General features: G+C 38.9%; 2 protein-coding genes and 1 long non-coding RNA gene across 4 annotated transcripts in view; 1 reads left to right on the plus strand and 2 right to left on the minus strand.

Annotated features, from left to right (window-relative positions):
• LOC132863737 (uncharacterized) overlaps window positions 1-9,364 on the plus strand; it is a 48,659-nt gene extending 39,295 nt beyond the window's left edge. For both annotated transcript variants that reach the window (XR_009650138.1, XR_009650137.1), the window contains 2 exons: window positions 8,367-8,404; window positions 8,898-9,364. This is a non-coding gene — a long non-coding RNA (uncharacterized LOC132863737). The remainder of the gene's footprint in view (window positions 1-8,366; window positions 8,405-8,897) is intronic.
• An 18,961-nt stretch (window positions 9,365-28,325) lies between these two features.
• On the minus strand, window positions 28,326-37,210 carry wscd1b (WSC domain containing 1b). The gene is made up of 9 exons (XM_060896051.1): window positions 37,042-37,210; window positions 34,239-34,672; window positions 34,051-34,165; window positions 31,829-32,013; window positions 30,652-30,773; window positions 30,217-30,382; window positions 29,680-29,844; window positions 29,370-29,570; window positions 28,326-28,814 (listed from the first exon to the last, which is right to left on the minus strand). The coding sequence occupies exons 2-9, from the start codon at window positions 34,648-34,650 to the stop codon at window positions 28,462-28,464; spliced, it is 1,719 nt and encodes a 572-aa protein (XP_060752034.1). The 5' UTR covers window positions 34,651-34,672; window positions 37,042-37,210; the 3' UTR covers window positions 28,326-28,461.
• Window positions 37,211-64,773: 27,563 nt separating this feature from the next.
• Window positions 64,774-65,610, minus strand: bhlha9 (basic helix-loop-helix family, member a9). The gene has a single exon (XM_060895511.1). It carries the CDS (start codon window positions 65,608-65,610, stop codon window positions 64,774-64,776), a length of 837 nt encoding a protein of 278 aa, XP_060751494.1.
• Between the last annotated feature and the right edge of the window lie 6,479 nt (window positions 65,611-72,089).

Below are 72,089 nucleotides of genomic sequence, written 5' to 3' on the forward strand. Positions count from 1 at the left end.
GGGGGGAGTAGGGGGGAGCAGAGGAGAACTGCAGCCGCCGCCGATCAGCGTCTCGCACTTTTTTTTTTGCTGATACCGAATCGTTTGCGAGAGGCGCGAATCCCGAGTCCTTCCCCTTTTCTCCGTGTCTGAGCTGCACCTCTGCCTTTCCATACAAGCCGCTTGCAGCAGATCAGCAAGGTGAGAGATGCACACCAATGCTGTGGCTCTGAAGACAAAGGAGAGAGAGGAAGAGATAGAGACTGACCATCTGACTAGGGGTTTACCTCAGCCAACAAAGGCTAGTTAGCGCAGAGCAGTGTGCCACGGACTCACAGCTGCATTTTTGACGGAGAAATGAAAAAGTCTGGAAAGGCGTGTTCTTTTTTAAAACTCGTTCGCTCTTTATCAGTCGTGTCTGCTGCTTTCGTCGGGCCGGGTCAGCGTTCGGATTGTAGCGACTAGCGTGGAATGCTGGACAAGTTATCTGGTGAAAAATCGGGGTTGAGGGGGGAGTGTGTGTGTGTCTGTGTGTGTATCTGTGTGTGTTTTTATATCCTGATCTGTCTGCAGAGGGCCGGTGTTGTTGTACGGTACCAGACAGAGCGCTGGCCCGCCGAGACGAACAGAGCCGGGCGTTGAACAAAGAGCAGCCACACAGGAAAGTGTGTGTGTGAGTGTGTGTGTGTGTGTGTGTGTGTGTGTAAATGTGTGTGCATGACAGAGAGAGGCAGGATCCTGGTTCTTCCCCCCCACACACTCTAACCCCTGCACCTCTCCGGACCATGCTGTACTTCTCCTGTTCCCTGAGACCCTAACTTGTGAGCTGAGCGAATTCAAAATCACGGGTTAGGCTCTTGGGACCTGGGCGGAGGGCAAGAGCGACTCGGAACTCCGAACTTTCCTCCCGAGGTGACGCAGGATAGTAAGGCAGGATGCCGACTGATGTCCTAGGAACAGGGACTAAAACGAAGCAGGGACGGTGAATCAGTTAGACCTGGCGGAAAGCTGCTGTTACAGCAGATTGCTGTCTAGACAACGCCTTTCTTCGATTTTTTTCACGCAGCTTATTGCGCGCAGCATGTTCTGTAATTAATCTGTGTTCCGCTTGTCGAGATTGTTGCAAAAAACTTTTAAATAATTTTATTTTGTCAGACTTGTTTAGACTTGTCAAATGTTGATGTGTTTTTCCCTCACAGGCCACTAGGCAGCACAATGTGTCGTCAAACCTCTGTTAATCAACACAAATAAAAAATTTAATGTGCGTAAAGATGCGTAGATTTTTGTGTCATCTAGTTGCCATTTCAGGTCAATAACTGATTATTTCCTAACGATTCTCTTAAACGAATCTCAGATCTCACAAAAAAGGCGCAAAGTTACACTCTGTTCTTAGTCACAAGGAGGATGAGGAAGTTCACTACATTTATAATCAACATTTTTCAATAAAAGAACGTTCTATCATGTTCAAAAAACATCTCCGCTTTTCATCCACTTTCCCAGTTCATCCTTCATCCCTCAGTACCATTTTAGACATGAATCAATTACGCTTGTTATTCCTCTTGTCTCTTCATTATTCACCACCTTGTCCTTAAAAGGGTTTCACATATTGAGTAAACACATGCTCATTGCTCATCTTTTTTTTTTTTTCTAACAGAAAGTCTGACTCCTGGTACAGTTTCTGCCGCTTAATTAAATCCACACACCTCCTCATCTCATAATATCAGCGCAGACTTTCAGAACTGAACAGCAGATTAATTTCTCTAATGCCACCCTGGCATCTGCGCCCACTGGAAAGGTGGCCTGACATTTAACAACAGCTCTGCAGTCCGGGTTCACTCGGTACAGTAGGACTCTTCTTTTTTTTTTGCTCCGCAAACTGAACTCATTAAGTGTTACGACTAATTTTGTTACATCCTCCCTGGAGTGTTCAACTTTTAAAAATCTAATTTTGCTAAATTACCCACATTAGAAACGCTGTTTTTCAAAAACAATCGCTTTTCCCCTCAGACGCTCTCTCTCTTTTGCTCTCTCTGTCTGTCTCTCTGTCTCCTTTACTGTTTCTCTCTGGCTCTAATTGTATTTTCTCCCCCCGTTTGGTCTCGCACCGAACAATAGCCGATGCCAACTAATCAGTGTGACTCTTTACCACGGAGCCCCCAGCAACAGCTGAAGCGCTGCCATGCTCCACGCATACCAAGCAGTCAGCCGCGGCACGGCAAGCGCCAGCCCGGTGCCCACCGTGGGGCCAGACACTTTTATTAGAATCTGTCTGACACTTGCCGAAGCCTGGCAGCGCCAAGGCAATGATGAAATTCACTGCTCTCCCTACCCCCACCAACACACACACACACAGCACGCTTTTCAGAGCTCATCTGAACAGTCCTATAAATATTCGACCCCCCTCCAGAGTGGAGTACAGAGGATGTGGCACAACCGCAAATGAAAAAAAAATGTTTAATAAATGGATTGATGTGTTTTAAAGGGTCTGGTGAGCTCTGCGCACACACACACACACAAACATGCACCCTGCTTCACTGTGCTTTTAATATTTACAGATTTAGTCAGAGACACATTGGCATATTGGTTATTTGTGTTTATTGTTTGTTTTACACACAAGACGTTCGACATGAAGGCAGACACGCAGAGACCTTTTCATAAACATTTTGAAGTGCCAATGCCACAATAATTACTTCCATAATAAGCAGTAAAAAAAAAGGATCACTGATTTGTATGAATTGCTTTACTTGTGTCTGCTAATTAATTTGTATTGTTTGGGACTTTATTGTAAGGGAGTGTCTGTCACTATCACACATTTACTTTAATACGACCGAGTAGCGTACTGTGCTTCCTAATAAATCGCAAAGCACGATTTTTTAAAGGAAAATAAAAAGATGACATATTTTTCTTTTCTTTTTTTTTTTCATTATGTCCATAGAGGGAGGACATGAGCATTTTTCATCTTGTCATGATCACTTGTTTTTTATTGTATAGCTTTAACTCAGGCTCACATCACATGTGTCATGCTCGACATAATTCTGCAAATAATCATTTAACGTTCCTGCAATCTGCTGAAAAGTAAAACATGAGCTGGGATGTAATAAAACAGACTTCCAAATACTAAAACTCAGTAATTCCCTATAATGAACATTCATACCACACTGAAATTAAAGCAGCTCTATGGCTGTTTTATTGTTTTATAAAAATGTGGCACACAGGTGCTCGTTGTGCTCCATCGTATCACCTGTCTTGCAGAGCGCCATGAGAAAATTCTGTTAAATGTCAAGCAATAAAGGCTGACAACGGTAGATGTTATATTAAAACGGTCTGTCTAGGGGGGTAATGTAAGAGCTTGTGTCCTTTACAAACCAGACTTAATGTCTGTGCATGTGAAACATGCTGAAAGTAGATTAAGAGTTGCTCAGGAGTTTGAGATGGCATCAAGACTTGGAGGATTACAGCCTTGTTTTTCCCATCGATCGAAAGCTGCGTTAACGTCAGACATTTCCGAAGTCTTATCAATCCAAATCTGAGGAACCAGCAGTGTGTGTGTTGCAAGAGGGGAGCGGGTGGGGAGTCTGATGTCTGAGTTTCCAGACACTGCAGTGGGAGGCCAGACAGTCACCTGAACTCAATCACAGATTGTGTGTTCTAATCAGAATTGGACTCTGTCTCAATACAAAGTCAAACACTAACTCCACGTCCACAAATTTTTGTCATTGCAGTCTTTACTACTATTCAGCCTACCAGTCACCCACCCATTAAATCCATGCTGGGGTTACAGTGAAACACTAGGATCCTTTATGAAAACTCTGCAGTGGACGATGCCAATAACATTTAGTGTGTGATATGGTCAATACAATATAAAGTTTAAAGACATGCCTCTTTTACTGGGATTAACCGGCACAGAGGACACGCCTCCATCACTGTGCTTGTAGAGAGAGGACATGCCACCTTCACTGTACTTATAGAGAGAGGACTCGCCTCCGTCACTGTACTTATTGAGACAGAGGACACTCCTCCATCACTGTATTTATAGAGAGAGGTCACGCTCCATCACTGTATTTATAGAGAGAGGACACGCCTCCATCACAGTACTTATAGAGAGAGGACACTCCTCCATCACTGTATTTATAGAGAGAGGACATGCCTCCATCACTGTACTTATAGAGAGAGGACATGCCTCCATCACTGTACTTATAGAGAGAGGACACGCCACCATCACTGTACTTATAGAGAGAGGACACTCCTCCATCACTGTATTTACAGAGAGAGGACACGCCTCCATCACTGTACTTATAGAGAGAGGACATTCCTCCATCACTACTTATAGAGAGAGGACACGCCTCCATCACTGTACTATAGAGAGAGAGGACACGCCTCCATCACTGTACTTATAGAGAGAGGACACGCCTCCATCACAGTACTTATAGAGAGAGGACACTCCTCCATCACTGTATTTATAGAGAGAGGACATGCCTCCATCACTGTACTTATAGAGAGAGGACATGCCTCCATCACTGTACTTATAGAGAGAGGACACGCCTCCATCACTGTACTTATAGAGAGAGGACACTCCTCCATCACTGCATTTACAGAGAGAGGACACGCCTCCATCACTGTACTTATAGAGAGAGGACATTCCTCCATCACTACTTATAGAGAGAGGACACGCCTCCATCACTGTACTATAGAGAGAGAGGACACGCCTCCATCACTGTACTTATAGAGAGAGGACACGCCTCCATCACTGTACTTATAGAGAGAGGACACGCCTCCATCACTGTACTTATAGAGAAAGGACACGCCTCAATCACTGTACTTATATAGAGAGGACACGCCTCCATCACTGTACTTATAGAGAAAGGACACTCCTCCATCACTGTACTTATAGAGCGAGGACACGCCTCCATCACTGTACTTATAGAGAGAGGACACGCCTCCATCACTGTACTTATATAGAAAAGACACGCCTCAGTCACTGTACTTATATAGAGAGGATACGCCTCCATCACTGTACTTATAGAGAAAGGACACGCCTCCATCGCTGTACTTATAGAAAGAGCACATGCCTCCATCACTGTACTTATAGAGAGAGGACACACCTCCATAACTATAATTATAGAGGACATGCCTCCATCACTGTCCTTATAGAGAGAGGACACGCCTCCATAACTATACTTATAGAGAGGACACACCTCCATCACTGTACTTATAGAAAGAGCACATGCCTCCATCATTGTACTTGCAGAGAGAGGACATGCCTCCATCACTGTACCTATAGAGAGAGGACACGCCTCCATCACTGTACTTATAGAGAAAGGACACTCCTCCATCACTGTACTTATAGAGAGAGGACACGCCTCCCTCACTGTACTTATAGAGAGAGGACACTCCTCCATCACTGTATTTATAGAGAGAGGACATTCCTCCATCACTGTACTTATAGAGAGAGGACACGCCTCCATCACTGTACTTATAGAGAGAGGACACGCCTCCATCACTGTACTTATAGAGAGAGGACACTCCTCCATCACTGTACTTATAGAGAGAGGACACGCCTCCATCACTGTACTTATAGAGAGAGGACACGCCTCCATCACTGTACTTATAGAGAGAGGACACTCCTCCATCACTGTACTTATAGAGAGAGGACATTCCTCCATCACTGTACTTATAGAGTGAGAGGACACGCCTCCATCACTGTACTTATAGAGAGAGGACACTCCTCCATCACTGTACTTATAGAGAGAGGACATTCCTCCATCACTGTACTTATAGAGTGAGAGGACACGCCTCCATCACTGTACTTATAGAGAGAGGACACTCCTCCATCACTGTACTTATAGAGAGAGGACATTCCTCCATCACTGTACTTATAGAGAGAGGACACGCCTCCATCACTGTACTTATAGAGAGAGGACATGCCTCCATCACTGTACTTATAGAGAGAGGACACGCCTCCATCACTGTACTTATAGAGAGAGGACACGCCTCCATCACTGTACTTATAGAGAAAGGACACGCCTCAATCACTGTACTTATATAGAGAGGACACGCCTCCATCACTGTACTTATAGAGAAAGGACACTCCTCCATCACTGTACTTATAGAGCGAGGACACGCCTCCATCACTGTACTTATAGAGAGAGGACACGCCTCCATCACTGTACTTATATAGAAAAGACACGCCTCAGTCACTGTACTTATATAGAGAGGATACGCCTCCATCACTGTACTTATAGAGAAAGGACACGCCTCCATCGCTGTACTTATAGAAAGAGCACATGCCTCCATCACTGTACTTATAGAGAGAGGACACACCTCCATAACTATAATTATAGAGGACATGCCTCCATCACTGTCCTTATAGAGAGAGGACACGCCTCCATAACTATACTTATAGAGAGGACACACCTCCATCACTGTACTTATAGAAAGAGCACATGCCTCCATCATTGTACTTGCAGAGAGAGGACATGCCTCCATCACTGTACCTATAGAGAGAGGACACGCCTCCATCACTGTACTTATAGAGAAAGGACACTCCTCCATCACTGTACTTATAGAGAGAGGACACGCCTCCCTCACTGTACTTATAGAGAGAGGACACTCCTCCATCACTGTATTTATAGAGAGAGGACATTCCTCCATCACTGTACTTATAGAGAGAGGACACGCCTCCATCACTGTACTTATAGAGAGAGGACACGCCTCCATCACTGTACTTATAGAGAGAGGACACTCCTCCATCACTGTACTTATAGAGAGAGGACACGCCTCCATCACTGTACTTATAGAGAGAGGACACGCCTCCATCACTGTACTTATAGAGAGAGGACACTCCTCCATCACTGTACTTATAGAGAGAGGACATTCCTCCATCACTGTACTTATAGAGTGAGAGGACACGCCTCCATCACTGTACTTATAGAGAGAGGACACTCCTCCATCACTGTACTTATAGAGAGAGGACATTCCTCCATCACTGTACTTATAGAGAGAGGACACGCCTCCATCACTGTACTTATAGAGAGAGGACATGCCTCCATCACTGTACTTATAGAGAGAGGACACGCCTCCATCACTGTACTTATAGAGGAAGGACACGCCTCCATCGCTGTACTTATAGAGCGAGGACACGCCTCCATAACTATAATTATTGAGAGGACACGCCTCCATCACTGTACTTATAGAGAAAGGACACTCCTCCATCACTGTACTTATAGAGAGAGGACACGCCTCCATCACTGTACTTATAGAGAAAGGACACTCCTCCATCACTGTACTTATAGAGAGAGGACACGCCTCCATAACTATAATTATTGAGAGGACACGCCTCCATAACTATAATTATAGAGAGGACACGCCTCAAATTATAATAGTTTTAATCAGATCAGCTGTAAATGTTGCGTGTGATGATTTTATGACCAGAATCTCACGGTTCTACTGTTGGCTCTTAAAGCATGTGAGTTAATATTGAGACAATACATGTGTATTCATGACCTGTACACATAAACTCATCTACATGCAAAAAATACCTGGTAGAAAATTACATATAGCTGCATATGGTCTTAACTAGTCTCCTATTTGTGTGTGTTAACGGTATTTAATGTTTGGACTGAACCCGAGTGTCACCCAGTACTGCCTCCCACCCCAACATTGTCTAGGTCTCCTCCTTCCTACCTCCCTTCCTTCCTCGTGTTTGCCCTCCCCCTTTCTGTCTCTCTCTCTGGGATCTCTGCAGAGCTGCTTCGGAGGTGTTGCCAGGGAAACGTGCTATCTAGTCGGAGTTATTGAACCGCAACTGGCTTTTTTTCTCTCACTGTAGAGGATAATGAGGCTCTGTCTCACAGCTCGGCCTTTCCAGCGGCCATAGCGTCGATAAGACCCACAGCTGGCATCATTTTTAAACCAGCGGCCAGCGGCTACACGCTCCGCAGGTGTATCAGCCCTAACTTTCTTGTGTAGACACTCATGCTCACATACACATATACACATAAACACACTCAGGCACACACACACACACACTGACTATATTGCTGAAACCTTCCCTCAAGCGAACCTGTGTTTGTGGTTGTGTAAATCGAGTGTGACTGGTGTGTGATTGGCAGATGAACGTGGGAACTTGAGTGAAGTTGTTCTGTGAGAGGAAAGAGAGTGTGACACACACACACACACAAGTACCTACACTACTCAGCTTGCGGTCTTCCTTTGTATTAGAGCTCACAGAGAGCTTTGGCAGGGAAAAACTCGTACATCTGCTTTCCTGCATCCTCAAGTGAACTCTGAGGAAAACACACACACACACACACACACACACACAGAGCAATCTGCCTTTTCGTGTTATTGTCTCATTAACTCACATCCTGTTCATCTTTTTGTTTCAGGAGTAGAAATTTAAGAAGTCACCTTGTTCAGCATTCAGGTAAAAAAAAAAAAAGGCGTCCTGTGTTTCTTGTACTTTAAATGTATTTTTGTACGTGTGTTAATTTTTGCGTGAAAGATACAAGTGCAAAAAGTAGTTGAAGAATAAGGTGTGTGTGTACAAGTGGACATAATGTAATTCAATATATATACACACACAAGGGTAGGAATTGGGTTTGACCTTGTCAGGACATCAGGCTGGTCCCCATGCTGTTTAACAGAAATAAATAAGTAAATAAAAGCAGCCAAATGTTTCCTGTTTGGTTACAGGGATTAAGATTAAATTTAGAGTTTTGTGTAGCGCAAAAATAATTAGCATCAATAATATTTAGTGTAAGAGGAAGGTCCTTATAAGGACAGTAACACATCTGCATCAGTTATGTACAGGTAGATCTGTATTATTGTACAATTGTACAATGTCCTCGCATAATAATGATAGTGATTTGCTTAATTATTTATATATGTGCTTATTTGTTACTTTATTTATTTTGCAGGTTTGGTCCAGCTTTTAAGTACCGCACTGCTGAAAAATATGCAGTTTCTACCAATGCAAAGGGCCAGTTTCTTCCCACAAATCATTCAGAGCAACGTAAAGGATTTTCCACTGCAGCCATGCATAAGTCATGTAGCCCTACCCCTTTCACCTGCGGCAGTGTGTGTGTGTGTGTGTGTGAAAAGCACAGCTGGTAAGTACTGCATATCCAGAAGATTCGCAGACACATATATACAGTGTATTCATCATATTTAAACTGAAGGCAGGAGGTGGTTGAGTTCAGTGTCTCAGGCACACACACACACACACACACACACACACACACACAAGCCTTTCTTTAATAATATAAACTCATTAGGCAAGTACAACTTGTTGTGTGATCTAGTCCTTAAGCTAATAATTATGAAATAATAACTGATGCAGTGTCATGTATTCAACATGTCTTTAAACTTGAAAAACCATGAATAAAGTATAACGGAAATAATTGTTTTCAGTGTGTTGATGTATCGTCTGTTATTTCTTCTGTGTTGTGGTCACTAAACATGTCCATTCACACATATGAACCACACTGCAGTTAGCAAATCTGCACAAACTTCCCTTCTAAACATTGCAGAATAAAGTTCCTGGTGTTCATTGTGGTGTTTGAATTTATACATCTTCTGAAGATTGATCCTTGTTATGTTATTTGAGTGTTATTTGAACGTTTTACATATGTTGCTGGTGTGGTACACTTATTGTTATTTACCTTTAATCAGTATCTTTATCCTAAAAATGTAGATATACCTTATGTACTGTAGCTTTTAAGGTGTAAAACTAAAAGTTAGACTATATTCACCTATCTAACTGAAATATTAAAACTACAGAATGCATATTCTAGACAGTAAAAACCCCAAAGACGGGTAAAGGTACAGCTTAGTATCCTTTTTTTTTCTGAGAGTGCAGGCTCGCTGACATTTAATATTACCCCAAGCGAGGCGTGTGCTTCTGTGTATTTGTATATATACGTAAATGAAAATTGTGTATATGTGTGCATATGTGAATGTATTTACACAGACAGTATGTACATGTTTGTAATACAGAATGCAGTGATGTGTGTGTGTGTGAGAGAGAGAGATAGACAGACAGACTAAATAATGTTCTTTGTGTGTCTGTATGCAAAACTTGTTAAACGGTGTATAGGGGACTGCAGTGTGTGTGCTACTAATCAATGTGCTTTGTGTGTACTATATGTTCTTGTGTGAGTGTGTGTGTTTGTATCGACATACTACACACTCCATACTGCTCAGTGTGTGCTTAATTGTATGTACAGTATGTCCCACCTTATGTGTGTACCTGCATCAGATGTATACCTGCATACAGTCATGCTGTGTTGTTTGTGTGTGTGTGTGTGTCTATGCTGTCATGCGTGCACATGCATCTACATCAAAAAACATGACTGTCTGTTATGCTTTGTGTCCTTGCATCTGTGTATGTGTGTGCGTGTGTGTGCGTGTGCGCTTTCATGTGTGCATGACCGTGTGCATGTGTATGTGCTGTCATATATGTGCCTGTCTGGCACAACTTGTATGCGTATGTGTGTGTGTCTGTGTGTGTGTGTGTGTGTGTGTGTGTGTGTGTGTGAGAGAGAGAGAGAGAGTGCACTCAATGCACCCTCTCCCCCTCCTCCCAAGCAGAGCGGCCCATGCTGCAGATATCATCCATCTCCCTGTCACCGTGCGCCAGGGCTGCTGGGAAGGCAGCAGACAGCGTCTCAGTGCCGAGGACGGGAGCTGAATTCTAATTCAGCCACCCAGGACGGAAAATCGTTAACCTTGCAATGTGGGAACAAAGCAGAGGGGCTTAGGCAGTCGCGCTGTCCCTCACCAGCCCGCTTCTATTAACTCCACACACATCTCTCTGTCTGTGCATTACTCAAACCAAACTCCTGGGGAGAAATGAACACGTCTCAGAGCCTCGTTCTCGCTAGCTTATAGAGTTTTTAGAATCTTTAAAGGGACCACGCCATTAAGTGAGTTGGATTTGTAGCTAAGACAGATAAACGTGGGCGGCACCGTCTCTGCAGTCGCTCTGGCATATCTATAAACCAAACAATATGATCTCTTGCCAAAATATATCAAAGACAAAAGGTCTGTGCTATATGAGATGCTGGGGGCTTTTTGGGAATAATACCTTTAAATGCAGCGAGACAGTATGTACGTGTTCCTCTGAAGACTATTCCTATAAATGACTTTAAAATACAACAAACCAAGGAATGTCAAGATTCCAATTACCATCAATTATAATTAATTACCCAGTCCTGCTCTTTTAACGCTGCATAATTCTAACCTCATTGAATTGCAGACGCTGAGTTTGCACCATGAATCAGCAGTCGTCCTAACTTGTTTGCACTTTGGCAGTCTGTGAGTCAAGTCTGTCGTCTCCTTCTGCTAAAAACTAACCTTAATGTCACTATCACGTGTCTACGAATTAATACGAGCAGTCTGGATATGAAATACAAAATACAAAAAAAAAAGATTGAAGGAAGGAAGGAAAAGATTCTTGCCTCAAATCTTACTGTTTTTGTTGAATTAGTTTTAAAACCAAGGAATGTGAGAAGACATTATCTAAAGGTGTCTACAGCAATTTTATTTCGAATCTCTCAATGTTAGCTAACATAATATTAACTCTATACAAAGTTTACACAGCAGATAGATCACGTTGTTGGGTGTTGGGTCACATTTTCTCTGTCACGTCTGTTAAAGTTTAAATGCGTTAAGAATTAACTTTGGTGCTTTCTAATGTGTGAGTAGTAGAGAGATGAAAATACACAAAGCTCTCCTGGGACCTAGCAGGGTGTTATTGTGTTGTCTGATTATAAATCACCAAAAGTAAAGTTTCAACCATCAGGCATCGTTTCCAACTTTAAAACTTCTTAGGACTTGTTTTTTTTTTTTGCCTTAGACGTATGTCTTTGGGTCGTCACCTTGTTTCTTTCACAAGGCCTCGCTTCAGGTTTAGCAGGTCATTTTTAAGGAACCCAAATGTGCCCAGTGTCTCGGAGTTCTCTGAGTCGTCCTTCCACCCACTGATGTGTGTGTGTGTGTGTTGAATCACATTGACTGACTATACCACTAAATGAGTTGGATTCGTAGCCAAGACAGATGTGAAGCCGAAATAGCGGTATAAACGTGGGCGGAACGCCGTCTCTGAGGTCGCTCCCAAACAAAATGATCTCTCGTTCTCTGAGAAGATATCAAAGCCATGCATTGTTATACGAGACGCTAATGCTCAGAACTGGTGTGCAAGGAAGCTATTGTGAGCCTCGGTCTGGTTTTAAAAGACAAGAAACCAGGGAACGTCAAGGTCAGAGTGTCTTTTCGGAGTCAGAATCCTGCTCGTTTAACGTCGCATGACCTTAATAAATTACCGAAGCACTATGACTCAGCAAACAGCGGTTTTCCAGCTCTCGTTTTTCTCAACTGTGGTTTAAGTTTAGCATCTTATTTTCACTGGAGATAATCTCAAGGCCACCGTGTAATGTCACCGTGAGTTTGTACAAGCCCCCTTTTCCCCTCCAGCAGTCTGTTTGTTCAGGCTTCGTGTTCGTACTCAGCTGAAATCTCACTGCTCTTCTCTATAAGAGGGCTGTTTTTTACGGTGTTGTTGCAGGACCGAATTGTGGTTTTGAACCCGGTGGACCTTTGTGGACACACAGGCCTGGGAAACCAGATCAGCACAAAAGGCGACTTTTAATTCGGAAAGGGGGGGGTGTATGTGGGTGTTTGAGTATGGTGGGGGGTCTGCTTGAGTAAAACAAAAAACTCTTTGCTTGTACACGTTATCATGAATCTGCTGACTTTTCTTCTGAAGTGCAGCCCCGAGGGATCTCCTGTGGAAAGAAAAGAGGAACAATAAAGCAAACTATCATCTGTGCGAAGCCAAACAGCTCGGCTCCTCGGAGTTACAAACCCAACCCATGAGGAGCGGAGTCCAAAGTAAACAGCTGCAAGCGAAAGCAGAGGGAGCGGGATTCGCTTTGACAAAGAGGGCTCAGCGTGTGTTCTCTTCTTCCTGTAGCGTCTGCTTATTCATATCTACTGCCTTCATGCAATAAACCCTTTAACCCCAAATTTAGAATACCAAATAGCTCTGTCCATCACATTTTGGATTTTATTGCAAGGTTCAGTTTACCCAGGATGTGCTTTCATTGTGCATGTGTACACAAAACCTGAGAAAAAAAAAAGGCTTGATTAAACAACTATTGATTTCAATTCAGCTCTGCTATGTGTGCCTCAGACACCAAGGCCGCAGATGATGTATTGATTTATTCCACAGCCAGCTCTTTTTCAACCCCCCTCTGCAATAATTAAGGCTCCCTGAACAAAGATGGCCGCCACAGCTGGTTGTGCACCAGAGTGTCTGTCGTGCACAACATGTCGGACGCCGAAGAACAGGTAGTGCAGCGTCGCTGTTCCGATCATCGCTCCTCGTGCTCCTCACACAGCAGCACCTTTCACACTATTGCACAGAGCCTCTTTCACACAGGTCAGCCATGGTGCGCGATCTGACAGGCAGAACAGGGGAACGTTTATAACGCCCGGCCTGGAAGGCAGCAGGAGATTAGAGTACGTATATAATTGCCCCATACTTAAGCATATTGGTGTAAGACCTGCAACTGGGAATATAATGTTAAGTTTCTGCATATATTTGCATGTTCATAAAGATCTCTCGTACGCCAACATGCCATACCTTCTTAGTTTGTATTTGACCTTAACTTCTAAATTAGGCTTTCAATAAAATTACGTTTAGATGCACAATCCTTTAGAACAGTTAGCAATAGAATGATCCTTTTTTTTTAATTAAAATTTTATTTTCTATACCTTTTGCACAAAAACCTTTAAAGCGTGTTGGCCTTAAAAATTATGATTATTATCATTAGGTCTGTGTTGATATAGAAGCTTCGCTTACTGAACGGCCTTCAGTGGAGTATAATACATCATGTCTGGAGTGGTTGTGTCCCAAACTGCATTGCTATTAATTTCTCTGCTTCTACAAAAAAGTATTTTTGTCTTTAGTACAAGCCAAAAGCTTTCATTTAAACAACCAAGTGTATTTTTTTTTTACAAGGTACCTGGAGTTCTCTAGCATCACTATTAAGTCCCAAAATAGTGCAATATCAAATATGACTTTAGACATAAAACCCAGAAATCATTCGCTCTGTAATCCTAAGATCCTAAAGGTTCTTTGGCTTGAGTTCCCAAAACTAGATACAACTCTAAAAGTCATCAAAGATCCTGCAACAGTCCAAAGAACATGCTGCAGTAAGAATGTTCCAAAATCTGTGTCTATGTCCCCCGTAAACAGCCATTTGAAAACCAGACAAGAGAAATGCCTGAAACACACGTCAGGTAGTTATTTCACTGGAACAAATCTCACAGATGTGTTCAGCATCAGTAAAAATGTGAAAAACCAAGACAGGTGCTGTGGCAGCAGAAGCACTGAAATAAAGTAACTTGAGGTCTAATCTGAAGAATCTTTCATTAGATCGATGAATTATTCCAAGAACAAATAATAAATCCTTGTATTAAGAGCACATATCTACATATTTTGAATTTAAAGAGGCATAAAATGGCACATTTTTCTTGCTCATTGTTTAACATTCATTTCCTCGAGCAACGAGCAGAATATAGCTAACAATCTGACAAATGTTCTAGGTTTTTGTAAACAAATTGGAACTACAATGAACTGAAGCTCCTGAGCACGTCCGTAGTGAGGTCAGTAGAGATCTGTGATGTGTAATAAATGCTCACATTCAACTTTTAGGGTGAGACTGACTTCTGTACTAGTTGAGTAGATTATAAGTAACTTAGGCTCATAGCACCAGCTTAAAACTGAAGTGTGACATTTCAGTGCAGATATGAAGTCTATAAGCATTAAAAACCCAACAGCAACACAAAAAAAAAGAAAAGAAAAGAAAAGAAAAGAAAAGAAAGAAATTAAAGAGGAGCTCTAGCTCCTCCTGGTGTCCATTGTTTGTATTGACGGTCTTGGTCGTACATGAATGCTATGTGTACTATAATATACTGTATTTTACAGCAAGCTTGTTCATCTCATGAAATTGGACATAGATTATAGTGTATAATTTAACCTAAAATATAATTTACTTTCCATTGCTCTCCATTATGAACAACACACACCATCTTTTCCACAGCATATTCACCAGGCAGAGGATTGTGTTCAGTGGCAGACTGCTATCTATCTATCTATCTATCTATCTATCTATCTATCTATCTATCTATCTATCTATCTATCTATCTAACCATCTGTCTGTCTGTCTGTCTGTCTGACTGTCTGTTTATCTATCTATCTATCTATCTATCTATCTATCTATCTATCTATCTATCTATCTATCTATCTATCTATCTATCTATTTGTCTGTCTGTCTATCTATCTATCTATCTATCTATCTATCTATCTATCTATCTATCTATCTATCTAACCATCTGTCTGTCTGTCTGTCTGTCTGTTTATCTATCTATCTATCTATCTATCTATCTATCTATCTATCTATCTATCTATCTATCTATCTATCTATCTATTTGTCTGTCTGTCTATCTATCTATCTATCTGTCTGTCTGTCTGTCTGTCTGTCTGTCTGTCTGTTTATCTATCTATCTATCTATCTTTAAAAAACTTTAAATAGAATCAAAATATACTTAATAAATGATGATCTCTTGTTTAAAACATTCTTACAACATGATTAGATGCAATTGTGGATGATAAACAGATAGATAGATAGATAGATAGATAGATAGATAGATAGATAGATAGATAGATAGACAGACAGACAAATAGTTAGATAGATAGATCATTTTTTATTTCGAATCGTAATGAATATATTTTAAAGTGTGAGTGCTCCGTTTCACCACTAGAGGGAAGCACGTTCTCGTGAATTAGATTTAACAGGTTAAACGCGACTTACTGATCTTTATGGAAGGCCATTTTACACAAAACGAGACAAATAACACTGATACGTTTCTATAATTACAGGTATAGGCACATATTTTTATTTCAAAATGGCTTCTTTCAAAAGACCAATGACAAATATATTTCCTAATGATAGTTTTATTTTATAATGGCACTTTTTCCATACAATATCCAAAATTGTATTTCATTCAGTTTTTATTTAAAAACATATTATATATTATACACATCTATATAATAACATAATATACTATAGAATTACACACTATATCATACACATCTATATAATAACATACAGTAATATACTATATTATTACATACTATATCATACATAAATAACCAGATAAATGTCCTAATAAATTATGTGTGGCACTTTGCAAGCACAAGCCATTTAGATGATTTAATTAATTTTGCTGATGGAAAAGCAAAGCCAATTTGGTTATAATTCCTGTTTGAATGGGAGGAAAAATCCTCTCAGCATTTCATCAGACATCTTCACCAGATCTGATGCTATGTAGATGTGTCCCCTGAGACACAAGGCTCTGTGAGTGGAGCTTCTGAGCTGCTGCTGCTTCATGTCTCACTCGGTGAAATGCTGAACTATTAGGAATTGATTGGCATGTGATTGGCGCAGGAGCTGATTAATGTGCTGCTGTCAGTGGTGGTGATGAAGATGGATTCACTCCGCAGGACCGAATCGGCTCAGATAGCTCGGCTCAGTTAGCTGTCATTTAATGACTCTAATGCAAAGTTGGAGTCATATTGTCATTTCATTCACTGATTAAAGCAAAAGCAGATGGAGGAATGTGTGTGTGTGTGTGTGTGTGTGTGTGTGTGTGTGTGTGTGTGTGTGTGTGTGTGTGTGTGATGTGATGCCCACATCTTGCTGTGATTTTATTTTCACATGTGATTTTGTCTTCATTTGATTCATAGTTTTTATTCTCACATGTTTTTTTTTTTACTTTTTTCACAGTGATCATTTTTTTGTGGTCATTTTTCACACTTAGTTTACTACTTTCACGTGATAGTTTTTTTTTTCAAATGGTACATTTGCTTTCTTTTGTGCTTTTTTCACATGATTTATTTATTTTCAAATGTCATTGTGGATTCTTTAGCTAGTTATTTTCTGCCCTGGACAATTCTTATTCACTTGAGTTCATGCGCACAATTTCAAGTTATAATGGTGAAATGCATGTTTTATTCCTCAAATAATCACATGTTTAAAAGGAAATGTAGGTGATATTTCTGTAAAACGTTTTCTCTGTCAACGTTCGCTTGCTTTTTGGATGGCTTTTTGGCTGTTATTTTTAGATTGATTCTTACATTGTGCTCCGCATCTGAGAAACTATCAAAAGTAATGATCCAGGAGTAATGACTATGGTGTGGACTCCCTCATCATTATCATCATCATTGCTACTGCCTTCCCAATAAAGCTCCCGTTCCTTCATCGGCTCACATGTAAAAATTACATGAATGTCATGCTATTCATGTCTCCCATTCTCATCAATAACATAAAAAAAACAAAAAAAAGGTTAACGTAATACACTGTCTTTAATACTGTATAAAAATTTTAAATATTCTATAACAACCCAAATATTCTGCCAAGACTCTATAAATATTCATTAATCTGTAAATTGGACACACTTCCAATCTTCCTATGACCCTGAGCAGAGCTCTCCTCCTGACTATGATGTGTCCTTAGCGATGTTATTAGCTATTGCATACTGTGTTATTACTGACAGGATGACAAGCTGAGAATTTAAAGAGAGACATAGAAAAGACAGTCTGCTTATAGGTGCTATAACATAAGCGATAATTGGAACTGACTTGTTTCATGGATGATCCGCAACAACATCTGTTTTTGATCAATGTCTGTGTAATAACAGCAGCTCCATTTCATCACATCACCCTGTCGTTGATTATTTTCCTACTCTAAACTAACTAGATTAGCTAGTCAATTAGCTTAGCACACAGGTTCTGTAGCTAAATGTTGATTAATGAGCTTGAACCCTGTTTTTTGCATTTAGAAGTTCTTTTTGGCTTTTTAACTCATAGTCTTTCTTTTACAGGATTTTCTCTCTAGATGGTTGTCTTATTGGAAATATGCTACTAAAGTGTGATTGGTGATGCAGATATAAAGAGCAGATGCTCTTTATCATGTTTGTTGTCTTCACCGTATGGCTCGTGCTCCTCTGGGTCGTTTCCTTTTAACGGCTCGGCTGCTTGACAAGCCTGGGCTATTGGTTGTAACATCAGGAATGAGATCCGATCGGTCTGTCATAGACGTCGCACATCACCATTTTGTAAAGTGCGATGTTCATCAACAGTTAAAGTGCTTGTCTGAAAAGAAGTCTTATATTAGGATCGTCAGATGAAAGAAGAAATACACTTATTTGCAAAAATGCATCATGCTGAGAAACATGACACGTACATACAAACGCTCGTTTTCTCATATCTGTGTGATTGTTTTCTAGCTGACTGAAAGCGTGAACGTGCTTCTCCCCTGTGTGTTTCATCTCGCTAAGACAATGAGCCCAGCAGAGAGCAGGAGATATTTTCCTTCCTCGCATAATCAGATGTATTTCTACAAGTGAGGAAAAAGAGAGGCCCACAGCGAGAATTATAGAAGGTGATTATGACTTCGGTTGCATGGCAACACATTTTGGTACGAGACTAGCTGATTTAGCTTCATTTCTGACTCGAGGCTTGGAGAGTGTACTTTAGAAACACAACCACTAGCGAGTCAATAGCAAGAGCACACCGAATATTTGGGCTCGAGTAATCTTCACACGTTCATATCAGTGCCAGGTGTGGAACACAAACTGAACACATGGCCGCTAATGTCACGTTCACGTATGTGATTGTGTTGTAAGGGTTGTTTACAAAAAAAAGTAAATGCAGTCTGAAAATAAAAAGAAAAAAAAAAACATGATCATGAGTCACACTCCACTTAAATAAAGCCTGCTGTGTGGGCTGTAGACAGGTCATTTTGAAATACTCTGTGTGTGTTTGTGTGTGTCTGAGTGTGTGTGGTAGCAACAGTGTTTATTCAGGAGTGATGGAGCTAAGCTTCAAAAACAACACCTCTGTACAGACTTGTACTCAAGAGACTGTACAGAGGATTTGGCTTGTTTATGATGTATGAAAAGCTGACTACATTGATGGCAAAAAGGTATTTTCTTATCGATTTTTTTCCCTTCATAATCCCTGGTGAGAGTCGGAAGGACAAAAAAGCAAGGAATTACAGTAAAAATAATAAACAGCATTTTTTTTCTAATATATCTTCTCAAAATCTCACAACTCAGCAGTACGATATTCGTCCTTTCAGCATTTTTCAAAAATTACCCGAAGGATCTTGAATCGCATAACTATTGATATGGTGAAGTTTTGTCTGAGAACATGTTTGTTTAACGTTTATGGAAAGAGTCAGTGCCCTGCAATAGACAGACACATTTCCACCTCAGGTAAATCTTCAGGAAAGACTTTTAGTTTTCTCTGTAGCATGAAAACTCAAGAGAGATGGAAAAACAGAGTCTGGTGAAGGAAGGAATGGCTGTTTATAGCTGCTTTAACTTGTTTTTGCAGACTCTCAGAGACACTGATCGTAACTACAAACTGTGAGGATCCGGAGGCATCTAGAGACGTTCGAGACTCGGTTGGATTCTGTTTCATGAGGATTTGTGCGTTCAAGGAGAAAACGCCGACTCCATGTGGTCTCTGAGGACAACAACATCCTAATCAATACAGACCTAATGTAGAACAGACATTGTTCATAATAACACTCTCCGGTGTTTATAACAGTTTATAATCACACCCTCCAGTGTCACCCAAATAAGGATGAGGTTCATTTTTGGGTTTGGTTCCTCTCAAGGTTTCTTGGGAGTTTTTCCTCACTTCAGTCACCTCAGGCTTGATCATTGGAGATAAATAATAAACACATTTAAATAGACATAATATTAATCTTTGTATAATTAACTTTTTGTAGTATATTTCTTATATATTGGATCTAAATATTTCTCCTAACTTTCCTTTAGTGAGGAACTCTCTGTGAGATCCTGTGGTACAAGATCAATATCCAATAGGATGCGTCTATTTTGTTCACGTGATCTGGTCATTTGGCGGTTTAATTAAATTGGCAATTGGTAAAAAAGGGCGTTTTAAAAAAAATACAGACATTTAAAGTGTTGAAATGGAGGAAAAATAGAGGATGTTGAAGAGGAAAAGGAAATAAAAGCTTCATTTCTTCCTGAAATCTCGTCTCCATATTTGACATAGAAGTTTCTGGTAAACGGTCAAACTTTTTTCTTTTTTTTCCACAAGCCCGTTAGCATGTTGCTAACTAACGGTTTGGTTCCTTTCGATGCGCGTGCAAGTCTGTCAGCTGACAGATTCGGGTTTATGACGTTTTATTCTGTTTTGTTTCACCGTATTTTATTTTACGTTACCTGTGAAAAAGGAAACGGCGTCGAATGACCAACAAACGAGTGAGTAAAATATGTATTTTTTCCATTATTACCGCTGTAGAAATGACTATAACAGGGTTTACGGTAAACACCAAAGGTTTGGAGAGAAAGTTACTGTAAATAGGTTTTGTTCACATTATACACTACTTATTAACGCTAATATATCTGTTATTCTTTAACATTAAATTCTTAGATTTTTAGATCATGTATATTAAATGCTTGTATAAAAATCTGTGACGTTTTCTGTTTTGAGGCTGTTTAAAACTTTTTTTAAAATAAGGTGGTGTATTTCTGCAGTTTTTTTAAGGAATAAATGTGATATTTTGAAGACGTATGTTTTTTATATATGTATTTTTAATATTATAAAAAAAATTACATTTTTAAGAATTTTAATAGTTAAAATAGTTTGTCTGGTGTTTACCGTAAAATCACGTGTATATACTCACGTGCTTTTTCTTTTTAGGTTTTTAGATCATGTATATGAAATGCTTCTATAAAAATTTGTGACGTTTTCTGTTTTGAGGCTTTTTTTTAAAAATAAGGTGGTGTATTTCTGCATTTTTTTAAATGAACAAATGTGATGTTTTGAAGACGTATGTTTTTAATATATATGTTTTTTAATATCATAAAAAATGTAAATTGTTAAGAATTTTAATAGTTTAAATAGTTTGTCTGGTGTTTATCGTAAAAGCACGTGTATATACTCACGTGTTTTTTTTTTTTTAACTACAGCTGGTTTGTGGTGTTTGTTTTAACGTAGAGTGCTGAGATATTTTAAAGCTTTCATCTACATTAGAGCAGTTAGGTGAACTGTTCGAGAATGACTTATTGGTTAGTAACCATAGTATTCTGTAATTGTAATGGGTCATGTTAAAGGACCTTCACCGTAAATGTGAGTCTGGTTCAAATTTACACTTCCAGCATTTGGCAGATGCTCTAATTCAGAGTGACTTACATTATCTAATTTATTTATTTTTTAATATAATTGAGGGTTAAGGGCCTTGCTCAGGGGCCCAACAGTGGCAGCTTGGTGGATCTGGGATAGAACCCACAACCTTCCGATTGGTAGCTCAACACCTTAACCACTAGGCCACACCATGCCCTTCTAATGTGTTGCTTGGTTGGTTGGTTGGTTGACACAGGGATGCTGTTATTGCAATTAAAGTTTAAACGATCTCAAACAATCAGAGTTTCTTGTTTGCCATTTTCCATTGCTGATCATAGTCGAATTAAGGAGAAATCCAACATACTGTAGAAGTATTTCCTGAAGAATGTTCCAGATAGCTCTGAGCTAAGGCTGAAGCAAGCGCTATAAACTATATATACTATAAAATAAATCTTGGCTGCCATTATAATGATTAATATGAAAGTTATGAAAGAGAGTGTATCCTTTTTACTTTGCATGTGGGAGTATGGACAAATAATTGTCTGGAAAGGGAACATAAGTAAAACCCAGATGTGCTTGCAGAGACATACTGCACACTACATATTGCATTTAGTCAAGATCACACACGAGTCCAGTGCATATGTTATCTGCAGCCGTGCAGCATTTCTTGTACAAAGGTAAAAATCTGACTAACCATGTCAAATTGGATCTAAATAAAGATGTCCTTCCTCCTGCATCTCGTCCACTCTGGCATCACAGGAGATATCGGCTAATGAGAGAAGTGCTGTAGTCAAGGTTCCACTTCTTTTGATGGCTGTCTCCTGTGGGAACTTGTGTGTGTGTGTGTGTGTGTGTGCGCGCGCTGTTTGGACCAAGGGACACACCAGACAGTTTGACGTGTGCGTAGATGAGCTGTCAGGCTCTGCACTGAAAAAAGCTCTGCACTGAAAAAAGCTTGCTTATACCGTTGGCTGGATTTGATTGAAAAACCAAAGAAATTGAATCGTTGAAAAAAAACAATCCAAGGAACGCTAAATAAATACAACATGTTTGAAATCCATGTTTTTTCTGATGACGAACTTGGCCTAAAGGCATTATTAGCATTACTAACATCTTTATCATGGTTAACAATGCAGAGATCTATGAATATGCTTTGTTCTGAAAAATATATTCTCATCAACCTGTCAGCAAAAAAAAGGAATATACATTAATTCTGGATGGAGTATGGTAAGGAGAGAGAGAGAGAGAGAGAGAGAGAGAAGAAAAAATAGAAATGTCACTGTTCTGAGAATCAGTTAGAAGTTTAGAATGACGTTTTTCCTTTCTTCTCTAGCCATTTTCATCACCTCTTTGTCTCAGGCAAAAGTAGTTCTGGATAAGTGTCATACCGATATGCAGACAGTAACACTGTTTGCGCAATGTTCTGAGCAAACCCTGCTGGCATGTTCGTGCTGTGAGAGTGTTTCTTGTCTGGTGTTTTGTCCATTCTCTTTCAGACAAAAATTCAGAAAATTACATGGAATGAAACGGCATGCTGCACACGTAATGGCACGGAACCGATTTAGCTTTTGCTAGATGCTTTAGATGGATTGTCTTTCACATAGACGGTTGGATAGGCCATATTATTCTGGCAGACAATTATCGGCATATCATTTATTCATGTGCCTAAAGGACAATGCTGGCAAATCGTGCAGTCTTCCATTTTGAAACATGAAGGGAAAAAGTTGATGCTTTTATAAACGGCATCTTTAAATCTAAGCCCTGCAAGGCGTTTGCTGTATGACAGATATTTCTGTCCTGCTGAAAGTATCAAGTCTTGCTATAAATATAACAGACTTTTCATTTAACTCAATGTGTTTTAAAGAATGCTGAGATGTACTCTGGCTGAATAACTTGGAGTTATGACCCATGAAAAGATTTTTGAGCGGTTTGAGTGTTAGGGGGAATAAATAAAGCTAAAATAAAGTAGCGATACACTGATGCAGGCCTAATGTAGGTTTTTGCGCTAAATGACATTGATCAAGTATTTCATAAGAAATGATGACAAATCAGTAATGAATGCAAACTGAGCCCTTTGAAAAATCATTAAAATATCTTATAAAATATAAATGGTATATTCAACTGAATAGGGAGGAAGGCTGTTCTGAGGTTAGCATACAAAGTGGTGTCGGTGACCACGGTCTTTAAAACGAGCACAAGGTACCGTGAATAGCATGGAGAAGTGAAGAAAAAGGAGAGCAATTCACTTCAGCAAGCACCATCTCACGCATGCTTCATTTCGCAAGGCTCTACACTTCAACAGATACTGCACGATAATTAAGTTAAAAAAAGTTGACATTACCAACATTTCATGCAAAGTCATAAATAATGCATTACCCTGCTCTTTCTCTCTCTCTCACTCCCTCGCTCTCTCTCTCAGTTTTTAATCATAGTGTTAGCTAAAAGCCAAGTAGCCCATTAAAACTCTGATTACGCTGAGCCAGCTAGCATTCAGTTACACATCTGATTCCTACAAGAATAGCCTGACAGACTGCTGTGTCCTTGCAAATGACTTTGTCTTTGTTTAATGGATTTTTTTAAAGTTTCATTATCTTCGTGACCCCTAGGCTAATTAAATCGGCTTTATTCAGACAGATGGATGAAGTGTTTAGGGACAGTTTGTAACTTCAGAGGTTTGATGTGGTGATTTGTCTTTACGTGGTGATTTGCACCTGTAAGATGTGTACACTGCTATCTCAGCCATACTCGATTCCACAGAAAACATCTTTTAAATTCCTCGAAAAGTGCAAAATCAACGCAATAAAATAAAATCCACAAATTTTAAAACATACCAAAATTTACTTGTCAGTCGCAGAGCTTTTGAGGTTTTACTTTTGTTCTATAAAATGGAGCCTTTGCTATTTGTATTCAGCAGTTCTACATGAAACCTGTCCATTTTTCATTCACTTGTAGTAAGGGCTGATGTACTCACACTAATGCCAGAGCCCATTATTAGATGAATGAATGAAGCGAAGTGTAATTCAAACATATGGCAGAAATAACAAGTCTTATAGATTTTCAGACATGCTTTGTAGAAATGGCATCAAGTGTTTCGCCCCTTCAACATAAGTGCTTTTTAAGCTTTCATTAAATTGTAATAACTATAGGAAATTAAGGAAATTGACTCTTTTTTTCCCCTTCCACATCATGTGTTACTGTCAGCTCATTATGGCTGGACTCATTCTGGTAACATGAATGATTGCATTTGGACAGCAAGGATAAATGTACAATTTTGGACCTGTCTTTTTTTTTTTTTTTTTTTAATACTGAGCGGTTAAAAGGTGATATGGGACAATAGTGACATTAACAGAGACTTTTGTTGTTAATGGAGGTTCTGATTGATTTATTAGAGCTAGTATAGTAGTATGTCATAAACTCAGGCTGCTGTAAGATTCATAGATATAATATAGAATATAGAAATAAACCCTCTATAGGAGAATGGGACACTATTTATTTATTTATTTGCTTCTCATTTAGAGTTTTTGCGTAATTTCGCCAACAGACGTGTCCGACTTCCGTTAAACCAGACATGGACCTGAGGAGAAGCTGTTTTATCTGGCCTTAGTTTGACTCCTATTTGTGCATCGTATATGCGATTGCAGAATGACAAGGAATGTTAATTGAGGGCTTTTTCATTTTATTTCAATTAGTTTTGCAAGGTGACTTAGTCTGCCTGTTATCCTTCGATGGAATGGTCATTAGTTCACAATTTTTAAATGATTTATCATAGTTATCCTCTCTTCTGTCTGCCTTCTTTTTATTATTATTATTATTAGTATTATTATTATTATTATTATTATTATTTTGGTGGGGTTTGTATTCAGAAAGATCCTGCATTATGGTAGCATGAAAAAAGTATAGCTATATTTTTATATAGCTATACATTATAGTATATATTACGAGTAACCAATAAACCATTAAGGATTTTACCAAAGCGTTTCAACCTCACACACATTCCTCTTTCAGAAACTGATATTTATTACTAACGCTGCCAACATGATGGACATTTTATCACGGCTGCTTTTTACTGCCACTTCATCAGTGAGATGATTCTGTGTGAAACAAGAAGGCCAAGCTTGACACTTTTATTAGACCTGTATTTGAGGTGGATCTTTTGTGGTTGAGATTTATACTCTTTAGGAAAGAAGAGACACTGAAGGACGGGATGTTTACAGCAACAACAGAGGATGGGAATTAATCGACAAAGGGCTTGAGCTGTTCTTTGTGGCACCCAGTTAAGTTATTGGGATTGATTTAATGATTCAGTCTGTGAAATTATTTAGCATACTGGTATCCTGCTGACTTACTGATCTTGACGTGATGAGATTCTAACGTCTGATGTAAACCCTTTTTCTGATTTGCTTAACTGAAATTCTTTATATTTAATCAGACCATGTCTGATTAAACAAAACGACTTCTTTACATGCTTGAACGCCAAATGCTTGGTTATGTACCGGCGGTCATGCATGAGTGCTCCAGTACTGAAGGTTATGCTTTTAAATCACTTGTAAGAAGATTGTAGACTGCAGCGGGGCAACAGTATAAACTACGGGAAATAGTTTAAAGTACACTTATATGGCCAAATTTATGTGGATTTCTGATCATCACACCAATATGTGGTTCTTCCCCAAACTGTTGCCTCAATTTCTTTTCACTGGAATGGACAGGATCAAACCTGATCACAAAGAGAGTCCCATGAATGGGTTCCCAAGGTTGTGGAAGAACTTGAGCAACCTGCATAAAGTTTCAATGTTTATGACAAGATGAAAAAAGCTGCAGTTATGACATTTTGTTTGTGGAAGTCAGTTGAACATTATCTCTGCCTGAAGTATATTGATGCCTTAAGGCCCTTCAGTATTATTAACAGCATTATGCTTGGTGTCGGCATTAACCTTTTTATCTAAATAACTTCCTGTGTTCATAGGATAGCAGTAAATCCTATATATGATTGATTTAGGAAGGGGATGATTGATTTGGGAAGGGGAGTGGGATTAAGCAAATGGATAGCACATTATCAGGTCCTGACTCCTGTGATTGGGGATGGAGGGATAAACCTGTTTGGCAGAGCTCAGGTAGTAAAGAATATGCCACTGCTTTTAAAGACCTCATTTCAGAGACGGAGGCTTAATGAGTGGTGAAATGCATATGGTGTACCAATGTTATTGAGCTTTTATTTCAACAAGGTTGTTTACTGATTCTCCATGAAGAGAACAGATAAAGCTTGAGCAGGTTTATATGCAGGTGGTATCTTGGTTCCTCAAGTCCTAGTCCCCAGTTCTTTGTATTTGTCATACTGGTTTGTTTATCTGTCTGGTAGAAATGTGAAACTCATTCCAAAATGATAATCTACTTAATAGTGCAGTAGTGATCTAATGAAGAAAAGATAGGTTTACTCTCGCGAGTACCTGGACACAGTTATCGATCGCTTAAAAAGAATATCAAAGATATAAAATGTGTATTGAACAGAACTAACTTCAAACTTTCATATTAGGATGGCAGTGTCCCTAAATGCACAGATAATGAAAGACTGCAAACAACTGTAATAATGTAGTAGTAATGTCTTAATCCAGAATTGTAAAGACACTCCAACACCACTTGTTGTAACTGGCTTTAAGGTGTTTCCTGCTTCCTGGATTTATACACCAGTCTGATTTATGACCACAATGTTTGGATAAACCATAATAAAGAACTCGTGTGATAACTTTCACTTGCTTCTGGCTTTCCTGAATTACCCTAGCAGGTGACACGTGATGAGAATCCAGTGTGCTTCTTAATAAGAACGCTCTCTTATCAGGACTTCAAATCCTGACACCTGATTTAAAGGCGATAATACATTGCAGTAAAATCACTTAATATGGTAATCGCACTATTTTGGCAGCACATCAAAAACAGCAGTCAACATATTTCATTATCGGTGTCCCTGGAGAATAAAACTTCAATCTAAATGTGTTGGAGAAAGAAAACACTATCATCAGGACCCATAAAGCAAAACAAACAACTGCAGTTTGACCTCCTGGGTATTTTTAGAGCAACCAATCAACCTCTAATCTGGAGCTGGAAAACAGATGGCAACTCGTTCACACAACATGCTCCTTCTTAGGTGCAGGCTTAGCATATAATTTTAGCTCTTTGTGCAAAAGCACAGGCAGTATGAGCCTAGTCATAGATGTAGACCACACCAGGTCCTTGTTTATCAACATTGTGGTATGTATGAGCAATAACAGTGGGATTCATTAAAATGTGTGTGCATATGCTTTGCCCAGATGTAAGCAATGAAGCTTAGTACATACCAAATGTTCACAGCCATCGTGCATATGCAGTTCTATTACTCATTTAAATAGACCACCACAGTAAACCATATATGATATATAGGCATTGCTTCAAAGGGATATTTTGTTATTGCCTTGGAGAAAAATGCAGCGATCAATGAAGCGAAGCGCTACTAAGATGTGCTTTTCGGTGTTTTTACCTTTCTTTATATAACTGTGAAACAATATTTTTTTTTTTAAACCATCACCTACCCATAAAAAAATTTCTCCTTACCCCCAAAAAGTGTCGATCCACCAAGACATGATGTCTGCTGCTTAATCTGTGAGATTATAGTGAGATTATCGTTGTGCCAACGCTTGCATCAACCGTGTTGATTTGTTAATTGCAATAGATTAAAGCAGCAAATTTCAAACACCAATTATCCTTGGTGGAAAAACTACAAAGTATATACAAAGTGGTTTATACAAAGTTCATACTTAGTATTATCTAAGCGTATATATTCTAAGGTGTGTATATATAAAGTCTGCCAGTACTGAGCAATGTTTAATCATCGTTTTATAATCTCACTATACACTAAATCTCGTTCCTCTGGATCCTTGTCAATTCTGGCTGATTCGTTACGGATCTAATTCTACACCTGGATTCCTGTAAAGCTCATTTGTGAAAGTATGTGTTGCAAAAAACACTACTGAGATAAAATTGAATAGAATTGAATCAAAGATATCACGGTTAGAAGGTAGTGGGATTATTGCGTATAAACCACAAGCCAATTTGCCGTTTATTCAATTAGCATTATCATAAAGAAAAATAGCATAAACCACCAGAAGGCCACAGTATATGTTGGTCAGATTTGAGTTCCCAGGCACTTTTGTTTTTCTATGTATTCCACTGTTCCTGTCCTGCAGAGAGAAATCCACCGTTCTTGTGCACGTATTAGCGTTTCATCATCTAGGCATGTATTCCTGTGGGAGGCCACTCAGATTTCTGTCTCTGAGAGCACGGTCCACCTCCAACATATAGCCATTTATACGAGTCCTCATGTCCTTAGTGAAGGGGTCGAAGGTCAGACATCGAGATCCTGTGCGCTTGAAGTGGCCATCTCGGTTTCTCTCAGCACACAAGAGCCGTTCGTCCGGAACGGTGACGTTTAGGAAGGCCGTCATTAGCCGAAGTTGGTGGACGAGATCCATAAGGAGATGCTCGTAGTGCACCACCAGCAAACGCCTGGAGAACTGTAGCCAGGCCAGAGCGTGAGAGATCCACCATGCGGAGTACGTCTCCACAAACTCGGGCCACTCTAAGGATGCCAGTAGGTTATGTTAAGAAGAATCTCACTGGAAAATATGACTTGCTATTGACATTAGTATGTTATGGCTCAATCAGCAACGTCTCCTGGTTATACCAGTTTGTTATGAACCTGTGTGTTTTGGGCAAATGTCCCATTTCCATTTTAATTTTGTTCGGAGGTGGCACAAATTTACATTAATATTTTCACAGGTTAGGAGTTTACTATTTTAGCATTATCATGCATGACTGGCTTTAATTATTACATGAATCACTGTCGTGTCTAATCGATTCATTTGATGAATTCTGTCCTATTGTCAGCTTCTAAAATAGCATTTGATCCAGCCAAATTTACTTTAACAACATACCAGTACAGACATTAATGAAACAGAGCTACTAAACTGAAATAATGTAATTTGTGTGTGGGATGTTGGATAATTTACCATGCATAAAATTTTAAGTTGCCAAAGAAATAAAATATCAACCATAACAGCAATTAGCCTTATAGAATGTGCTGATTGGGTCAGAATAAATGGTCAAAGTCAAGATCAAGATAAGTCATGATTACCGTTACTTTTCCAGTGTGTGTCTGCTGCGTAGCCCAGGTGCCCAGCATTTTTGCGATTAAACTCTGCCACCAGGCAGTGGTACGGGTTCCGAATTAACAGGATGGCCGCGTCAAACTTCTTGATCTCTTTCTGCCCGCTCTCGTGCGTCTTTACGCAGATAGTTCTCCCACTTCGCCAATAATCCTTCTCTCCTTTAAAGCCTAAGAAAGTAGAAGAAGCAAGATATTTTCAGAAGAGGCTTTCAGAAACTTTTAATGGTCTTTAATTTAAACTGTGTCATTCCAATGACAATAAGTGATAAGGTCTCACCTTTGTTGTATAATGAGCCATCAAAGTAGTAGCTGCCCGTGTAGTAACCTGTAGCAAGCTCGATGAGGTGTCGCAGCCAAGTGTTACCTGCTCCAGGAAAACTGGATAATGCAGTGAGGGAGGATGAGCTCTCAGGCCGAAACATCCTCTCCCTACACCGAGACGCTGACAACACAATGAATAAAGTTATAGATAGATCACTTAGATAGTTAGATTAGTTTAGGTATTATTATTTTTTATTTTTTAAATTTCCCTATGAAAAATAAATACATATTCATTAAAAATGGCGGAGTCATTGTGAAAATTCACATCAATTTAGATTAAGAGACTCATGCTGTGAATAACACCAATATGAACACCGAGAGCATGTGTATATTAGTACATCAGTGATGAAGTATTCATCATTTATTCATTAGGTTTTAATAATAGAGTTTAAAAGATTTATACCACAGTATCTTAAAATTATAAATATAATTCTAGCAGCATAACATCTGCAGAGATCTTATTAAACACAGGTACTATGTGTGTGAATGTTACCTAGCACAGGTGTGCTGTACACCTGTAGGTAGTCCGTAGCTGAGGTGTGGCTTGTAGCTTTGCTCTGTCCACACGGCTGGCCGTCTACATTCTGCTGCATTAGGAGAAATGTGGAGGTGTGTCCACATAGACAGTCCTGCCCCCTCAGTACAGCCAAGGGCAGCTCCTGTGTGGGTCAGAAAGAAAAATACAAACTAATAACTCTCTATTAATCTGTTCCTCATTAAAGCTCCATTATGCCTTCTCTGGTAAAAAAAAAAAAAGAGTCATTGTGCAAGTGGCTTGAGCACATAGAGCTTCGTTTCTGTGTAAGACTGAAAAAGAGGCTCTTGAATCACAAAGGGCTATTGATTGATGATGGCCTCTTTTGAAGTAAGTACAAAGGAGGCAAACTAAAAGGCTGTAGTGCGTGAGTTCTGGGACGTGGGATCCAACCTGATCAGTGCATGTCTCCACACACAGCTGTGAGGTCATGTCCTGCTGGCCGGCATAGAGCAGCAAACCATCACTGATGTTCTTTGGTGTGTGAAAGCAGCCGTGATAATAGACATTTCTGTCTGAGAAAGAAAGTGAGCGAGAGAGAGAGAGAAAGAGGTTGAAGCACAATTATTAGCACAATTTCGGCTGTCGTTCATGTATTCTTGCATTTTACTTATATAAGGCTAGCTAGCTACTATACATTAGCTGTGAGCTTATTTGTCCAATCAATCTTGTAGAGATGCTGTTAAGACTTCAACATGCTCTATTTGATTTTTGCGTTACAAACAATGCGACATAATACACAATGTATATTTTAAACAAATAAAATATTTTTGTCTATTAACATATACATAAATAAATAATTATTTTGATTAATACTGAAATGTCGCTGAGAATCTAGCAGCTTGAACGTGTTAAATGTGAACAGAGGTGTAATGCAACAGAAGTGTGAAAATATGGAAGACACAGCTACAGAGAGAAAAAAACAGCGGACATGTGAAATAAATCTGCATTATTCCCCATATACACACACATTAAGTCTCCCAGCAAAACACGAAAGCGCCGGGAGACATGTTTGAGATTCTAGAAGCATCTTGCTGCTACATAAGATCAGAAAACCCCCAGGTCTGTGTGTATGTGTGTGAAAGAGAGAATCATTTAGTCTGCTATGCTTGGCAGGTGTGTGTGTGTGAGAGAGAGAGAGAGAAAGAGAGAGAGAGAGAGTCTGTGAGTGAAAGTCTGCATATATTTATATATTAACATTATGTATGGGGTTTGTTTGTGTCAAGTCCAGAATGATTGTCACCCCTGCACAGAGTTGGGCTAGAATCATTAAAATAAATCATTTAAAATATTTGCATAACCAGTTGAAGAAATGTCTACAAAAGTAATTTACCAAATAATATTAGTATAAAAATCTTCTCTCAATAATATATGGCAAATTGTACACCCCAGAAAAATGTGCAATATATGAGCTGCAATATATGTGTGTTTAATTGAATAAAAATGTGCATTGCTGTTTATGATGCTTTTATGTCTTGTTTCCCCGGGGAATAATTATGAGGTTTCCCAAATGTAAAATCCCTTTTATTCAATATACTATATAATTGAATATTCAGCCTGGCTAACTCACATCTCTTTTGGCCAGGAAGCCCCTGATCTATTTTGTAGATTGACAGTCTGGCCACGCCTCCACACAGTGCGTTCCTTTCAGTCCTGCAGTTCAGGTTGCAGTCCTCACTCCGTGCCTGAGGGGCGCTGATCCGGTTACCACAGTGACACTCTGTGCCATATTCCAGCCCAGCAAAACGGTAGCCACTGTGACAGGGGAAAATGCATTACTGATGAGGCTCGGTTACGCAACATAACCTTAGTTCTTAGGTACATCGGTGACCTTGTATTTTGTTTTAAAACTGGAACAGTAAAATCATTGTTGCCATGTATTTCATATTATATATATATATACACTCACCGGCCACTTTATTAGGAATACTGGTACACCTGTTTAGTCAGCCAATTGTGTGACATTAGAACAATGCATAAAATCATGCAGTAAACTTAAGCTACAGTGCATACTACACCATTCTCCTGGGTACTCTGTAACATTTCATTTGTACTCTGGGTACAAAATTACACATTTATTATGAAGTAATATCTCCAGTAAACCGAGTTTGAAATATATTCCCGTTAGAGCTTTCTTTATCCTCACTAATGCTGTTGATTGGGCTGCGTTCTAACAAATCAACTTTAACATTTTGGACCTACTTGTATTTTTTGTCCTGAGCTTTGCATTCAATCAGACTTAGATTCGAAACACTGTTTGTTACATTAACAGCACTTCCTCTCTTCATTAAAACTGTAGTTAAAATGGTTTATTATATAACGCATTTTATTTCAATTGGCCAGTCACTTAGACTTACAAGTAATGAATACTTATAACTACCATGATGCTATTTAACGTCGAACTCCATCAGTCATTCAAAGCAGTCAGGGTCACATTGGGAATCAGACCCAGGTTGATCCTCAGACCCCACCTTGAGATCCTTATCACTGACCTAATGGATCCTCAAAGAATATATATTCTGTTGTTAAAATAAGTGAATAAATGAAACAACATACATCTCCCATCTGATGAAAGATTTTCCCCTGCTCTGTAAGACAATGAGCTTTTATGTTTCAATGGTATTAATTATGTATCACTTGTAGAGCAGGCAGTGTGGTTCTGGATGAAGGTTTTTCACTTTTTGCTGCTCTGAGTAGGAGTACTGATGCTGACAGTGTAATTAGGTGGTGTAAGTATGCCTAAGACTAAAACGTTCCATTTCTGTGATGAGTATTAACCTTTTGTGACAATTTGTTGATGAGCGGTCAGGATGTTTTTGGTGCGCTTCGGGCTGTCAAAGCCTTTGAGTGTGCTGAATGTTTTATCCTGCAAATTAAAGATCCACACAAATGCTTGTACAGCTCCAACACAGAGTGTCTGTATTCTGCCACCTGGGCCTGCTGACCAACACTGCCTGCTTTCTTCCAAATTTTTAAAACATTGAATGTTTTAAATCTGTGAATGTTGGTAATGATTCCTTGTGATAATGTCTCATAAAGCTATATAAGTAATTGCACAATAAATAATGCCTTAATATAATGCATATTTTAGAGCAAATCACCCAATCATTCTAAGAGAAGACTTCTAAACGGTCTGCGCTGTAACTTGTGTTTGTCAAGTCAAATTGCACGATGAATAGCCTGTAATGACAGACCTACAATTTAAAGCAAATTATTACGTTCTGTGTATGCCATTCAACGGCTTGTGCTTGGCTTATGCAAAACCATTCATCAAGGTCATTTACTATCCATTTTTTATTTTTTGACCTGTACTGTATTTGTGGTTGTCCTGTAAAATTTGGGTCACACTATACTGTCCTCATATCGGTGGATTTCAATTACCATGTCGAAGCAGCACGTACACACTGAGATTTTAGTAAAAGCTTCATGACATGGAAAGACCTTTGTTGTATTGGTCTTAATGAGCACATCACAGCATGCAATCTTAGACTAACCGAAGAAATGATCTTTTATGATCTACAGGCCAAAAAATATGTTCACAAAGCCACCATTAACAGTGTCTTACTTATAACAAGGAATAATTTAACATGTCGTTCACTTTACTTGAAGCACCCACTGATGACTTTTGTAATGATTTATAATTATGCACAGATCATTATTCGTCACAAAGTACTCCACAGGCTTATCATTCATTGTAAATTACTAGTATTATGATGTATGAACATTAGCCTCATAGAGAGTGTTGCCAAAGACAGATTTGTCTCGTATTCAATATTTCACTCATGTGCTTACCTCTCAGAGCAGGTGTCTTGGCACAAAGAGCTGGTCATTTTTCTGAAGTCATAAAGCACAGTTCCTCCAAGCGCATGTTGTTTGTCGTCATTCATAAAGCACCCAATGTAGGTTCCTTAAGAGAATAATGTGAAATCAGTACTGACAGCATGTTCAGATTGTACATTTTAACATAATTCAGGTCGTACCTTTATGTCTGGTGTTCCTGTTTAATGGATTGTGTTCTGCCAAATTCTCTTGGTCTGTTCTCTGGCGCTGAATCCAGTGTCGTCTCAGGTGCCTGATCTTTAGGTTCCGAGACACAAAGCTTTCTTGATCTGCTCTACTCCCTGACAAATCTGGATTATTCTCCACATCCTGAATTAACGTGGATCCGGGTCTCCTGTGGTGCCAGCTAACACTTGGTGCCTCCAGAGATCTAGGGGGCAATGGTACGGAGGGTATTGATGAGGGCGGATAAGTTCCTTTTTGAAACAAGGCCACGTTGGAACGCTGGAGCAGCAGCAAACTTCCGGCCATGATGTAAGCCACACCCAGAAAAAGAAGCAGCAATTGGGCCTGTCTTAGAAAGCGCTGTAGTGTGTAGCAGGTTTTAGCCATGATTACAACTCAACGATCACCACTGTTTGAAAAAAAATCCACAAGAGGATTTTAGTTCTCAAGATGTTCTCCTCTTCATCATCAAACACTTTATAGTCTTTATGCTTGGAAAAAGCCTCCACCAAAAACAATCAATAACCCTGGAGCAGAGGAATATTTTTTTTAACTAATTATCTTGATTAAATCCAAAAGAGGCTTTTAAAGCTCTTTTTTAATATATACACACACACACACACACACACACACACACACTAGTTAATATATGTCATGGTGTATGATTGGATACATTTCCATATGTTACCGCTTGATTTTACCCGAACAGTTCATCGCTTTTGTATCCAGCACTCCAAAAATTCCACAAGGGGTCCCCTCTGAAGTCATGCAGTACCACCATTCTACATGCTCAAAGTACTAGACATTCAAAAGAAACGATGGAACTATAAGTGGAAATGGATGTTCGCCAAACACACATGGGTCTAATGGTCAAGTGTCCACATGGTGTCGGCCATTTAGTGTACAAAAGGTGCATGCTTTAGGGTACCATTACCATCCCTTCAACAAGGAATGGTACATTTATTTAAAGCCTTAGTTTATCACTTATTTTTTCTCAGAGTATGTTTTCACATACTGTATTGACTGAATAGCTCTTAAATGCAATAATGTTATTTTCCATATTTTTCCTGACCCTCTTCACTATACAATCCTTCATTGTAATACAACTTGATTAACACTCAACCATCCCAAACAGGCTAACCTTGAATCATCGTTTCAAGCTTTCAGGCTGTTTTGTTCAGTTGATTTAATGTTCATTTCATTCCAGAAATGAGTGGGAGTACACTAACCCCCCCACCCCCCACCCCCACACACACTGCTGCATCTGAGCCACCATCAACATAGTCCTGCTAATGCATGACTATACCAGCCACAAATGGTTCCTTGTTACCATAGTGAAACAGGCAACAAAATAAGTATACACACAACAGCTACAAGAATAGTGACTCAAGAGTTGGCTAGAGAGAATATTTCAATAATTGAATTAGTTATTACACAAAAACAGATTCAACTCTTCATGAAGCCATCCTTGTAGTTTTTAGACTATACTACTATTTAGAGTTGCTTTTTAATCTCTCTGTGTTCTGCCTCACTTCAGGTGAAACCAAAGCTGATGTGTTTGTGTAGGTTCAGCCAAAAAAATCTACCACATGCCTAGTAAACAAAAACCGTATGGGCCATGATTTTCCATAATTGAGATTCGTCTGCATGTTAGCATTCCCCCTTCCCAGTTTTTTAAAATGTCCGATCATTGTTACAACATAAAATTCTGCAGAGGAAAAAATGCAAAACAAATGGTTCTTCTATCACTGTAAAGAACTATTTCAGTCAGCTTTAGTTTTAAGAGTAGTTATTGTTTAATAAAGAATGTGATGTTAAAAACTTCTGTGGTTTGTATCTTTGGTGGAACCTTAAATGAGTCAATGAAAAAATTCACGGTAAAATATTTTCACATTTAGAAATGCATCCTAATAAGGATGCATTGAAAATTAAACTATTCAAAGATCTATTAAAGATCTCTTTTTCGAAGAGCTGTCAAAAACATCCAGATAAATTAAAGCGTCTGCACAGGATGACCTGCAATAAGTCCGATGTTCCATCCAAGAAGTATTCCCATTCTCTGGATAGACACCGTATCTGCTGTCACCCTGATCACGATAAAATGCTTACTGAAGATAGATCACTGAGCATCACTAGTATGAATATAATATATTAAACATAATTAAAATGCATTAAACTACATTTAAATTAACGATTCATATCCATAAATTTGTGTAAATCGCAGTCTTTTGGAAACTGCATAGCAAACGTTAAAATACAGTACTGAGATAATAATGCTAATTAAATTAATAGATGTTAGCAGGTGGTAATCAAACGCTTTTTGGAAATAAAAAAAAAAAAAAAAAAAACTAAAAACCTTCCTGTACGAACAAAAAAAAAGAAGCTTGAACGTCTGTGGTTTGCTTGAGTTGAAGAAGTTGTCACGAGTTCAGCACCATCTGTTCTGAACAGCGACCTCACACACACACACGCGCGCACACCACACACACACACACACACACACACACACACACACTAGTGTTAATACACATTAATACACATGCTCCATTTCATGCTCAACAAACATTTGGAACACAATTTGAGAGGAAGCTTTTTGTCTTTAGTCCTACAGCCACACACACACACACACACACACACACACACACACACACACACACACACACACACGAGCACAAACCCCAGCTAAACCCCAACACACACAAAGCAATGACATTTTTTCTCTACACACCGCAGTTCGATGCTATCGATTAGTGAGAAGAGATAAAGCTCCTCGTTTACCTGCCGACGTGCTGCAAACTGTCACAATCAGCGCGTCACGGAGCGCGCGCGTGTCTCATAGCGGCGGAGCGCGTGTCACCTGTGGATCCCCGGTGAACGCCGCCTAAACACGGGCGCGTTTAAACACGGCCACTACGGTATTAACTTTGACGCGCGCTCCTTTCACTCTCTTTCTCAACATCCCCATCTCTTTCCGAACGAGGGAGTCCTCGCGCCTCCAGGCGTTTCAGCTGCGTCACTTGTCGTTCGTTTGTAGCCAATCAGCGTTTAACATGCAAATTTTTACCATGACCACAAGCTCCACCCCCCTGCACAATTGTCAATTGTTCAAAGCTGTGTCTCAATTGCATTAAAACATTACATGGGTTACAGTTTTAGAGACGACGCCGAGACACAAATAAACACGATACGTTTAACAGAAAAATTGCATTTTTCCTACTGATATGGTTTGCCATAATAATAAAACAACTCGGTGGGTAATTTGATTGAGATTGATATAAAGTTTGCACGACGCTGTGTATAATGTCCTGAAGGTGCTTATCGATTCTTCTACGACGGAAGATCTGTCAATAACGCGGCCGTAAACCACAGGTTTATATCAACGCTCTCGCTCTAACGCCTTATCGTTTCTATAGTAACAGCATTTTCACGGTGCTCGGATGCTCCGAAGAAACAGAGTTACTCAAAAAAAGAAAAAAAAGAAAGAAAAAGCACCAAAAAAAGAGAGAATAATGTTTTCGTCAAAGTATTCCATAAGGATGAGATCTCTGTGTATGTGCTTCGTAACAGCCAGAGATAAATCCGCAGGTTGCGCTTCGCAATTTGAAAAATAACAAGCTGATTTTTTTTTTGTGGTTAAAAGAAATAGAGACTGGGGAAGAACTGGGTTGTTTACAGCAGATATAACAGTTATATTCGCTGTGCTATAAGTGGAATAATTATTGTACTTCATGGTGGTACCAGTAGCTTTGTCCTTATGTCTTTTGAACATTTACTTTAACAGCATATTCCTGCATGGGATATTATTGAGTAAGACTCGTAACATGAATTCCTGAGCTTTATATTTGATAATGAACACAAATATTCAAAGCAATTATTACCCATAACTAGAGCTTTTTCAGTCGTAATAACATCTCTGCCTGTTTTTTTTTTATTTTTTCTTATTATTGCACTCAGTGTTTTTCTGTCATCAATTTCCAGTGCTCAGCTTGCTTCTGTTTTATTTATTTGTCTGCTCTTTTAATTTTTATTAAATTCAAATATTACTTTCTCCCAATCCTGTTTTATAAGCTTAAGGACACCAAACATGACATGAAAAGCTATTGTGTTTAGTTGACCTGCTCTGAGGATAATTAAAACTGACAGTGTGAAGGAGTGGCACCTTTATGGGTATAACCTGTTCATTTATCACTACTACTACAATACACAGAGAGAGCGGGAGAGGAAGAGAGAGAGATACAGATAGATGGACAGACAGACTAGCACTTTTGGCAGACACTGTTTTTTCTATGGTATACAGGTTGTAGAGCTTTGTTCCACTAATAATGGCAGAAGATTCCATTCATCTGGCAGAAGCATACCAGAACTCAACATCTCATTGGCGATTAAAACCAGAAATAACTCATACACGCTGAGTGTGTGTTTGTGCTTGCTATGTTCCTACAGAGGGTCATAATGTTTATGGCTAGTCTTAATTTCACACAATGCTTAGATTAACTATGTATGATACGACCTGACTGTGGAACAAAGTGGAGTGAAAGGAGTTATTACTTAACGGACAGTTAACAGCTTACTGACCTTTTTGATTTGCTGCCTGACCAAATGATTAACAAATACCCGATTCTAGGTCAGTCGAGAAGGTAAATTTAACTTCTTGCTGGTTTATTGACTGACTTACTAGATAACTTTATTCTCTGACAAATTTGCTTAATACCATACTGACATTTTTGACTGACTGACTGACTTTCTGAATGTTGTACTCAATGACCTGCTTACTCACTGACTGGGTTGTTGACTGAATAACCAGCTGACTATGTACTTAATGACCTGACATTTACATACCTGCTTAGTCACTGACTGGTTGAATAAATGGCTGACATGCCGACTAACCTACTGAGTTATTGACTTACTGACTGTCAGATTTGCACAGAAGTACATACTGACAGTGATATTAAGCACATTTATGAAGGGCTTTACACTGTTACTAAATAAAATGGCATTGAAATAATGGCTATGAATTATTTCACACTTTTACTTTCATCAGTTATATTGTGGATAATATGTGCAAGTCCTTATAGTCATCACTGTGCCACCGTCTCCATCTAATCATGTTACACTGGAGTTCAAGGTCAGGGAACAATCAAAGGATAGATTAGATTCAGCATTAGTGTCTCAGTGGGATAAACTGGATTAAGCCCCTTGATAGCTACAGGATTTTAACCGTAAAATTGTGCACAGAGCAGACAATATCGACTGGCCCTTGTGCACCCACGTTTGTTTGATCTCTCTCTCTCTGTCTGTCTTTCTGTCTCTTTTCCTATAATCATCAATGTTCCCTACTGTGATGCTTTCTTTTGGTGAACACTACACATAATGCCTGTTTAATATAAATAAGGTCTGTTTGAGTGTGCTATCCTGTCAGACACGTAATGCACTAAGAACTGTTTATCCCAGAACCTGCAGAGAGTTTGACACCCGAGTTAGAATTATTCAGCTCAATTTTGAAATATTAAAGCAGCATGAAAGACTCCGCGTCCAGTTTGTCAAGTACTCAGCCAGCACTAGCGCCAGTTGTGTGCTTGTCGAGAGTGAGCGAAGGATGTAGTCGAGCAATAGAGCTATTGTTCATGTACTAGAAATATTAGTTTCATATCAAAGTAAGGCAGTATATAAAATATGTTTTTAGTTATTATGTACATACATTGGGAATTTTTATAAATATTATTATTATGTCAAAACTTTTGAAGCGACATTAAAACTGCTATATACTATTCAACTTTGGTATCATTTGGGCTGGTTTAGTTTTTCTTTAAAGGTAGGTAGTGCAATTAATTATTGATGTTTTTTACCAACCATAAGTATACTGTTCAAAATCAGTTGTTTTCAAAGATCAAGGCAGAACAATAAAATATAGAGAAACGTAGTAGATGTCAGCATTCTTAACACCTTATACAGGTTCGAAAAGTTCACAAGCGTGTAAATCCGGTCTAAACCGGCTCTCGTTATGCTAAACACACTTTCTGACAAGATTCCCTGGGTCTCTCTGCTCATTAAGGTGAAGAAAATGTTGAACGGAAGCGCAATGAATTTCAATGAGCTCGCTCGGTTTAATTCCACTCAGTGACCCCTGAGAGCAGACTGACCGGGCATGGACGCAGGCTTTATGTGGAAGATTCGATCAATGCCATTTTACTGGCTTCTGTTTCAAGCCTGCATGGCAGTTTAATTCAAGTTTAGAGGGGAGAAAAAAAAAACATATTCTGGCAGTAAGCATTTTTTTTTTTTCGTCTGAAGAATTGTTTTTCTATTGTGAGGAGAGTTGCTGAGAGTAAAGACTGTACTGAAAGTGTAAATGAATTCAGCTGATATGTCACTGTGACCTTTTTTATTTTTACAAAAAGCTATTTTTACCTGGAAATGTGACTTGGCTAATAGAGAGGGCTGGAATCAAACAATAAGGGACAGTTAATGCTGCTTTCTACTTAAAATAATGTATATACCTTCATTTCTGTAACCTGGTTCTGAAAAGAACACACCATGGGTTAATTTCTGGGTCTCTTTAAATACTCCAAATCCAAGGTCATTATGACCAAGCTGCGGGTCATTTTTACACTTCTCCGGGGTTCATTACTATGTATGACCCACATCGATGATTTTAACGCATCCTGATCATAAAATGAGAACGGATCGTCGGAATCTCTCGGCTCTCAACGAAAAGTAAATTTAATTTCACTGTCAAAACCTAATTTTCACTTCATTATGGTGTGAAAATTCAGATGCCAACCCAAATTCCTGTGATACAAACATCTTTCTATATACAGCTTATAAATAATAATAATAATCCAATGAGTTCTCAGTAATCCACACTGTTCATTATCTATATTTTCCAGAGGAGCTCTAGTGAAGGCTGTAGCACTATATAAACTTCTATTTATGCTTGTTGTCATGGTTACATCGAATTTCAGATAAGGTCGAATGTTTGACAAGATCCACATTTGAGACAGCTCGATATTAGTAAATAACAAATATTTACCATATAATAGCTAATCATAACTGAATATTTTATATTCAGTGTTAAAAGGTTTTTCTTAAGGCACCTTATGGGATGCTTAATGCACTAGTTCTTTAACATATTATTGCTGTGTTTTTTTGCCCATTTTTGGAAAATGTTTCTCTATATGCTGAGGGACACCAGAGACCAGGTAGCTAAGAGCTGAAGTGGTTAAGATCATCATGTAATTGGTGTCACAGTGGTGGTAAAATAAAGATGCCTTGCATAGAGCAGCTCTGACAGTTCTTGGGGTAATTATTAGAGGTTTCTCTTTAAACTGCTTTGAAATAAATGATCTTTTTTTCTACAGTGAGTCTTCCATTATTCCCGTGAGCTTTAGGATACCAGGTTAATATGAGGACAATGAACTTAAAATGAACTCGTGGCAGTGTAAAAATGATCGTTGCTGATCCTTGTCCTGTTATCATTAGTCATGTCCTCCATTCCCTCCATCTCCATAGGGATTATAGTGGTCTTTGATGATAATCTTTAGTGTATACGTCTGATGTGATGGGCTACATTCCAAAACTTCATTAGGATCCTCTGAGACTTCCTGACTGAGAGGAACTTTGAAATTCTCTCAAATAGTACTCTGTCTCGAAGGCGACAGCTTGATTGGATCATGCATGCCTGATTGCTACAGTTCCACAGCTTCAAGGTAGACTCCAGGTAAATGGACCTTGGATGACTTCCTGGGACAGAATCTCTAACTCCTGTTTCAGTCCTGAAGAAATCAAGTGCTCTTTGTTTGTGCTCCTGAAAGCTTCGTAAATAACAATGAGTACTGACCCAAGAGAGAAATCGGGGACGAGAATCTGTCTGTCATTTCTGGTTCTCCAGCTCAGGTTTCTCTTCTCTGGGATGATGCCTTCAGTGTTTACTTCTCAGTTAGTATGATTTATGCATGAGCGCAATGGCTTTCCTTCATCTCCAAGCCTATTCCTTGTCTGCTTTTCATTTCTCTTGCTCAAAGGAAAAACAGAAGGTCCCAAGCTCCCAGAAAACACCAGCATTACATTAAAGAGACAAGTCTTCAGAGTCTCAGCAGTTCCTGTCTAATACCAGCTCACGCTGTGTTTGTTTTATTTATTTATATGTTTATTTCTGATTCATCCAAGAGCATCGTAGGTGACACCTCAGACTAGAAGAAAAATTGAATCTAGATCAAGTTTGGGTTTCCCAACTAAGTACATCGAAGTGTGCTTTATTTTATACTTATATATTATTAATCTGTTTAGAATGGTGGTGATTTTGAAGCTTATACCGGCTTTGCTGGGTGTGAACTTGGGGAGTAAACCCTAGATAGGATGCTACTACAATGCAGTATTTTTTAATAACATTTTATAAAATCTGTACCTTTTCCAAATAGGGCTATGAATTTAGCAGGCGGATATCACTGCCACATACTGTAGGTCCAAGTTTGTGTAGAATTTTGCATGTTTTACTGCATCTTTGTGGGTTTCTTCTGGGTTCTTCACAAAAATATACCTGTAGCTAGATCGGTGATTCTCAAGTATAAATGAGCGTGGGAATGCTTGTGTGCATCAAGAGTTTATTCCAGCCTCATACCCAGTGTTCCCAGGATAGTCTCCAAAACCATCATGACCCTGACCAAGATAAAACTCTTATTTAAGATGAATGCATAATTAAGAATTTCAAATACTTAAAAATTAATTTGCTAGCATCTAATTTCTATGTATTTGACTCTACTGTGTAAATTTACTGTTGGTACATTTTCATGGAACTAACATAGACGTAAACATAGACGTAAACATCCACATAGACGTAAAACCATGAACGCGAAAGCTGCTCCTAACTATACGCATTTAAACCACATATCATTTGATCCTCATCTGATATGTCAGTGGATTTGAATAATAGAGTTGTCCTAGTACATTTTTTTGTATGCAGTACACAAATTGTCCAACGCAGATCTTTTGTCATTTGTTTTTCACATAGAATTATTAAAAATAGAATTTAATAATTTAATGGACCATTTTAGACACCCGAATGCTTGATCAGCTTTTCTTTTCTTAATAATCGTTTGACCTCATTTTATTCAGGGTGCCTTTCTAAATGCGAGTTATTTTTAAAAAAAAAAAGAAATGTAAAATAGATTATGAGCATAACAGTACTGAAAGAGGCTGATCTGAAGTAGACCGTCACATTTTTACTGAATCTACAGCAATAATCCATGGCCAGCACCTGCATTTCTTTCCCCACTGAGGTGAAAATATATTTTGTAACCTAAGTAGATAAGAATCAGCAAACACATTACGTATGAATGTAGGTGAAATTATTTACTGCATGGACACACAAACATTGCAACTTCATACTGCCTAAGATTTAAGCTTTTGCCAAGTCTTATTTAGAACCATGCTTGTGAGAAAATGAGACAAAATCTGCTTTTCGAATGAGGTAGAGGAAATTGCTTTTCAGAAGGGGTGAAAATCTCAAACAGAAAGTCTCTGAAATGGTAAAACCGACCCAGTCGTTATGCGATGGTGCGAAAGTCAGCTTGAGACTAATCTATTAAGCTCAGCTCACATTAGTTACCAAGATCAGATATTTTTAATATTGATTATACCACAGTGCTGTTGAACTCTTGAATCCGATTGGTCAGAAGGTGTTGACTGGATTTTTATAACGGCAGCTTGGATAGTATTAAATATTAATAGTAGATCGTGTTAATTATGTTAGTGTACCAGAGGTGGGAGTAAGTCACACATGTGCAAGTCACAAGTAAGTCTCAAGTCATGAAATTCAAGTCGAGTCTTTTTTTAATATTTGTCAAGCAAGTCTCAAGTCTCAAATTTGCGACTTAAGTCTGACTTGAGTCAAGTCATATGACTTGAGTCTCCCATCTCTTGCTTGCTCCGGATGAATGGATTTTAAAACTGAGCATAATTGTTCGGTAGTTGTAGTCGATATATTTAAGGCCTGATGTTTATTTGGTGTTTATTTAAAACATTTTTTTTTAAAAATTATCACTTAACTTTGATGTGATGTCATCTTTTTTCGAATTTGGAAAAAATTACTAACAGCTCTGTTAGTAAATATGTTATAATAAATATTAACGAAGGTTAATGTCAGCTCTAATGAACAGCTTATCCTAACTATTTTCACAGAGATCCATTGGTTCATTTAAGAAACTTTGGTATACAACCCAATGAAGAAAATCACGTATGCGTTTCATAGTCAGCCAATAAGCATGAGAACATTGCTCTTCAGCGCAGCAGGTTTAATGACAGAGCTCGTGGCTGCTTTACGATCACGCTGGGTAAATTGTAATCTTTTCCAGTCGGCCCTCAGCCTCTTTAATGTGCTTAGTGCAATAATTAATGGGTGTAGGAGCTGCTCGACGCTTGAACGCGTTTCATTTCATAATTAAAGCATCGATTGGGGGTGTGAGACCTGTATGCAAATGGCAGTTTTGTGGTGCTCATGACACCTTACGGTACATCAGCAAGATTGAAAATGAGTGAGCAGGCTGTGCTCTTGTCACTCGTGTGAGTCAAGGTAATGAACTATGAATGAGCAACAGAGTTGATTCATGCTTATTTGCACTTTGGTTAATACCTGTATCTGCTGGGACCAGACTCCATTTCCTTTACTCATAAAATTAAATATGCTCTAGTCTCGCTTCCTGTTTGCTATCGGCTGTCTGTCACACAGGCCTCGGAGATGTGTTCGTATTCATTTTGACAGATTTTCTCGAGCACGCTTCATCTGCACGACTTGCACACCATCTGGGATGTGACAAACAGAGCCGCATTGATCTCCCCAGAGGATCTTGTTTTGTTTTCCCATTTTGAGCCTAGGCGTCACGGGTTCTGCTTGACAAGCCGAGAGAAACTTTACTCTGTCTGGATGATGAAAGTTGTGATGTCTCTAAAATGCCCTCTGTTCAAGCAACACATTAATATGCTGTTAAAAAGCCCTTAAACCGTCCAGTGAGTGTTTTAGATCCAGAGTTTAACCTTCATGAAATAAATGTTTTTTTATTTCTCATCTTCTCAGATGAGAGATGAATCTACTCATCTACTCACACATCTGAATTGATCTCCATGAGTTTAATTTTGTCTCTGCGTTATTGTTTCCCATGTTGGAGACTAATGAGTTTCATGATGATTCATATATTCATATTATATATCAGATGTAAAACCTACTAATAATTAGTTGTTATATTTACATGCATAACTCTTCATTAAGCACAAGTATATGACTTCATGATGTCACCTAACACATTATATGTACTGCTCTAAAATTCATCATAATCACTACTGTTGACATTCACTTAAACACAGGCCCTGTGCTATATGTTATAATGTTTTTAAAGTTATAAAGCATTGTAAAATGTATATGAATCATAATAGTGCGTTATTCCAAGTTATTATATCCAGTTTAATCTAGAACCTCTTTAACAATATCCCTTAAATTGCTGCATGGTTGTGGAGGCATTTTTTTTTTTTTTTTTAAGTCTTTAGATTGTGCTTTGACCTCGTCGTATATTCTCTTAAATCTCAGCTTCAAAGCCGAGGGCTCTTAAACAAGGGCTCTTTTTCCTCAACAGCTCGACTCTCGTGTTTTCTTAACTGTAGGTTTTTTTTTTGAGAAAAGAATAACTCTGTGTCTGTTGGGTCAACATAACAAGATTTATGGACTTTTTATGCATTGAGAAATTCAAGTCGAAGTTAAGTTTCAAGAAAGGCAACGTTTCAAGCAAAATTTCTACCTTGTGCTCCATGTATACAGCAAGGTGGCCTTCACATTTCTTGGACTTTCACCTTTCCTGGTCAGTCTTCAGCTATAAACTATCTGGAACCTGGTAAATTTTCCCTGACTCAGGAGCAACTAACACCACTTCTATTTCTTTGGGTGACACTTATTGCCTTTGCTTTTGTTCCTAGTGTTTTCTCTTCTTTAACTTGCCCATCGATCTAACGGTTCCATTTTAGCCAGGAGAGAAGAGAAGACCTTGGGCAGTAGTTATGATTAGATCACAGATCATAAATTTACTATTATGACAGGAAGCCAGGATTAAATCACCTGATGAGATGTCTGTGATCCGTGGCTGATGGAGGGAACCTTCCAGGGGCGAAACACATAGCCTCTCCTGATCTTCCATAAATGGGGGCAGCCGATTCTATAATAACATCCCTGATACTTTAGAGTATTTCGAAAAAATTTAATATGTGGTGCAATCAATAACAGAACCAAATTCAGTGAGACAGCAGGAGAAAGTGAAGGACAAGAAACTGTGTCCACAGTGCCAGTATATTACATTTTATATAATGATCGTGGCCTCAGGCCATGCAATGGCAATTTTTGACACATGCCATTTTAAAAACCGAAATTTGCAAAGGAAATCAGTGAAATCAGTTCATGTGTTCTGCAATAGGAAAAATACTCCCCAGGGTAAACACAAAACATATTTGTCTGTAATGTGCTGCATATATGTCTATAAGGAGGACAGAATTTTGTGCATCTAGAAAATCTATTTCCATGAATAACATTGAAGTTAGTTTATTGCAGTCAATTGACAAATGGTCAGCTATGGTGTAACTTTGTGTGTGTAATAGTACATTATACATTAAATCTCTCTAGCTTAAAACATGCCAGAGTTGGAAAACTTAATAATTCACATCTGTTACATGCTGGAGACATAAACGCTAATGTTTCCTTACTAAAACATTCAACACATCGTTGACGCAACATACTTATCATACTTCAGTCAATTTATTTGTTTATGGATCTTCCCTGAGATGAGAAGATACTATATAAACAATCAGGGTTTAGACAGATAGCATTGCTGTTCAATTCATGCTGGTATAGAAAATGAACCCCTTTCAGACCGATCTGAATCAAGCATTTAATAGTGCTGTGGCATAATGTGAAATGTTATCTAACTACTTACAAAGGTTGTACTATTTTTAATATGCTGAATGAACCCAACGTCACAGAAAGCACAACACGTGATACCAACCATAGGAATATATAATATAGATACTAAATATATGTGTCTATATGTAATATAGTGTCTATATATAATATAGACACTAAACATACTTTCATGATTAAACAAAAAAGCAATAGTTCACACTTAATTATTCATAGTATTTAAACAACAAAGGTCTACCAAGCTACAGAGCCACGGTAGACTGTCACAACCGTGAGGCTCGGCAGATGTGCGATTTTATTCCCCCTCCACATCAGCCATAAAAACTCCCAGCTTCGTCTTTCTTTTATTAAAGGAAATTTGATTACATTGAAGGGGAGTATATTAAAGCTGTATTTCTTCTCTCTGTGTCATATTGGGTGTGTGGCACATTTCCTGTTGCTGTGGCAGGTGCTATTATTCTCGCTTCTTCCTTCCATAAACCCTCCTCCTCTCCGAGTCCACCCACAATGGTTCTGGTATCCAAGCCAATTTTTCTGAGAGAAGATTGCAGCAACTTAATGCTTGTTAATATAAAAATGAAAGAATGTTAAAAAATTTGCTAACGGAGAATGAATAGCCACATATTTGCATCTTGTCCCCGTTACTGATTAGCAGTTACTTGTTATTTCTGTAAAAGACAGAGAACAAAACAAATAGTCTCTGATTATTTGGTCAATTAGAAATGCTAAAGAAAATCTCTGGAATTATTTAAACAGTGAATAACGTCCCCTGCATATTCTTTTGAATGTTGACAAAGCGTACTGAGCTGCTTGTCAGATAATAGTGTAATTGATTGCCTCAATAGGAAATTTCAACATTATGTGAAAGCAATTAAAGCAACAAAGCATATTTTTTGGGATTTGGATTCGTTCAGTCTATTTTCTGTTGTCCAAGTAAGCATTAATTGCTTTGTTTTTATTTTTTGGGGCATTTTAGAAGAGCTTTCTAAAAGGAAAAGTTAATCTCTTTCATTTACAGTATTTTCTACCAAAACAAACTGGTGGTAGAAAACCTGGAGCTCTAACCTGAGCTCCCGAACTTATCCTTCTCGATCACTTTGTCATTTGTTCATCTTAACTAATTACGATCATATAATCACCTTTTCAGTACTTCGATATCATTTTCTGTTTTACATTAAAGCTTTTTTTACAAGTAAACATTTCAAATCAAGTGAAGATCAGATCTGTAGCTCATTACAATTTCTACAGATTTGCTTTGAGATCAGTTGAGCAGATTTAAATGCAAACACATCTGAAAGATGCATCCTTTTAATCTTCAACCTCTGACTAACCGGAGAACCTGTCACTTCACTTCCTCATTAGGCAACAAGACGTCCATGAAATATCTCACAAGCAGAGCTGAAGAAGAAAAGTACACGGACTCAAACGTGTCTTTCTGTCTACACTACACGTGCAATCGTCCTACTTTACATACACACGTGGACAAAATTGTTGGTACCCTTCTGTCAATGAAAGAAAAACTCACAATGGTCACAGAAAAAACTTTTAATCTGACAAAAGTAATAATAAATAAAAATTCTATGAATGTTAACCAATGAAAGTCAGACATTGCTTTTCAACCATGCTTCAACGGAATTATTTAAAAAAATAAACTCATGGAACGGGCCTGGACAAAAATGATGGTACCCCTAACTTAATATTTTGTTGCACAACTTTTTGAGGCAATCACTGCAATCAGATGATTTCTGTAACTGTCAGAGACTTCTGCACCTCTCAGCAGGTATTTTGGCCCACTCCCCATGAGCAAACTGCTCCAGTTGTGTCCGGTTTGAAGGGTGTCTTTTCCAGACGTGTTGTTTCAGCTCCTTCCAAAGATGCTCAATAGGATTGAGGTCAGGGCTCATAGAAGGCCACTTTAGAATAGTTCAATGTTTTCCTCTTAGCCATTCTTGGGTGTTTTTAGCTGTGCGTTTTGGGTCATTGTCCTGTTGCAAGACCCATGACCTGCGACTGAGACCAAGCTTTCTGACACTGGCCAGCACATTTCTCTCTAGAATCCCTTGATAATCTTCAGATTTCATTGTTACCCTGCACAGATTCAAGACACCCTGTGCCACCCTCTGCAAAGCAGCCCCAGAACATAACAGCCTCCTCCATGTTTCACAGTAGGGACATTGTGTTCTTTTCTTGATATGCTTCATTTTTCCGTCTGTGAACATAGAGCTGATGTGCCTTGGCAAAAAGTTCCATTTTTGTCTCATCTGTCCATAGGACATTCTCCCAGCTTTGTGGTTTGTCAACATGTAGTTTGGCATATTCCAGTCTAGCTTTTTTGTGCTTTTTTATTGTGTCCTCCTTGGTCGTCTCCCATGTAGTCCACTTTGGCTCAAACACCGACGGATAGTGCGATCTGACACTGATGTTCCTTGAGCATGAAGTTCACCTTGGATCTCTTTAGAAGTCTTTCTGGGCTCTTATGTTACCATTCGGATTATCCGTCTCTTTGATTTGTCATCAATTTTCCTCCTGCGGCCACGTCCAGGGAGGTTGGCTACAGTCCCATGGATCTTAAATTTCTGAATAATATGTGCAACTGTAGGCAAAGGAACATCTAGCTGCTTGGAGATGGTCTTATAGCCTTTACCTTTATGATGCTTGTCTATAATTTTCTTTCTAATCTCCTGAGACAACTCTTTCCTTCGCTTCCTCTGGTCCATGTTGAGTGTGATACACACCATGTCACCAGACAACACAGTGACTACCTGGAGCCCTATATACTGTATAGGCCCACTGACTGATTACAAGATTGTAGATACCTGTGATGCTATTACGTGGACACACCTTGAATTAACATGTCCCTTTGGTCACATTATTTTCAGTCTTTTCTAGGGGTACCATCATTTTTGTCCAGGCCTGTTCCATGAGTTTATTTTTTTAAATAATTCTGTTGAAGCATGGTTGAAAAGCAATGTCTGACTTTCATTGGTTAACATTCATAGAATTTTTATTTATTATTACTTTTGTCAGATTAAAGTTTTTTCTGTGACCATTGAGAGTTTTTCTTTCATTGACCGAAGGGTACCAACAATTTTGTCCACGTGTGTACGTTTCAATATTACATGCGTAGTAAATTAATTATTTCACATTTTTCACTGCTGGGGGTGAAGTGAACCAGACAGCCTGTAACATTTGGTAAAATTTAGCTTAGCGCATTTAGAGTTTCAGAAGACATAAAGCTTATGTTTATATTTAAACTTTGATATTACAGATCTAGTAGCTGGAACCGATAATGTAGTAGATGTATAACAAATTTCTGTTTTATACAGTTTCTCTCATCAGCATCATAAAATCTGGTCTGTATCCATTTCCTAACAGAAGTATAGTTCCATCTGTTACGTTCTGTCTAACTGTCTAACTTTAACAGTTCTCTCGAACCCTCATTTTCTTTAAAGCTGCTTCATCATAAATTTGACTATTTTCCAACAACAGAATGATATGATGTTTGTACAGCAGTTATGAAATGAATAAAGAAAGAATAACGAAACAATAAGCAACAACAACAACAAAAAAATTGTTTCCATTGTGACTACCTTGTATGTGTCGGTTAGTTTTCAACCGCAGGGCGCATTTATCTCGAAGTATTTTGTGATAAACTGGATCGTTCATGCTAAGGCTAATTCTAGGCACCGATGAGTGAAAGTGATACTGATTATACCAGGGTAAGAAGAAAAAAAACGACAATGCTCGTGTTTATATGCTACAAATCAGGGTGATGTTTCGTTCTCTAATAAAGGGACACGTCATCTGAGGGGCTGCTGCTTGCAGGTGTAACGGCATGTCGGTCCTCATTAGAGTCCCTCTCATTCCAACTTGTTCACCTGCCTGTGTGGGCCTCATTCTCTGCAAAATGAAGTAGACTGTGGTCCCAAGAGCTTTCTCCGTCACAAATAGTTTATTTTCTGCAGTAGAAAAGGTTTTGCTGTATTCACATATACTGATGTCTCAGTGTTGGAGAGTAAGACTATATGTTTCTTACGTGTCCTGTCAGATACTTTAAATAGTCATTTGTTGATTCTTCAGTAACTACTTTATTCTGGCTGGCATTGCGGTACATCGTGCGTCTGTCTCAGGAATACTGTTGGCAGGAAGACATCCTGGTTGGGATGCCAGTCCATCACTGGGTACTGTGTGATGACACATTCATACATAGAGCTATGGAAAGTTTAGTCATCACCACCTGGCATGTTTTGCCGAGATGACAGCAAACCAGAGAACCTGGAGAAGAATTATAAACATGCTGCGTTTTTGCAAAATTTTTTCCTGTTTGTTTCTGTTCCAAGCGACATAACATTCAAGATAGCACTTTACCTCCATGGTTCTCAAAGTGAGGTTTGTGTAGCATAGACAGGGGTTCACCATTTTTTCAATCACAACCACCATTGTCACAATTTAGTGAATTATTATCGAGTTGTTATCGATGTGTTAAAAAAATAGATAATATTGTACGTAATTTATGTGTCTAATATTTAAAGCTTAATATTTTAAGCTTTATATGTTATCGCATGCCCAATTCCAGATAAGACACACTTTAAATGTATGTATGCTGGAAGATATTGTGACGAGGAATGACGGAGTACAGATTAGTTCAGTGATTGTGTTTTTTTTTTTCCTGAGTGTGTATGTAGTGTGACTATAGGAGTCCAGGCGGTGTTTAGTATATAATGAGGTGGTCACAGATAGATAACACTTTAGGTGATGCATTGTTAAATGAGACAGCTGCTGCCTTGGCTTTATTGGATTTCAGGCTCTGATTAATGCGAAACTGTATTTGTAACCTCTTATTTCCTGGTTCTCATCGCTAATTAGATCTGAAATGGCTCTTGTTTTAGTAATTTAATTGCGAAAATCTGTATTATCTCTCACTTAGGGCCAAAGTTTCTCATTAGTGGCTGTTGCATTATATGCCTCATTACAGAGTGTGGAAATTGATGTCATTTATGAACTTGTCCTTTGTTTACAGGAAGCGATTTTTCAGAAAAATTGCATGAAACAGTGATTGGATTTTTTAACCGTAACGTTGTTGTTATAGCCGAATCCCTTTATTTTAACCAATGATAGAATTTTAAACACGATAAAATGTAGAGCTAGTGGCAGATTTCAGTGTTTTTTGTTCTCACTGACCCGTTGTGTATAATTGGAGCCATTTTTCTCCTTAACAGGCAGTGAGATTAGCATTTGAGGGTAATCGTCCCTCAAGGTGCCATGCTGTCTCGCCTTAACAATTCAGATATCGCTCCACTGTTCTAATTAACAGAGCCACTCCATCAGCCGTGTGCTGTAATGAAGGAACCCATGCGTCATGCTCAGTGTATAAACAGAACGGTAGGTGTTAGACGGCCGACTCAGCTGTGCATTTTCACATCTGCACATGAGCAGATCTCGTAGCAAAATCTTGTGGCACTTAATATCAAACGTGTCGTTAAATCTTAATAATAGATCACCAGAAATCGACTTTAAGCATCGTGATAATTGCATGTATTTCTTGTCTTTTACTCATACCACAGTTCCTTGCATAAACGTTCACCCTTGTGTTCATGAATGTTTTGTAGAGTTACAACCTGAAATAGAGGTTTAATTGGGTTTTTGTCATGATGCTAAAAGCTACAACACGACTCCTAATATTTACAGAATATCTACAGAATTTTCTTATTAATAAATAACAGTTGTCATCATGGAACGTAATTAGTCGAATGGAGTCACGAGATCTCATATAGATACATTTGTTCCTAGAAAACCCCAGAGTTTGTTAAAGAACATTCTTAAATGAACATCATTACGAAGGACAAAATGAGTTAAAGACAAACGTTAAAATATGGAAATCTTTGAGCACCATTAATTAATTACATTATTTTTTAAAAAATAAGAAGTAAACGGTGCATTGTTTTGTTTTTTTTTCCTTTGCACAACGCATTACAGTGCATCTCCAAAGTGAAGCATGGTGGTGTTAGCATTATTTTCAGGGTTACCATTGGTCAATTCTATTGATTACTTTTTTGATGACTCACAAAAAACACCCCAATAATGTGTAGGCAAAACTTACATCTTTATTAATGTGCTGAGGCACAAACATTAACATATTTTTAAGATTAAATAAGCTGAAATTCTGAATCTGTGCCTAAAAGTGTAAATGTGTCTTTAAATTCAGTTATTGCAGTCTTTGGGCAAAGAATACAACCCCTGGTGCTATATAATAACAGTTCAGATTGGTATAAAGAGTGAAATAAATTGCATAGTCCAGACACATCATCAGTCTCTCGGCTCGGCCCCAGTTCAGGAGGCAGAGTCACTATTCTCTCTAACCACATTGTGCGAGCTTGCAGAGCAGGATGAGCATACAGTGTCTCAGCGCCATCAATCAGCCAAAGTAAATTGCTTCAGCGGCACAAATAGTTTAGAGCAGAACTCTGCTAGAGTAGAAATGTAAAGTAAGGAGATGAGACACAGGCAATCCAAAGCGGTTTCATTTGGAATTGTTAAAGTATATCAAGACTACTCTCTCTCTCTCTCTCTCTCTCTCTCTCTCTGTCTCTCTCTCCCTCTCTCTCTCTCTCTCTCTGTCTCTCTCTCCCTCTCTGTCTCTCTCTCTCTCTCTCTCTCTCTCTCTGTCTCTCTCTCTCTCTCTCTCTCTCTCTCTCTCTCTCTCTCTCTCTCTCCCTCTCTGTCTCTCTCTCTCTCTCTCTCTCTCTCTCTCTCTCTCTCTGTGTCTCTCTCTCTCTCTCTCTCTCTCTCTCTCTCTCTCTCTCTCTCTCTGTGTGTCTCTCTCTCTCTCTCTCTCTCTCTCTCTCTCTCTCTCTCTCTCTCTGTCTTTCTCTCTCTCTCTCTCTCTCTGTCTCTCTCTCTCTCTCCCTCTCCCTCTCTCTCTCTCTCTCTCTCTCTCTCTCTCTCTCTCTCTCTCTCTCTCTCTCTCTCTCTCTCTCTCTCTCTCTCTCTCTCTCTCTCTCTGTCTCTCTCCCTCTCTCTGTCTTTCTCTCTCTCTCTCTCTCTCTCTCTCTCTCTCACTCTCTTTCTCTCTCTCTGTCTTTCTCTCTCTCTCTCTCTCTCTCTCTCTCTCTCTCTCTCTCTCTCTCTCTCTCTCTCTCTCTCTCTCTCTCTCTCTCTCTCTCTCTCTCTCTCTCTCTCTCTCTGTCTCTCTCTCCCTCTCAAAGTAACTGGGACCAGGACTTTTACAAAATTAAAGCTGTCTGCTCGTTAGCAACATAGCTTTGGTGGATAAGAGGGAACCTTTTGTGCATCTGTTTTTGCTCATCTGTTCTTTTACATGTTCTGACTATAAAAACATATTTAAATATTCGCTGTATTAGTGAATATTAGCAAATTAGCGAATTCACATTCTGTGCTTATTAGATTATGGATTGTGATTTTCTGAAACCACCTGAAGTAATCTGTCTTTTTTTGACGTTAACACAGTTAGAGAAATTCTGCCAGCCCTGTATTTTCTTTTGGATATCCGTCGCTCTTAGGCTTTCAGTTGTACTGCCTCAGAAAATAAAGGCCTGTTTTTTTCCCCTCAATTTAATATACTTTAGCAACTGTGTGGGTTTTAATATCATAATAATACGCTACAGCAAACAGCTGAAGTGGAAAAAAGTGCCGCCTGACTTGTCATGCACAAAGCTTTACTGTGTCTTTTTTCTTTCCTTTTTTATGGGTAGGCAAATTCTAATCAAATCTCTTTGACGGCCAGCAGAACTGCAACAAAACCGTCGTCGTCACTGAAAAATCAAATATACGTCTAATGAGCGGGGCTATTTGGGAGCCTTGTAAAAGCCAGGCATTCGGGAACAGGCTATTTCACTTACAGCTTGTTCTCTTAAAATCATAGAAAGGTCAGCATTCTTACTTCTCACTTTTTTTTTAAAGAAAAAAAGAAAAGGAAAAAAAAAAAATCTATTTTAGTATAACAGCAATGCATTTATTACTTATTTAAATTGCTGGATTGTTGGGGGCAGAGTGATGGACAGGGGAGAGAGAATTCGCACCCCGTCCCCTTTTAACGACACGGATTGAGGGCCATGCAAGCGGAGCCAATAAAGGGATGTCTGATGCCATATGTAGAATAACAAGTAATTGTACTGTGTGGTGGTACAGTATGAGACAGGAATGGATAATGGCTAAAAAAGCACACAAAGGTCAGCCTTCCCACTTCTTACAGACTGGGTTATAGAGCAATCTCCCAGGAATATTCAATCCATTTAAGTCAAAGTAACACAGAAAATAAGAATTGGAATAATGAAGCCCATGACATAGAAAAATACCCTGCTAAATTACGTTGTTCGCTTAGCAAAGACTCAAGATGGCTGTTTAATATTCTGAAGGGATGCTCGGTGTTTGCATTTAGATAGCACTTCTGTGAGCAGACCAATTTGTTGGTTCCAGAGACGAGTGAGTGGCTCAGAATTGGCCAATACAGACCCATATGGCAGGGATTTGGACCGTTAATGAATGTGTCTTATCTGTAATTAGACCACTAAGTGTCTTCTGAATACTTTGGCGTACATCTCTGCCAAGTGGAGCTTTGCCGAGATGCTCGCTATCTCATCCTGAGGCCTCTTTGTCTCAGGTATTAATTATACACTGTCTAGATTTGCTGTCTGGCTTTCATATCTAATTCTGTCCTCAACGGGATCCAGTAAATACTTGAAAAAAAGAAATTTTACAAAGCCATTGATAGAAGACTATTTTTTGCTGCCTGCTAGATTCACCAACACCTTTGCTGTGTTCCCAACACTAAAATTGTTTACAAATATAATCAGGAAAAGGACCTAAACTTAAACCTTATTCCATAAATCCAGATTCTGTGAAAATGCTAAGAGTTACATCTCAAAAGAAAGCGGACGTACGCCATTTTGTTATAATCTTCTGTGCACTTGAATACATTTTTCAATACGACTATATTATTATTATTATTGTCGAACCTAGTTGACTAACTAGCCTAGTTTGCTGATAATATTTACTATAATCAGTAATACGGATTAAATGAAGGTGATGATGTTCACCTGTAGCTTTGGAGATGACAAATCAATAGATTCATTCTGATGAGACTCGACTGTACAATAAACGTGGGATGTCACATTTCGTACTGTGAAATATGGAATCGTAAGATACAAGGGAATGTTGAAATAATGGCAATGAAATATTTTCCATCTTCTCACATTTGCTGTTTAAGATTAACTTATTCACGAACGCTGTCTGTGTGATATTTTTGTCCTTGTATAAAGAATAGCAGGAGAAAACAAGCATCTACTAGACATTTACACCCAGGTGTGTAACCGTAGCACTAGAGAAGCTGTAATTCAGGCAGAATTGGTGCCTAACGTCAGCTTTTCTGATTTTTCACGACGACGTACAATGTTCTGATTAATTCAAACTTTTATTTCTTCGACACAGCTTTCTTTTGTACTGTGCTGCTCGATCTGTCTGAAGTAAAAGGTATAACTGTGTGTCATGAGCATAAATGTAATAATAGCTCGTAGCTAGCACCATGTGATTGTTTTGCTCAGAAACACTGTGGTATATTTTTAACTGAATAATTGTATAATTCAGTAAAGTCAACAATCAACAGATGCCTTACGTGATTTACTAGGAACACTCAAGAACAGAAAGGCCACGGAGAAGGAAAGGAAGGAATTGTGATGAAAACACGGGATGCACTTATTTCCAGGGATTTCAGTACAGTATAACAGATATTGCATCATCGGGCAGGCGTGGCCTATTTGATAATCTAACCCTAACCCTAACCGTAGTTTTTGGATGTTTGTTTTCTAAAATAGCTTAACTGTAAGATAATAAAGCATAATAGATATAAAATATAAAATTTACCTGTATGACTGTTTTGTCCTTCATTATCCATCGTAGGTACATTCTTTTTTTTTTTAAAAGAAGGCGCTTTTCCAAGACCTCCAGAAACACGCCCACTTTAGGTTGTGGTAACGAAACCCCTGGAATTTAGTGAATGCCATGAAAACACACTACATATGTCAAACATGGAGGATGCAGTGTTATGGAGTGTTATGGCTTCTATGACTTATTATAGAACTGGGTCAATGGTGTTTATTGATGATGTGACTGCTGATATAAGAAGCAGGGTGAATTCTGAAGCTGCTATACTCTCTTCTCAGATACAACGGAAGCAACCCGAGAGCATTTTAAGGTTAAGTTTCAAAATGGATCTCAAATCTTTCCACATCTGGACTAATTGGATTCTGTATTTATTTCCATTTTTCACTTTGTTCTAACCTTTTTTGTAAATGGGGTTGCAGAATCATGACATACAATCTGCACGTAAACATGACAAATACAAAATGTTCAGTGATGAATAACATATGCAAGGCATGATGCACTAAACTTCCTATGTCATTCCAGGCAAACATGAAACACACAAACAAATACAAATACATCTCTCAGCAGTTGTTTGCGTACTGAGAGATGATTCCTGAAATCGCCACAGCGTCTACAGTCTTATTGAGCTAAATGATATTTATGACTCTTACTAAAGGCCGTAATCAAACATTTATAGCTTTTCTCCGTAAATCGTCCCCAGACAATTTTGATCGATTTAATGTAAATGAAGTATTTAGTCCTAATTCAGTAGTAAAGACTAACAAATGCAGGCGCACAAAGTGAACACCGTTCCGGTGGTATATTAAGCTCAGACATCAAGCTGTAGTGTGTTCTCTCTAAATGATATACACCACCGTATTGTCGTGAACGCTTTAAATATCATCTCTACTCCAAACGTGTGTTTATGGCGGATGAGGCTGCCTCTGAATACAGCAGGGATGAAAGAAATTCAAAGGCGGAGACACGAAATCAAACCTTCTTTTGAGCGAGAGAAGAAGAAAAAGACTGTTCTTCAGAGGCTCTCAGTAACAATATGTAATATTCCTGCAATGTATCCCGATGAAATTTGGTTCATTTCTCAAAAATATTAACACCCAAGCAGACTAAAATCCACGTTGCACCATTACACGTTCGTGTTAACGTCTGTGTTCTTTCATTCTCCTTGTGAGGTTTATACCTGACTACTCACACATGCCTGCATGAAAGTAAAAACTTCCAGTTCAAACATTTTTTTCTTCTTCTATAGTATTCCAGTGCTGTGCACACCTTTGGCCTCAACCAGACGTTTTATAAAAGAACAAGCACACCTCCTCTTTATATCTGTATTTGTTTTAGTGCAGGAGATCTGTTCATGAATGCAGAATGAAGAATGAATGAATGCAGTAAATGCATTTACTACAAAGGGCTGTGTCCAATGAAACAGTCTTCTCCAATGAATGTGGGCTTTTCTTGTTCCACAAGCTTCATTTCTGACATCATGCTCCCACCTGCATGAGAATAAAAACCAAGTCCCTCTATCAGGGCCTTTTTACACCCGGTCACTTCATGTGTTTTCTCTGATCCGATAGCTATCTGATTTGTTAAAACTGTTCCATTTACATTAGGCCACATAAATGCGTCTAGGCGAATCGGATATCGATCTGATCTTTCTACTCCCGCCCAAAATGCAAATACTGTATGTTTTACCTCATTTCCGGGGTAATTGAAATGGAACACGCTTTGGTGTATGCGGTTTTCAGAATGCAATCAAAACGAAGACAAAAAAACTTATGACGATTATGCTACAAAAAACAGCATTTACTGTTTGCTGTTTGCATTTTCTCTGTTGGCAGCAGTGCATTTAAGACCCAACGAGACACCTGGGTGAAAGATCGAAGCCGGCATTTGCGAGTGACGTACTTCCGTTTGGGAGGAGTATAGTGGTGACGTATGTGGCTGGAACAACCACATTCATTTACACCTGTCCAGTTTCATCTGAAATGCGTCCCAGACCACTTCCTGACGTGGTTTGAACGATCAGATTTATATCCGTCTCGAACGTTTCGGAGGGCATTTAGACCTGGACTTTTTGCGATCGGATAGCTATCTGATCACAGAAAACGCATGATGTGACCAGGTGTAAAAAGCCCCTCAGAGTAAGAATGAAAGAGAAGTATAGAGTACGTAAATGCAATTAATTTGAAAGCAGGTTTTAATAACAAACACTTAATAATAAAAGAGCTAACTTTAACATATGCATCAACGTCTACCTGCCTGGATTTAGAGTAGAGTGCCTTATTTATGGTGTGCCCAATCAAGATTTGATCTCTTATCTGTTACATAATGGAAAATGTTCATCACCAACCCCCTTAGATGTTGATGCAGTGCTTTCTGTCAGAGGCCTGAGTGTTGATGTGTGAGGCTGCTGCCTGGATGATGACCCTCCTGCTGTGTGGAGAAGGCAGGAGAAGGCGACTAATGGCAGAGCTGAGCACGGTGGGGTTACATAGCTCACCAGGAACAGGGCAATTTGTCACTTCTACACATCCACAGTAGCAGCAGGAAGAACAGCAGCCCATGACCAATTCTGTGGAAAGTCCTGTTATACATCACACAAGGAATGGGGACAACCAGGACACTAAGGGCATCATGGATATAAGCAAGAAAAAAAACTTTATTCCTGTGTGAATATTAAGTGTATACATGCTCTGTAATGAATTTAGAGTTAGTAAGCATGGTCAGGGTTGTATTGATTTAATGAGGCTACTGGTTTGTTTATCTTTTAGGAAATAGAACCATGTAAATGAACAAAAAAGAAGGTATCAGGCAGGCAAAAATAATTGGAATGATGTAGCCGAGGCTAAAAAACTGTCAGAGGCAGAATTCACGCACCATGCTGACACTGACATTTCTGCATCAGGTCTTTTCCCCCCCCAGTTTCCAGCTTTGCCAGTATTTTTTGGGGGAATTGTCATTGAATTCTTAAAAACAAACAAGCAAAAAAAACACACACCTTCTGGTTTAGGATACGGCTATTAAGAACACGAAACAGATACAGATGAACACTGCACTAGAGAACACAAAGGAACACGGTAGTGGCTCTTTAACACCATCAGGGAGATTTTACATTTCCAGCCACTACTCGAATTAATGATCACGATCAATATAGTTGTAGCTGAAATAAATGTAAATAAAAGATTATTTAAAGGATTTAGCAGACACGTTTATCCAGAAGAGCTGTGTCGACGCAGAAAACCTACAAAATATTTCATAGGTTAGTACTGTGTGACAAGAAAGACACAACAAGGATGATGATTTTCTTTTCGTATAATAGAAAACAGTCATATTTCTTTTCATTTCGAGCTAAATTCATTCGATCTAAATAATTATTTTAACATTTTTTAAATAATATTTTAATTAAAAAGTATTTTAATAAAAGAGTATTTTCAGTCTGCATTTGCAAATCATGAGAAAAAAAGAGCAACTTAATGGTCATCACTTCATACCTTAAACTTCATGAAGTGAGGCTTAATGAACAAGAAATTATGAACTGTGATGAAGTTAAAATAAGTGCCTGCCTTCCTCGCAAACCAGCTTGACCTTTATAGCTACTTCTTTTGTGTCCTTAACTGCTGAAGAACCGGATCTATATGGCAAAAGCTTACAGAATTATTTTAACCTTGAGGCTGTGGTGCACAACGATAAAAGCAAACATAATGTCTGACTGACAGGATATGAGCACAAGAGGACAAGATGTGATAGTTTTCTTTTCATTTTTTTATTTGTCATCCTACTCCTGGGAAAACACTTGGGGAAAACTGGCCTCACTGTCTGCTACTGTCCAGAAATTTGTCTTAAGGTGTTTCCACATGCTGTGTTGGGCAGCTGATATTTGAGATTCTGTCATGTGGTCAGAATATATACAGTGGGATAAAAGAGGGTAGATTTTTTCTCGACTCAAATAACCCTTCACCTGGTCAGTTTATCCAGAAGACAATCCTTAATGTATGATGCTAGTGTTCAGTTACATGCAAGTTTATGGGCTCAGATTGGCTGAGACTAAAGCTCCTTACTGCAGTGAGATGTCACCACCTGGTGGCTCAAAGTGGGAGAAAGGACGAAGTCTGGGGTCAAACTGGGGACAAATGAGAGGGCAAAAAAAGTCTTTTTTTTATATACCTACGTCTTTCCTGAGAGATGGGACCAGTCGAGCAGTGCTAGTAGATTGGAGGGCGCGAGCTGCAGTATGAGGAGTTACCATTGTCCATGTTTACCCTAAGGCTGTTTACCCCAATACCCCAATTTTTAGATTGCTGGGTCAGGATAATGCAAGATCCTGACCTAGGGATGAATCGCCTGGGATAACCAGCAGTTCAGTTTTGCTGGTATTGAGTTTCAACCGATCAGCCGTCATCCGTATGATACGTCATAGCAGAAGCAGTGGTATCTGAGGGAGGGAAGGAGACGATAAGTTGAGTGCCATCAGCATAGCAGTGGTAAGAGAACCCATGTGAGTATATAACTTTGCCAATAGAGCTAGTATAGGGGGAGAAAAGAAGAGGACGAAGTACTGAGCACTGGGGGACACCAGTTCGGAGCGACCTCCTAGGAGGAAGCAAACCTTTCCCATGCTAATCCACAAATTTCTACACTCCTGAGGGTGGACGTGGTCGACCGTACAGTATCAAATGTCGAGGAGAACGTGTAAAGATGTCAGATTGGCTGATGTAGCCGCACGTTGTTTCCCAGTGACAGCCAAAAGGACAGTCTCTGTGGAATGTGCTGCAGCTACAGGGCATTCTCGTCTTAGAATACTTTTTATTACAGAAATATTAATAAAGGCATTTTTCTTTTTTCCGTCAACAAACCATGGAGTTAATATTTTTCACTTGGCTATCTTTTAAATAGTTTAAAATACAGTGTTTATTTTTATTTAAAGGTTCTTTGAGTTGAATATAATGGAATCAGAAATATCGTCTTACGACAGCTTTTTTTTTTTAAAGAACTTACAGTATGACTGAATAGTCAATTGAGCGCAGCTCTCACACTAAACGGGTTTCATTCATGAGTTGATATAAAGCACCTGTGAGCGGTTACATGACGTTCCACTTACATGCATGAACAGGACAGGCTGTGATTAATCCTAAACCTTTCTGTTATAAATGTCATTTATTTCACACCTCGTCTATGATCCAGTGCTGTTACTTTTTCCTCTGGCTGCATTCAGTCTGAGGTGTCACCATTTTCACTGCTTCGTGCTGATCTGAGCGACCCGCTGAACTGCCTCCCAATGTTCCTGTGTCAGAAATTACAGCATGAATGTTTATTGGATTGCTATTTAGATTGTCTTTCGGTTTGCAGGCATACAGTAGCCAATATCTGTTCACTACCAGAGAGGTGGTAAAACACCTTTTTTCATATCAAAGTGTAACTCTACTAACTTAATTTGTGGGAAATCTTGAGGCTTCTTCACTCAGCATTTTAAAGAAACGTAGAAAAGTATAATATTGTACTATTACTTAAAGAAATACCCAAACAAAACGTGACTCGTATCACTGTTGGTTAGTTACTGCTGGTAAAAAAAAGCATCACTTTCACAAAGCTTCATGAGAAAACATTAGCTGAGTTGAACTAACATCAGCTTTATTTCTAACGATTTAAATATTTGTACATAGCAGATACATTACAATGATGGGTATTAGGTCTATTAGTTTCGTTTCGTAACAAATTTATATTGGCTCCTTGAAACTGTTCTGATGTCAGAAAGTCACAAGCACTTGCCTTCAGTATTATACAGTAGATTATATGTGTTGTGAGAGTGAAGAGAAAATGAGAGGAATTTTCTTCTTCAAATATATTAAGTGAAAATAAAATGTAGATATTTGAAAACCAGACCTCTGTGGCACAATTGCAAGCAAAGTGATGAGATTGTGATGGCTAAATTATACTTCTTGTAACGTAAGTTGAATTTTTTTTTCTGGCAGATGAATACTCCGTTCTGTATACATACCATAATCTAACAGATGGATGGATTTAGCAGTGTTGATGAGAGGAAATAGCTTTTGACATTTTTATAACGTGTACGCTTGTTCATGTATACAGGTTTTTATGTTCAATGATCTTAGCCAAATGAGTCATTCTTCATCATTTGACTTCTCATGGAACCTCAGTTCTTGCTCGTATACCTCCAACGGCTCGGGAGACGGAAGACGTAATGGAGGCGTGTCAGACGGACAGAGCTGTGTGCCGTGGGGTTGATGTGTAAGCGTTATTATTGACTCACAGCATTAGAAAGTCTAAATTACAACAATCGTAGCCTTATCCAAGTCGGTGGCATATATCTGTCATCTGACTGTTTTTGTACACTAGGTTGTAAGGTGTGAGGAAATGAAGGATGTTTTCAGTTGTTTCTCAGTCGCTGAGATGACAAACGTGGACGCTGAACATATTCACGTCTTTTAAACGATTTACAAAATTGTACTAATGGTATTTCATAGAGCGGTACAATCAACCGTTATTGTGTCTGTACTGTGTTGTGTCTGTATTGTGTCCTGGCCATCAGACAGTAGCGGGTAGGAAGAGGAGACATGTCGTCACCTTTATTTGTCACTCAGCGCTCTTTGGTTGAGTCAGGGACTTCCATGATTCATGGTAACCTCCGGAGGAAAAAAAAAATAAACGATGAGAATGAAGCCAGTACCTCCTACACCTCAACTCATCTGTTCCTCCCCTCATGCCAGATCCAAATTTTTTTCCCCCACAAAATTCCATGTCTGGCTCCATGAAAGTCTTTTTATGTTATTTTTCAAGAAAATTCTGGGATAAGGTCTGCAGCAGACGGTGTTGTATGGCAAACCTGAAGGCTACAGGACCAGGGTTTTTTCTCAGGCAGCCAGAGCCATTTTCCTGCTTCCTTCCTGAGAGTTCATAAATCTGTCTGTCGGCAAATGCTAACGGTCTGACATTAACGTTGTTTGCTTTCATTAACACGCAGAGTGAGGAAGTCCCCTAGCAGGCTCAAAAGACCAAACTAGGGACGAGAGGTTCGACTGCTGTTGTGTTTGTTGCTTTGTTTTAATCTCTCATAAAAACATTCATATTTGCATGAACAGACCAGATGAGAGAGCACACTGAGATTGATGTAAACGAGAGAAGGTTTGCATTCAGTTGAATGTGAATTGCAGTTTCTATGTGCTTTTGGATTTCTTTTTATGTCTTATTTGCTTCAATTTAATTGTTATAGAAAAGTCCTTTTCCTTGAAACGTTACTCAAAGGAAACAGTTTTTATATGGTTCTTATTGGTGTCTAAATAAAATGCCTATAATCTTTTATAAAAAAAGAAATGAAGGCAAAGAATGAGCTTAGTCCACTTTGTTATTTTGTATTTTATTTGTAATCAGGCATCAAATTATTTACAATAGTACTGAATATCTTCCTTTTCATACAATCATTGATTCCTGAGTATTTTCAGCATTTGGTATATTTTATAACACTTTTATTTACCTCTTCATTGATTGTGCGATTTTGAGGTTTTCCGATTACATTTGAAATATTTATTTATTATACATGTTATTGTACAGATAATTGTCCAGAGTCAGGGCCTCAGATCAGGTTATGGTGTCAAGATTGCACCTACACAGTGTCCTCATCTCGTTTAATCACAGTTCCCTCAGAAAAGGGGTCATAGCGTCGGATAGCATTGTTGAGGACCTGCCTCCTGGAGATAGCCCATGTGCCAAGAGAAAGGTCGAGTTGCCTCACTTTGCCCATCTACATAGGTCTGAGAACAGGATCCCCAAACCCCAGCCTGGTAGCCCAATCCGTCACTCAGGCGGGTACTGTACCGTGAAGGACTGGCATTGCCACTGACAGGACTGCCACAGGATCCACCATTTGCATACAGCTGGACTTCGGGTGAGTAGCAGGAATAGCGTGGAGATAGTGGACAGGTGGAACCCACATGTCTCCAATGGTCGATGTAAGTTTGCTGCTCTGAAGGACGTCTGTGCATCTGTATCTGGTGTGCCAGTGGTTGCTCGCAGGACATGTACCCCTGGGGCTCTTTATGGGTCGGGGACAGGTGTCCAAATTGTCCGTGGCATTCCTGGTGGTTACAGGCTTTGCTGGCTCTGTTGGGTGGGTTGTTGCTAAGAAACACAGATAACGCTGAAATGCGGTTGATGGCACGCTGTAGCGTGGCTATCTTGGAAAGGCGTTTGCCACTCAGATCGTGATGGAGTGCCACACGCAGTGCATTAAAGGCCTGGTTGTAATCCAGAATTCGCTTCCTCTCTCTTACATTGGCTGCCATTCTCCGGGCCTTAGAGCGCACCGGCCTGCTGCGTTTCTTCAACCGACCCTCCTCGGCCTCACTGAGGGTGCTGCTTGGACTTGCGCTGTCAGTGTAGGAACCTTTTTGGTCGCTGTCAATGGTGTCATCGTGTACTTGAGCCTCCAGACTTAGCTCCAGCTCCTCCTCTGAGTACTCAGAGCCAGCAAAGCTGCTGCGACTTGTCATTGCTGATAGCTGGAACTGCTAGATGCGACTTGGTTCTCCAGTTTGCTGTGGAGTTCAATCCCGAATTTTGAGCTTTGCCGTGCAGTCCAGAGCCTCTTTTGACTCCACCAGACACGGTATGATTACCTTTGCTTCCTCCCAACAGGTACGGCTGCTTTTTAAAGCACCTTCTCCTAGAGTCACATGGTACAGTCACCCATGAGGAATGGTGCACTGTTTTTACGAGTTCCCTGAAGGCAAATGTATCAGTTTGTTGAACAGACACACCTTCTTCTCAACCTCACTTTGGCGCTTAACAGTGTTTTTTTAACCTTTCACTGAAAGGGTTTGACACAAACTAAAATCAGTGCGTTTCCAGTTATTAATTTTCCTGTTAATTACATACATCGAAAGAGTTACGATCATAATGTACATGGAAACAACACCATTTTTACAAACTGAAATTCTGAAACGTCTGCTTTCTCACACTTGGTAGCTTAGTATTTGATGGGGAGATCTTGGTCTTGAAGTTTTACTTTACAATAAATAACCAGCATTACTGTTATCCTTGGATTTTTATTTGCTGATTTAATTGACTTTTTTTTTTTTTTTTTACCACTTTTGCACTGTATACTTAAGTTATAACACGGTCACCTTGAATATCAGCAAATCAGATGTTTCAAAACATTCCTACAAAAAATAAAAACCTTGATGTGAGAAATTGTGAATGAAATTCAGTGTTTTCTTTTTTTTGCTTTTGGTGTGGTAAATAATCATCAGCTCCATCAACTCAATCTAAATTTGTCTGTGGCCCGTCATGACAAATTGTGTACAGTATTTATCAGATAACCAGTATTTTGTGTATTTCCTCTCACACTGTATGAGAGGAGGAAGAAAACAGTTAGGACCCATTATTTGGATTTGTTCACAGATGCAATTTGTAGTCTCCGGAGTGGCGATCCTTGCTCTTCTGGTGCAGGGCTTTATGAACTGTATAATTTGCGTGTCTTTGTAAGACTTCTATAAATCAAGTCCCAACAGCACCTGAGGACAAACCTAGATAAGGAGCAGGACTTCAAAGCTGGGGAAAAGAGGGCAAATATTTTACAATTATAACATGTAATAGTTGCTTGCTCGAGCAACCAGCCATTTTACACCATGGTTTGTGTAGCTTCCTTTAAAAAAAAAGAAAGAAAAGAAAAAAAAAATGATGCTTGTCAAAACAAGCTAAATTCTTCTTAGTTCAAAAGTCAAAAGACAGATCTTTTGATGTGGACATATTTCTTTCTTTCTTTCTTTCTTTCTTTCTTTCTTTCTTTCTTTCGTTCAATGCCAATGTGTACTACATCAACTTGTATGTCCTGTGCAAGTCCATCAGTGTCATGTTTGATCATGTTTTCATCATCTCTGAGGCATTATGTCAAAATAAGTTCAATGTTCTCTAAGACTGTAGCTTGGTGTGTTTTTTTAGCTGAGCAAACTACTGGTTGTGTTTCTCATCTGTCCAGTGGACCAGACCAATAGTTACTGTTAGGGTAAGTCCGTGGCCATTGCCCCGACACCATATGAGAGGTCGTGCCTGAACACGGATCCCCTCCTTTTCTCCTCGTTTATGGTGGCTGCTGCGGCCGAGTGACGCCAGCCGTTAAAGAGCTAACGATGTGAACGTTTCAGCCCTTTTCAGTTAGACACATTGTTGCTTGGTAATAAGCCCCTGTTAGGGGTTTTGTTTGCAGTGCTGAGAAGGATTCTTGATTGTGATGTGCGCCATGAGATTAATGTTCATGCAAGTTCAAAAATTTGGTTATGGAGGTAAAAAAAAGGACAATGCACATGGAATGCATTAATGTTTAAGATAATTGTTCTGCATTTTATTTATAGTCCTGAGGACTTTCTCATGGCAGACAACTTAGTTGCAGCTTTACCTCTGACTGTTACAGAGCACCTACTCTGGAGACCTTTTTCACAAACGGTAAATAAACATCTTAACGAACTCAAAAAGACGAAATGATGAAAAGAAATGTTAATCTATTCAATAAGCACATTGATATAAACCTGATTTGCAGTTGCTCTCTAAAAAAAGAAAATCAAGAATTCAGCAGCATTGTGGTATTAAGGTGCTTTAATGCATGTTGGAAAGATAGTTGATAAAAATACACTTTAAAAGGGTGTTAACATTCCCCATATTTAGATCTGCAATGATGTATTTCATAAAGCCAAATATTGTGCTTCAAAATTGTCAAAAACAACAGGACACTGCAGCACTTCAACACAACTTTACTTCCTTAAGATTAGAGAAGCTTTTTGTTATTGTGTTGTTATATTACTGAATATAATTTGGTATGAATCTGTGGTTGTCTCACCAAAGCGTGGACCATCCCCCTGGACCAGATGATGATTTATAAGTGGCTCATGTCAGATTTTATTGTCTCCCATTGAGAACATGAAATTTGTGCCTCAGACCATCCAAGTCCTTTCCTTCTGACAGATGACAAGACACTAGTAATTATCAGCCGCCAAGAATAAATCAAGGCCTTTACTGAGCGTCCTGCAACACCCTTGAAGGAATAACCATTTTCATGACAAGGGGAACCTGTCCAACGACACTTTCCTGAGATTTGTAAATCTCTAGCTCAGGCCCACATAATGAGCGGTTGTTACTTGCGTGTTATTAGAGGTTTGTGTCCAACATTATAGATACGCGTTTCCTAAGGGGTAGTTAGAGTAATGAGTAAGTAGAGTCCGGTTGCTAACCTTGGCTTTTGCAGAGGTATGTTAATGTATGTTTTTGGCTTTCCGAGTGGAATTTTCACACCTCTATAAAACATATCCTCCTGCCAAAGACAGATGGCCTTGGGTAGTTTTTCAAATCCAATACATAAATAAATAAATAAATCTAACAGCGAAGTAATTGTAATTTTTATCAGCAATTGTCTCTGGTTTACATCTAAAGACTCTTTTTTTTTTTCATTTGGTATTCAGTTTACTGACAATACACTGGGATAACAAAAGGGCACAATCCCAACTCATCACTGTGGGATTTCATATTAATTTTTTCGACACTACATTTTAGTGTAATACTGTAATACTGTCTGGCGCACACACACCCCTGCCACTTTACATACTGGTTTAACGGAAAACCCCCCCCGCCTGAGTCAGTAGACATAACACATCTCTCACTCTCACCACTCGAGAGAGAGAGAGAGTGATGAGCAACGCCGAAGGATGAGTCAACTCTGAACGCACCGACGGTCCGATTATTATAAAAAATCATGTAAATTACTGTAACTACTGATGATGTTTTAGTTTTTCCATGAGAGAGTGAATACACAAAGGCTTTTTATGTGATAGAACTAAATGTTATAATGCGATCCCAAGTGTTCAGAAGGTCGAGCAATTTTTAGAATAAGTTTAAATTAACACGCTAAGTTCTAATATGTTGATTTCCATTAATTTACAGGGAGATGCATTGCTGATGCTGCACATAAGTGCTGTTATTTAAAAATGCCTAATTCTTTATATGGTAAAAAAAATGAAAACACTTTTCTAACATTTATGGAAGGAGTCTCCAGTGTCAGCATTTTGTAATAGTCAGGAGAGGGAATGAAAGAGGGTGCTGGGGAGGAAGCAACTGTATACAGTATAGTTGCTATAATGCAAGTCATACCAGGACTTATCTATAAAAGAATAAAATATGTTGATTTTTAAAAAAATAAAAATGATAAACATTGTGTTATAGAGGAATAACATACTTTTTGTAGGAATAAACTGCTTCATCTCAGTGCCTTTTAGTTATGGGTGCCCAAAATTTGGGAACCTTTCAATGCTTTATTACTTACATATTTAATATAAATATCACAGACTGTAGCCGGTTCACACTGACATTGCAATACATTCAGTGAGCAGAATTTCATTCATTCATTCATTCATTTTCTACCACTTATCCGAACTACCTCGGGTCACGGGGAGCCTGTGCCTATCTCAGGCGTCATTGGGCATCAAGACAGGATACACCCTGGACGGAGTGCCAACCCATCGCAGGGCACACACACACACACTCATTCACTCACGCAATCACACACTAGGGACAATTTTCCAGAGATGCCAATCAACCTACCATGCATGTCTTTGGACCGGGGGAGGAAACCGGAGTACCCGGAGGAAACCCCCGAGGCACGGAGGGTTGCAAACTCATGCAAACATGCAACATGCAAACTCCACACACACAATGTGGAGGCGGGAATCGAATCCCAACCCTGGAGGTGTGAGGCAAACGTGCTAACCACTAAGCCACCATGCCCCCAGCAGAATTTCAGAAGTTTAAAAAATACCTAAACATGGAAAATGTTGCGTTAAATCTATAAAAGCTCATCACACACATCAACCAGCTGACAAGTGGAGAAAATAGTTCATAAAATGTGAATTTACAAGCTTCAAGGCCCGAGGCCTGCACATTGACAGTGTGCTATTAATGGTTGTTAAGCTATCGACTGTCAATCGCAGCCCCGTAGGGCAGAGTGAATACCAGCACTGTTGTTGTTTACAGGTGTGTTTATTAGTCTCATGGGAGGGGATTCACAGAACAGCTTAATCATCCATCAGGAACATTAATCAGTGTTACTCTAGTGGCTATTTATTCACATTTACTGTTTATATCATCATTCTGTAAAGCATATAGAGAATAGTGCCATGTGTACTAGATAGACGCGTCACATACACGTGATTGTGAGCAATACTGTATTTGATCATGAAACTGCATGTATGAACTCTATCACATGATCTACTAGGTGTAATTGGACACGAATACGTTATTCGGAATAAGCAAATAAAAATACAGACAAAATTCGAAGGTTTCAGTGTCCAGAGTCGGGGCCTGTTATTAAAAAAAAGAAATATTCCAAGAAAGGCTCACACAGGGTATCTAATCTTGTGCATTGGGAGTGAAAACAAAATAATTGGGACAATTTAAGACCATGTTCATTAGTAGCTGGTGGTTTAAATTAGATTTCAGGTTAAATTAGATCAATCCTGAGCTCATGTCTTGAAGCAGAAGCTAAGGAACAGTCCAAACCAATCTCTGTACACCATGCAAACAGTTCTTCATTTCTACAACTAGGATTTCCCCCCCAGTGCTTCTGGGATAGTGGTAGTGCTCATAATTAATCTAAAGTTCTGATTTAGGAGACACCCACTTCAGGTGTAGAGACAGTAAAATGGATATAAACAGCGACACGGATTACATTCCTATAACTTACGTGTCTCGGGTGATAAATCAGAAAATAAAACGCACACTACAATGTAAAAAACGTGTTAAACTTTAAATGTGAAGTGCCTAAAAACAACACGTGTCATTTTCACATTTAAGTGGTGATTTTCTCACCTTAGAGAGAACTTACACACAACTGTCAAAGATACTACAGAAGGCACAATTCATCAATGCTAAACGGTCATATTGGGTGAAAATCTATCATTAGCGTAAGCCCTCAAGCAAGAAACTACTGTTGATTCTCTTCTAAACACGGCTGACCCTGGCGCAAGCCCTGGCTTAACGTTACAGAAGCCTGCTGGTACGGTACAGTACACATATATCGTTTCCCTTCACTGATTTATGCCTCAGCGAGTTTCTTGCATGCTTGAAGTAGCTGCTACAAAAATGTCATAACTTGTTCAACCCTTGTTTTCTGTTGTAGATGGAATGTAGATTCTCGTTACATGCTGCTAAAACCTTCATTCAAAGATTTTATTCAAGTGTGAAATCTGAGTTTGATGATTTTTGTACTGTCGCTCAGTATCATCATGTAAAGGCTCCAAGAAATGAAATAAAAATATGTATGTGGTTAAACTTATGGAAAAAAGTCATCAGTGTGAACGATACGTAGTGGTCAGAAATAAAGCTCCTTGATTTTTGACGCAGGAACGAGCAGTGTGGGTTTCTTAGTAACGTGACACGCTGCGTTTTTCTTCAAGACTTCAAGAGGGAAAAAATATTAGTTATATTAGTATCATTTTTATAATAGTAATCCTTGCTTATAATCTCGGATATACTCTTATAATTGTATTATTTCATATTAAACTTCTCACTGTTATATAAACGTCTTGTTATCTGAAGCAAGGACATTTATTGATGAATATGGCTCCTTTGAGCATCAGCTTGAAAACGTTTCATCTGCTATTATGCTGAGTATGAAGTTTTGTATATTTGGCTTGGGTTCATAATCATTTTACTGACGTCTTGAAGAGTGTGATATTTGGGGTTGAAGTGACCTCTAGTGGGGCACAATGGAACAGACCCTGTTCTTGTGCTGGATACAGAGCTGTACAGCTTTATGAACTGATAGATATATTGAGATAAATCTGTGGGATATTCGGATGTTTAAAAGTTATATTTCTGCATTACATTTAAAGTGTGTACATGCACTGTTTATATATAAAAAGCTATATATGGTTGAAATGACAATGAAAGCTTCTTGACTTGACTCTTGACTCTTGACTTGACTCTT

This window comes from Tachysurus vachellii, chromosome 20 (genome assembly GCF_030014155.1).
Source record: "Tachysurus vachellii isolate PV-2020 chromosome 20, HZAU_Pvac_v1, whole genome shotgun sequence".
Lineage (NCBI taxonomy): Eukaryota > Metazoa > Chordata > Actinopteri > Siluriformes > Bagridae > Tachysurus > Tachysurus vachellii.

What these genes read in the sequence shown, in the direction of transcription:
- wscd1b (XM_060896051.1), bottom strand. Translation starts at nt 34,650, where the DNA reads ATGGCTAAAACCTGCTACACACTACAGCGCTTTCTAAGACAGGCCCAA. An exon ending in GCTTCCTGGCCAAAAGAGAT is followed by an intron (nt 30,774 to 31,828) that starts GTGAGTTAGCCA and finishes TTTCTTTCTCAG; the next exon opens with ACAGAAATGTCTATTATCAC. An exon ending in CACACACTGGAAAAGTAACG is followed by an intron (nt 28,815 to 29,369) that starts GTAATCATGACT and finishes TGGCATCCTTAG; the next exon opens with AGTGGCCCGAGTTTGTGGAG.
- bhlha9 (XM_060895511.1), bottom strand. Translation starts at nt 65,610, where the DNA reads ATGACAAGTCGCAGCAGCTTTGCTGGCTCTGAGTACTCAGAGGAGGAG.